Below are 72,089 nucleotides of genomic sequence, written 5' to 3'. Positions count from 1 at the left end.
AATTGCTCTACACACACCCTTTTCATCGAATATCCTTGTTAATTTTTTATATATCTATAACAAAAAACTGCATGTAAATTCTTATTTAAATGATCTTTTACTTCAGTACATGCTTCTAAACATATTTTATCCCAAAATCCAATTTTTAATGCATTTTGGTACTTTTCTAAAGTTTAAAACTGCATTGAAACTTGGTGAAGGGCAATATCCAAAGGATAATTATGGGTCAAGTCATTTTTTAAATGGGGGAGAAATATGATTATGATTGCATTTCAGTGAGAAATCACAAAATTCACATTTTCTCAACCAAAATGGCTTCCCTTGCCATTTATGCCTCTCCAAATTTTGTGATGTAGTTCTCTAAGTAGGAAATGCATGGAAATGCATATACTAAGATATTAGTAAAAGTAAAAAAAAGCATTATATTAACAAAGTTGCTTTGCCAAATCGTCTATATTAGGCAAAATGAATTTAAAAAACCCATGTATATCAGGAGAAATTCAGAGTAATATGCTGATGAAGTCTCATGAGAAGTTTCTTTTTTAAAAATGTGAATTGTCATGAAGATAAGGAGAACTTGAATTGAAGATGGGGGAAACGAGACACTGGGAGAAACCAAAATTGACAGATTCATCCATCCCTAGGTCAGTTTACATTGAAATTCACGGAAATGAAATTACTCAATCATCATATTTTCACCCTGCTAGTCCCATCTATCTTCCATCATCTTCCTTCTCTCTTTTCTCTACAGTCATTCTGTGCTCTTGACAACGCTCCCTGCCACTTACCCAACACCCCCAAGGGACCTCTTTCCCATTCCCTTCCGAATGAAAATCCTGAACGTGGTTCATTGCAAAGGGATTATTACTGATTCTACCCTCCAATAAAATTCCCATGGTAAGTACCCTGGTCTCCTTAGAGGAAGGCTATTAGTGATATTGAATTTGTGAACAACTTCTATATATGCTCAAGTTGTTTCTGTGTACAGTGGAACCTCGGGTGACGTACTGTCCTCCTTACAAATGCTTCAGGTTACAAGCTCCGCTAACCCGGAAGTAGATGCTCCTCATTGCGAACTTTGCCCCGGGATGCGAGCGGAAGTTGTGCGCCGGTGGTGCGGTAACAGCAGGAGACCCCATTAGCGAAAGCGTGCCTCATGTTAAGAATGGTTTCGGCTTAAGAACAGACCTCCGGAATGAATTAAGTTCGTAACTGGAGGTACCACTGTATCAGGAATGATCCTGATTTCCTGCTACCTGGGAATCTTCAGTCTTTACACCGCCACATTTGTCGTGTTTCAGCCTCATGCTCAGGGTCTCCACAAGCTTACAGTGTGACCCTGTACATCTGTATTCAAAGATAAGCCTTATTGATTCCAATGGGATTTCGTCCTAGGTAAGCAAATATGGGATTGCAGCCTTAAAGGCTTCATTATGTCAGGATTTACGATGTCTCTCCCACACAAGACACGGCAACCTGGCAGGTTAATTACTCTTAGATTTATTTAGTAATTACACAGTAGCTACAGTCCAAGCTCCCCTGGCTCCAGGGCCGGCCCTACAGCCAGGCTGGGTGGCGCAGGGTACCGGGCCGCCAGGGGGGCACTGCACAGCTGCACCCGCCCGCTGTGCAGCTCCGCCCACCCGCCGCGCTGGGAAATGGGGCGGGGCCGCCAGAGGGATCCGTCACACCAGGGCGCCAGATATACTTAAGACAGCCCTGCCTGGCTCTCAGTCTTCACTGGATGACCCAGTTGGCCCCACTGGATGACTTGTCTGCGCCAGCAGGATATCCTCCACCTTTTGCCCCAGTACCTGGCTCTTCCTTCTGCTCTGAGGAGATTCAGGTGCAGCCAGCTCCTCCTCCTCCTCTTGAGCTGAGTCTAACAGAGGCTGTTCCCCTGCAGCCAGCTCTGTGCTGCTTTGAGAATTGGCAGCCTGCATTCCAGAGCGAGAGGGGCTTACATCACTCTCAATGTGGGAAGGAACCAAGTCTCTACTCCCCCCAGTCTGCTCTCCTTCCTCTTCGGATTCCTTGCTGTCACTCTCTGAGAGGAACGTCCCTGACATCTTATTTAATTTCTTCCCACTGGGGGCTCCTCAAAAGTCCAGTCCTCCATGTTAATGCAACACAATCAAAAGTCGCTTCAAATAGAAGGGCATTGCCCTTTATTTGCAGCCCTGGCAATTAGAATCGCTCCCACCAGTGAATCAACTTTAGCTGTAGTTGATTAATTTACCGATCAAAGCGTTCACCACAATGAATGTCGCATGTTTATATTCGAATCTCAGAGAGAGAGAGAGAGAGAGAGAGAGAGAGAGAGAGAGAGAGAGAGAGAGAGAGAGAGAGAATTATTTTGGCTGTGGTGCCTTTGGAGGTAAAAATGTGTGCGAGTGAATATTAAGACACCACGCTGTGCACAGCCGGCTGCTGCTGACCTATGTGTTGCCCTGTTGATAACATATCTGTGGGACCATTATGTTTTCCTAGAACATCTCTAACCAAAGGAACGGTCACCCTTATTTGGTTTTTAATGAGCGAGAAACAGGCTGTCGCAAAGCAAATGAATGCAAAGTACAGCCAGGCAAGGCCTGGCCTTCAATGGTGTGTAATGGTGGAGAGAGGGAGGGGCTTGCAAAGTGAGGGTGGCTGTGCTATGAGCACAGCCAGATTAAGACCTCTAAAGGACGTAAAGATTATGGGTCCTATGCTTAGCAGAGAAACCAGGAATGAGCTGACTTCAGGCTTGCCCAACGATGCTTTGTTTTTAACTCCAACTCCCCAACTCAACCAGAGCCAGCCACAGGGCCGGATTAAGGTTTGATGAGGCCCTAAACTACTGAAGGTAATGGGGCCCTTTATATGTCCAGCTGTCCTTTGTCAACAACAAATTGTCACTGTTTTTTATGTTGATTATATGTTATATGGTAATTTATGGACCTAATAGGTATCTAAAGCCATTTGAACTTAACAAAATATGTATTTTATCAAAGTAATTGTTGAAAAGTCCATGCAGAAGGTAGGCACCCTATGTATAGAAATGAGCAAACCAGTAATATTTTAGGGAGCAGGTTAGCAGGCAGGGCCCATTACTTACATCATAGGAGCCTACACAACACAAAACACTGTTGCTGCATGTAGGTTTTATTTTGTTTTTTATCTTATATTTTCAAAATGTACATCCAGGTTTTTTTCCTTTAAGTTTTTTTGGGGGCCCCAAGAGCTTATACGCAAATCTGGTACTGGCCAGGCACCAATTTTAGAATTCAAAAAAGATGCACACAACAGCCTGCCCACGTCAGGTCTCTACTTCCAATATGCAGACAGAGGCAATTTCATTGCTGAACTTTGACTGTTTGTAGCCACAACATTTCATTAGTTGCTATTTAAGTTTCTATACTGGCAATATTAAAGCCGGGGCGGGGGAGCTGGAGAGGAAAATCCATGGCAACAAACAGTGGAAGAACAACAGTAAAATTGCTTTGGGGGGAAATAGCCAATGCATCCTAAATTATTATTTTATTTATTTGTGAAAATAAAAAACTGTTTTATTTCTTTCTTACATTTATACTTATTTATTACATTGATATAGGGACGCGGGTGGCGCTGTGGTCTAAACCACAGAGCCTAGGACTTGCCAATTAGAAAGTCGGTGGTTCGAATCCCCGCAGTGGGGTGAGCTCTCGTTGCTCGGACCCTGCTCCTGCCCACCTAGCAGTTTGAAAGCACGTCCAAGTGCAAGTAGATAAATAGGTACCACTCCAGTGGGAAGGTAAACGGTGTTTCCATGTGCTGCTCTGGTTCGCCAAAAGCAGCTTAGTCATGCTGGCCACATGACCTGGAAGCTGTACGCCGGCTCCCTCGGCCAATAACACGAGATGAGAGCCGCAACCCCAGAGTTGTCCACAACTGGACCTAACGGTCAGGGGTCCCTTTACCTTTATTACATTGATACCTTTCCGTTCCTTCGAGGTGTTCAAGGCAGCATCAAGGTGCTCAAGGCGACCCATTGAAATTAATGGGCATGACTAACAGCTTTCTTGATTCCAATGAGTTTTCTCTAATGAAACTTAGGTGGTGAGAACCCTGTACTTTCTCATTGGGGTGTGGGGTAAACTAAGCAGAGAGGCAGTGCGAGAGGAGAGCTTTAGCTTATACCATCTCTTTGCCCAGCATAATGCCCTCCACCTTCTCTCTGAACAACATCAACAAAGCCCTAATCATTGTAGCATTCCCTCATAGAAAAACTACCTCAGCCTTCTGGTTGCCCTTTTCTTCACCGCTTGCAGCTCCGCAGTTCTCCCCCGAGAGTCATATCCTCTAAGAGTTCATAGATTAAAATAGAGATTTCTCTCATCATGGGGGGTGGGGAGCGCTCTGCCTCAGCAACTGCCCTCTCTTCCACTGCCATGAACTGATCATCCCTGTCTCCACTACACAATAATATCCCTTCCTCAAGAACAGCAGAAAAGTCCTGCTGGATCAAGGCAAAAAGCCATCTAGTCCAGAAAACTGTTTTTCACAGTGGCCACCAAAATGCCTGTAGGAAACCCGCAAGCAGAGCCTTAGCACGAAGGCCCTCTCCAAACCTGCCCGTCCCCAACAACTGGTATTCAGAAGCATGAACTATTGTGGCTAGGAAGCATTGATAGTCGTGGGCCTTTATGAATTTGTCCCAATCTCTTTTAAAGCCACCCAGGTTGGTGGCCGTCACTGTCTCCTGGGGGGGGGCAAGTTCCATAGTTTTAACTGTGCACTGGATGATGGGATTTGTAGTCCAAATGCAGCTGGAGGACCACAGGTCCCCCAATCTCTGGTCTACAAGATCACCAGCCAGGGAAGATCAGCCTGGCCTGGTTTTAAAAATGCCCTCCACATTTTTATCGCCTTGAAGCCCCTCATCTTCCTTTCCCCTCAACTCCGCTTTTCCCTTGTGTGCCTCATCTGTTTAGTTTGCAAGCCTGACGCCAGGACATCTCTCTTGTTTCTGGGAGACAATAAGCAGGATTTACAAAAAAAAGACATTAAAGAAAGGAAGAAATGCAAAGAACAGTGCCCCTTAATGCAATTCTGTGATGGATGCCAAGGGTGTATAAATTAACTTGAGATACAATAAACATTTATCAGCCAATTAGCTCTTCGGCAATTACTCTGACACCAATCCACACTTCCTACCAAACTGTGGAACCTGCTGTGTTTAAAAAGACAACAACCACCAACTTGGGGGAGGGGGGTGAGGAAAGAAGGCTGTGGATCAGTAAAGCAAGCAACTCTCCAACCTTGTCTGAGTGCCTCTTGTTACAGGTGATGTCATTCGTAACCTAGGCTATAATCTACAAAATGCAAAAGGTATGTTGTTGTTTCCATAGCACAGCTCTTTGCTTTTCACTTTCTCAAGCGGAATGAAATTCTGGGTGCAGCTCAGAGAATACAGGGGATTTACAGAGCCAGTGTAAGGCTTATTTTCAGATGCACAGATTGCGTAGGTAGGTAGCAAGCATGATGATGATGATGATGATGATGGTGATGATGATGACTTATTATAACCACTTGTCTTGGAAGGTTCAGGAAACATGAAAGGAAGTACTTGTTTACACAGTGGCTAGTTAAACTATGGAACTTGCTCCCACAGGAGGCAGGGATGGCCACCAACTTAGATTACTTTAAAAGAGGATTAGAGAAATTCAAGGAAGAGGAGGACATTGATGGATACTAGCCGTGATAGCTATGTTCTGCCTCCACATTTGGAGGCAGCAGTGCTTCTGAATACCAATTGGTGGGAACCGCAGGAGGGGAGAGTGCTCTTGTGTTTGAATCCTGCTTGTTAGTTTCCTACAGGCATTTGGTTGTTCACTGTGAGAACAGGATACTGGACTAGATCCATCAGGCCCTTTCGATGTTCTTAAGCAGGCATCCCCAAACTGCGGCCCTCCAGATGTTTTGGCCCACAACTCCCATGATCCCTAGCTAACAGGACCAGTGGTCGGGGAAGATAGGATTTGTAATCCAAAACATCTGGAGGGCCGAAGTTTGGGGATGCCTGTTCTTAAGCCATATCAGTCCATCAACTCCACAGATTCATAGTCTTCTCTCCTAAGCCCCCCTTTTAATACAGTGGTACCTTGGTAGTCGAATGCCTTAGTTGTTGAACAAATCGGCTCCCCAATGTCGCCAACCTGTTTGCGGATGTTTATTGGAAGCCGAACGTCCGATGCGGCTTCCGCTTGGCTGCAGGAAGCTCCTGCAGCCAATTGGAAGCCGCGCCTTGGCGTGGACCATTTTGGGAGTCAAATGGACTCACAGAATGCATTAAATTCGAGGACCGAGGTACGGCTGTATTGCACTCTGCAGCTTGGAAGGTGGTGTGATTTGATGTCAAAGTAGTTGCTGAAAAGATAACAGCGGTTTGTGTTGTTTTGGTCAAACATGGAAATGTGACAGGCAGTGGGGACTGGTCCATTGGTAGGGTTGCCAGACTTAATAGAGGACAGGACTTCTGTGCCTTTAATGGCCCTGCTCTCTTTTGAGTCTAGAAACCTTAAAGAGAAACCAGCAGACCCTTTGCTTGGAAATTAAACAAAGGGTCTGCTGGTTTCTCTTTAAGGTTTCCAGACTCAAAAGAGAGCAGGGCAATTAAAGGCACAGAAGTCCTGTCCTCTATTGAGTCTGGCAACCCTATATATTGGGGTGAATGGGACATTGCCCCATCAACTTCAGTCTGCCCTAAGCCAGTCCTCAGCTGCCTGCCTCCTTATTTACAAGCCAGCCAGGGAATAGTTCTACCTGTCATTTGTTCTATTGCTCTACCTACTGCTGGTATCTCCAGGCATTACTGGCGAGAGGGCTGTTTGCCGTGGAAAAGCAATGGGTGAGAAGGGATGCTTAATCCTTCCCCTTCCACCGCTTCCCCCTGCAGCCCTTCCCACCAGTTGCATTTACCCTCAGTTGGAGTTCCAGACACACCTTCTGCCATGTTGCAGGGAAAGGGCAAAGGAGGTGTCAGGGAGGGAAGCAGAGTCAGCAGGGAGGGCTGAGCACCCTCTCCCCTGCATTCTCTGCTCCACGTTGCCCTTCACATCCCCTCTTTGCAGCTTTTTCTGGCAGGAACCCAGGCGGCCTGATTTTTTGCTCCATGTTATTCCGCCCGTCGCCAAATGTGACTTGCTCCCAAGTAAGTAAGTAAGTAAGTAAGCAAGTAAGTGCGAGCAGGATTTCAGCTTCAGTGCTGGTGTTTAATGCTCTGTAAGATCTGCCCTCGGAGGGATTCTCGCAAATTGTTGCAAAAATTCACTGAACATGACATCTGATGCCTGTTGAGAGTGCTGGAAAGCAGCCTCCCTCGGCTGGCTGGCTCAGGAACCGATGCATGCAGAAACAGCTGACTGGAGAGCTGATGGGGAGATGGAGAGACAGCCGGGATACAATATCATGAGGTGGTTGTGCCTCTGCCTTCCCAAGCAACACAAAAATCAACCTGCAGTGGGGGCATTAAGCCTAGTTCATGGAACAGGTGGAGAGGTCAAGGCTGTAGCTCAGTGGTAGAGTGTCTCCTTTGCATACACAAGGTCGCAGGTTCGATCCTGGCATCTCCAGCTAGGACTGGGAGCATCCCCTGCCCCAAACCACAGAGAGCTTCTGCCAGTCACTGTAGGCAATGCTGAGCTAGGTGGGCCAATGGTCTGTCTCCATAGCTTCCTATGTTGGTGTGTTCCCTGACTGAATATGTGGAATTATTGCATATGAAAAGCACCATGGTGGATACTACAAAAGGGATCTGGAGGTCCTGGGTGACTGATCTGCCATGAGTCCTTCTCACATGCAAATTCCCATGCAGGGTTTTGCCAGTCAGTGTAGGCAATGCTGAGCTAGATGGGCCAATGATTTGGCTCTGTATTACCGGCATAGGCAAACTCGGCCCTCCAGATGTTATGGGACTACAACTCCCATCATCCCTAGCTAACAGGACCAGTGGTCAGGGATGACAAATTAAAGTACTGCTTCACACAGTCCATAGTTACGCTTTGAAACTCCCTTCCACAGGAGGCAGTGAAAGCTGCCAACTTGGATGGCTTCAAGATCATAGAATCATAGAATCATAGAGTTGGAAGAGACCACAAGGGCCATCCAGTCCAACCCCCTGCCAAGCAGGAAACACCATCAAAGCATTCTTGACATATGGCTGTCAAGCCTCTGCTTAAAGACCTCCAAAGAAGGAGACTCCACCACATTCCTTGGTAGCAAATTCCACTGTCTAACAGCTCTTACTGTCAGGAAGTTCTTCCTAGATAAATTCATGGAGGATAAGGCTAGGCTTTGCTTCCACCATGGGGCCAGCCATGCTGCTCAATGCCATAGGAATCCATAGGAGGGGGAGGGTCCTGTTCTGCTCGGGTCCTGCTGGTGGGTTTCTCACAGCCACTGTGAGAACAGGATGCTAGGCAAGATGGGCCACTGGCCTGATCCAGCCTATTATTATGTTTTTATGTTCTCATCTGCCTCTGTTGGGCAAAGGTTTGAGTAGACACGGTTAAGAATGCACTGTGAGTAGCGATAGTTGAGTCTTGTCATTTTCGGTTCCTCATTTTTTTCTGATGTTCTCCGCATTAGTTTGCAGATATTCATTCATGCTTTGAAAAGCCCCCATGAATAGTGCATGATAGACATTTTTTATGAACGAATGAATATTTGAAGCGAGCCCTTTATCTGAAGGCCTGCCTGATCTGAAAACCACAGGAAAGGAGTGTGCGGTTGCATGTGGGCCCTGCTTTCAGGTTACCCACAGGCATTGAGATGGCCACTGTGAGAACAAGATGCTGGAATAGATGAGCTATTGGCCTGATCCTGCCAGGCTCTTCCGATGTCCTTAGAATCTGAGAGAGCCTGCTTTGAATCCCCACTCAGCCATGAAGCTCGCTGGGTGTCCATGGGACAGTCATTGTCTCTCAGTCTCACCTACCTCACATATAGTAATAATAAGAAGGATTAATAATATACCGTACTTTATTTTTAATATTGGCAGCACAAAAGCTGTGAACCGCCCTGTTGCCCACCCCCTGCAAAACACATTTCCTTCAGGTTTGTATTGTATTATTGTCTGCAGAAGTGTAGCCGTGCACCTCCGGCAGGGCCGACCCTACAGCCAGGCTGGGTGGCGCAGGACGCCAGGACGCCTGCCCGCCCGCCTGCTATGCTGTGCGCTGTGCCCGCCCACGCAGCTCCGCCCGCTGCGCTGGGAATCAGGGCAGGGTGGGGGCGCCGGAGGGATCCGTCGCACCACAGCGCCAGGGCGCCAAATATACTTAAGACGGCCCTGACCTCCGGCATGGCCGGTGTTAGTCCTGCTCAGAGTAGACCCATTTTAATTAGTTGGATATTGCCTATTGAAGTTTTGGTGCCAAGGAGGGGAACGAGACAGTTGGTGGGATGCTTTAGGGGCCAAAATAACATGGCTGGCCTTGGGTACCCAATGCACCTAGACTAAGATAGCAGTAACATTTGCTGCCCTACCTTAGCAAAACAAGTTGGGCTATACCCAGCAGTGGCTGGCATCTGCCCATTGGAACTGGTTGGACAAAAGGCAGGGAGGCCAACAGTAGGTGGCGCCAGCTGATTCTGGTTTTGTCCCCATCCTCCTTCCTGCTGAGTTCTATACGCTCTCCTCACTTGTTGTTCCCAGCAACTGGTGCTCAGAGTCATACTGCCTCCAACAGTGAAGGGAGCCTACAGCCATCATGACTAGAGGCCACCCACATGCTTATGGGGATCCTGCAAGCTTTGGGGGTGCAGGAGATGCAACCAAAGGTCTTGGCCAGCAGAGGCTGATCGGGGACAACTTGCCCAAGAGTCTACCAATGCTCCAAGGGTCTACCAATGCTGGAGCTAAATTGCTTTCTCCTGCACCTTCTTCCAACTCTCCATTCCTCTTTCCGAATCTGCTTGTTTCTTATTATCTAAATCCCTTCCCCTGACAGCATTGCCCCCCTTGCAGACATGGTGGAGTTCCCCATTTTATTCTGCACTGATGTTTTTAAGTGTTGAGATCTCTGAGGGATAAATACACCATGTGAGCTTCTCCAGGACTTTGATCCAGTTTCTGGCAGTTACTCCTAGTGTGGCGGCAACAGCGGAGGGGAAGAGAGGGGGAGGGGGGAATCGAGTCAACTCATCAACAACAAATCTAATTAACCCTCAGCATAATCTCTAATTTGTGGAAAGTCACTGCAGCCACTCAGCTAGAACCAGCCTGTCCACAACACTCGCTGGTGAGCAAATGGCAGCGGCGCAGCCACTGTGAACACTCTGCCCATGCTCAAGTGCCTTCTGTTTGCCCTCAAGTGCTCCCAATTTTGTACAGCTTGTTCCAGTGGCTGCCTCCATCTGGCATCTCTGTGGGAGATGTAGCATCAAGCACCGGCCTTTCCCATGTGGTAATCCCTTCTGATTGTATGGCTGTGTGGGTGTTTTGGCTCAGTCTTGCATCTTTCAGCTTCCAATTTTTATGATCTAGCAATGCTCTGGTTTTTTTAGCTAGCTGTTCCCTACCCTTGTACCCTTCTTCGGGTATCTTTCACCTTCCTAGCATGACCCCAGCCAGTCAGGAATCACAATGCTACATACTAGCCAATTCGATTCAGCTATGTGCTGATGCGACTGCAGTAGAATCATAGAATTGTAGACTTGGAAGGGACCCCAAGAGTTATCTAGTCCAACCCCCTGCAATGCAGGAATCTCAGCTAAAGTATCCTTCACCAATGGGCCATCCAACCTGTGTTTAAAAACCTCCAACAAAGGAGAGTCCAACACCTTCTGAGGAAGTCCATTCCACTGTCAAACAGCTCTTATCAACCAAATACACAGTTGGCTCCTTGTTAGGGCAAAATTCCACTCCTCCTCCTGACTTTTGCTTAATACGGTATTTAGAGATAGGGTAGGGTTGGAGTCACAGAGCACATGCATGTTGCATTGGGGATGAAGTCAGTGGCTTGGCACCACTTCCTCCCAGGTACTTACAGCTCAACATTGGTTTTCCAAAATAGATGGCAATTTTGGCATATGTACTGGTATTTATTAGAGGTGGATGAATCTGTCAGTTCCAGTTTATCTGTTTCTCATTGATTTTCCCATCTTAAATTCAGTTGTCCACATTTCCACAGCGATTTGCAATTGTTTTTGAATCCTTGTGAAAACCCACAAGTATATATATCAGTGCAATTTCCCCCGGAGGTGCACATTTTAAAAACACAACTTGGACTGATGTGCACATTTGCGCAAGCAATATTCCCAACGTAATGCGTCTTGGTAGGCTCTTTTCACTAGTGCATGCATTGTTAATGCATGCATTGGTTGGAGAACGGCATTACAACATTCAGAGGAGAGCAAATTCTGAAGGACAATTGTGTTTGTGTATTAGTTCAGAAAGTGCAAATCGAGTAGTTTATAATTAAAATGCAGACAAAATAAATTTTCTCCCCCATCCTCCTTTGCTGCTTTGGACTATTTTATTTATTTATTTTTGCAAAGAAAGAAATTTCTTTCCCCATGAGCCCATTCTTTCTACTGGCTCAACCCCCGTACAGTACTGGACCACAACTCCCAACAATCTCTTGCAGTCATCTGACAGCACCTTTTCACTTGCTAGGTAAACTCCTTCTACGGCTAACCAGGGTCTCTTGCTAATTTGTATTTCTGCGCATGTCATTGACTTGATGTGTAATTAGAACTCCTGAAGCCTGTCTCATGCTTTAATTGCCCTGACAGGGGCCACAGCATATCCGCTTGTTAATTAGTAAACCACAGTCTCCCAGGGGCTCATTGAGAGCTGCCTTAATTGTATTTCAGCTGGAAAGGAGGGATAATTACCCTTCCCTACCTCTGCTGCTTTTCAATCCCTTTTAAGAGAGAGAGAGAGAGAGAGAGAGAGAGAGAGAGAGAGAGAGAGAGAGAGAGAGAGAGAGAGAGAGAGAGAGAGAGAGAGAGGTGCCTTCTGGTTTTTTTTTAAAAACAAACACACACAAAGATTTTTATTTGATTTACTTTCCTTTTTCTTTTTCTGCTTCTCGGGTCTCCTCCTATATTCTTTCTTTAACCAACAGTACCACAAGCTGAGGTTTTTCTCTCTTCCTCTGTTTGCTCCTTGAAGTTTTCTTCCCCCTTCTCCTTGTTTAAGTCGCAGAAAACAGAAGTCAGGGGGAGGAGTGTTGGGGAAATAACATACGGATGCTTGAAAGCACATCTGAAGTAGATGCTGTCAGGAAGAAACCTTGTATTTATAGGCATGCCCATCTTCATCCATTTAGGCTGAAACCTAGGCCCATTTGCCTGGCAGGAAACCTCACAGGACCTGCTCTCAAATAGGATCTTACTAGTAGAATCTGAGTTGCCTAGAGTACACATACCCCCCAAAAGAGGGGGGACCGGACCGCTGATGATTTGCATAAAATTTGCCTCTGTCCATTTTATATATATAAATGCTGATTTAGTAATAATGGCTTGTATCCAATGTCATACGCTCCAACATTTCTCCAATGAAAATAGGGATGTCCTATTTAATAATAATAATAATAATAATGTAATAATTACAGTGGAACCTCGGTTAACCGAGGCGCAATGGGCAGTCAGCAATTTCAATGGAGAAAATGGAGAAATGCGCCTCGGAAGCCGTTTGACTTCCGAGGCTTGTTCGAAAATGGAAGCAATTACTTCCAGGTTTTCGGCATCTGAGAACCAAAACATTCGGCTTCCGAGACGCTAAAAAACCGAGGTTCCCCTGTATACCCCTCCCAGCTGACTGTTGCCCTGGCCACTCTAGGCGGTTTCCAACATCTATAAAAACATAACAAAACATTAAACATTTTAAAAAACTTCCCTATACAGGGCTGCCTTCAGATGTCTTCTAAAGGTTATATAGTTACTTATCTCCTTAGTTCAGGAGTCACATAACTCCATACCCTCCCATATTTCTCCAATGAAAATAGGGAAATCCCAAGGATTTGATCCAGGATCAAATCAGAAACGGGGACAGCTTCTGAAAATCCAGGCCTGTCCCTGGAAAATTGGGATACTTGGAGGGTCTGTAATGTAGTGCTAAACTGAAGTCACTTAGCAGTATATTTGTTTCCGCGGCAAAATCTTCTTCACTAGGGCAACATCATTGTGCAAGAGGATACAGAACCCGGTGGATGGTGGCTTTGTTTTGAAATGTGGCTGCCAAATTCACATAACACCAGTATGTTTCTGGGCACAATTCAAAGTGTTGGTGCTGACCTTTAAAGCCCTAAACGGCCTTCGCCCAGTATACCTGAAGGAGCGTTTCCACCCCCATTGTTCAGCCTGGACACTGAGGTCCAGCTCCGAGGGCCTTCTGGCGGTTCCCTCACTGTGAGAAGTGAAGTTACAGGGAACCAGGCAGAGGGCCTTCTCGGTAGTGGCACCCGCCCTGTGGAACACCCTCCCATTAGATGTTAAAGAAATAAACAACTATCTGACTTCCAGAAGACATCTGAAGGCAGGCCTGTTTAGAGACGCTTTTAATATCTGATGAATTATTGTATTTTAATATTTTGCTGGAAGCTGCCCAGAGTGACTGGGGAAACCCAGCCAGATTGGCGGGGTATAAATAAATTATTATTATTATTGTTATTATTATTATTATTATTATTGGATTCTGTAACAAGTTTCCGCTACCCCAACGGTTGCTTTGCAGCGTTAAAATTATCACCCAGTTACAGGTAGCACAAGAGCCCTTATGCAAGCAGACATACTGTCTAACCCCACTTACAATTTCAACAAAAATACAGTACATTGCACTACTGGAGGGGAAGCATAGCTGCCAAGTACCCTGTTTTCCCCGGGAAACCCCTGTATTTTCTTACCGTTTCCTGCAGGTGTCCCGAATGGCAAAATACCCCGTATTCCCCTGGATTACGGAGCTCTTGCCGGTGGCCATGTTCTTCTGGTGCCGCGCCGGCACCGGAAGTCGCTTCTACGCACTTCCGGACATGCATAAAAGCGACTTCTGGCGCTGCAGACATTTTGGAAATGGGTGGAGCTGCGCCAGAAGTCTCTTCTATGCACTTCCGGACATGCGTAGAAGCGGCTTCCGTTGTGCCCATTTTGAAAATGTCCGCAGTGCCAGAAGTCGCTTCTACGAATGTCCGGAAGTGCATAGAAGCGACTTCTGGTGCCACGGCGCTGCTGATCCCGGATTTTTCAATCCGGAACTTGGCACCTATGAGGGGAGGGGAGGAGATCTCTCCCTCCTGCCCCATGGCAAAGCTGGATGATGTAATAGGGTTGCCGTCCCTTGGTTAGGGGTGTTGCTTGAGGCGACCAGTCCATCCTACCTCATGGGCTTCAGTCTATGACTGTTTCACTTCCCCCAAAAGATCCAAATGCTGAATCCCTTTTCTGACTCTGACACCAGGTGCTCTACCGGCCTTGCAGCTGCTCCTCTGCCAGCTCCTTGCAAATTACATTCACTGGAGCTCAGCTGGAGCTGACATTGTAAAATAGTTCAATTAGATGAAAATATTTCCTTGGCTATTTAGCTAAAGGCTCGGCAGAGCAGGAACAGCAGAAAAAATTGCTTCTGTCTTTGTACTGTCCTTTGGGGAGGTTATTATTATTGCTGTTATTATTGTAGGACATCCTGGGGTCAGCTCTGAATGCAGCTGGTAAAAGTCCAGGATCCTAGGCCTACTGCTTACCATGTTTTGGTTGGTTTGGTCTTTGGAACTGCCAATATTCAGTAGACGCAACTACATTCCAAAGTATAAATCCCATTTTAACCAGTTGAGCTGGTAACGCTGTTCCACAAAGTACCTGGGATTTGTAGTTTGGTGAGAGAATCACCTGGACTGATTCAGATAGCACTTTATTCCCTTTCCCCAATGTTTCATTGCCTGATTAGTTTCTATGTTTTATGTGATCTTTCGCGCGGGATTAAAAAAAAAAACACTTCTGGGAATCTAGCAGAAGTTTAAAGCTCATCTCCATGCTGATTGTTTTGGGTACGAGGGGAACTCTGTTTGAAACCCCATAAATCTGGAAAATTGTGGAAGCTTTGTGCAGTCATTTCCCCTCTATTTTCAGGGGCGCGTGACAAACTTTCAAATGGTATTCTGGCTTACAGTTCTTGCCTGCCATCTTCATGGGGGAACATAAACGGTGGCGACCATTTCAATGACGTCCACTATTGTGTCACACCACGGATGTGAATGACATTTAGGGGGACGTGGCAGTATATGCAGTGCTATTTTTCTAGAAAAAGAGGTGCTGGAACCAGTGGCGGAGCTTCATGCTCCGGCACCGGGGAGGGGGGCGCGGAGAGCAGGCAGGCGGGGCTGGCATGCGTCCTGGGGTGGGGGGGTGATGCCTGTGGGGGCGGGGTGCCCAGCGCAGGTGGGGGGCAGCCGCGATGGCACCCTGCTGGGATCGCGCTGCCAGGGACAGTGCGCTTCCCCCACACTCTTCTTTCTCCGCCAGTGGCCAGAACTTTCTATGAACACCACCCTTGTTCTCTCAGAATGGCAATGGTGCCCACCTGAGAGGTGCCGAACTGAATTCCTATGAGTTCCCCCTGATAAAAAGCTCTGGGTATATTGATCAAAAGGCCTCAGGTCCATAACCCAACAGTGTAGAGGAAATGATCGAAATCAAGGCAGAACTGCTACCACTCCAACCAGGAAAACGAATCCTAGAATCAGGCATGTTTATGTTCCAGAGTTTGCCTCCATTCCTTTGTGATTCCAATACCACTTGCAAACCTATTTTGCATTAAGTGGAACATTAAAATAAATAAAAAAGAAGAGGTCACAGCATCCAGCTTTCTTCATTTGCTTGAGCCCGTGACGGAATTTAGAGGTTGCCCAACAGTGGAATCTACTGCGCTAGCCGATCCTTGTTGCACAGGAGCTGTGCAATCTTTTGCACAACAATCGTTGAAATGTACTTGTGTTTTCTCTTGCACAGTGCCACCAGTGCAACAAGCATACTGTTAATTAAGTGACTTTAGCTGGGTGCCATATTGGTACTACTGTACAAGCCCTTGGTTTTGGCATTCAGCATATACCTAGCAGTTCCATCTCTACAGGGTGAGTTACACCACTGTTTTCACTATTCCACAAGTCCCGGAAACTCACAGGTCCTAGTTGGGCGATTTGGGGTGTGTGCATACCCACCAACATTTCTCCAGTGAAAATAGGGGTGTCCTATTCCATAATCATCATCATTATCATAATTTTATTATTTATACCCTGCCCATCTGACTGGATTGCCCAAACCACTCTGGGCAGCTTCCAACAAATATAAAAATACAATAGAACATTAAACATTAAAAAAGCTCCCCTCTACAGGGCTGCCTTCAGATGTCTTTCAAAAAGTTGTATAGTTACGTATCTCCTTGGCTTGGGGTTATCTCATAACTTCATACCCTCCAACATTTCTCTAATGAAAATAGGGACGTCCAGGACATTCCAGGATCAAATAAAAAACTGGTACGGCTTCTGTAAATTCAGGACTGTCCCTGCAAAATAGGGACACTTGGTGGGTCTCTCTCTGTGTGTGAATCTAATTTTCAATCTTCCATACTTCTGTATATGCAAGGAGTCCCCCAATTATGTAGAAACCACTCCCTTACTTTTGCATGAGCTGCCACCCCCCCCCACTTTTTTCCTAATTTAAAGGGACTTGAATACCACTGGAATTTGCTACTGGAAAAAACGTGACAAAGTTGGCAAAAATCAGGTGTGGGGATAGACAGTGTGGGAGAGCTGTTGCCTTCACGCCATTGTTGTTGCATTAATACATTTATTCATCACTTACTGCATAAAATTCCTCAAAGGGACTTACAATAATAAAAGCATACATAACACAAAAATGTGAAACATATCAGTTGTGGGCTTCCCAGATTTATCTGACTGGCCACTGCTGGAGACAGGATACAGGGCAAGACCAACCTTTCGTCTGATCTAGAAAGGCCGTTCATAGCATCTTAAGATGCCTCCACAACATGCTCCCCCTCCCTCCCCATATCTGGCGCCTCAAATGAAGATTGCCCTCATCTTTGTGCTGCCAGGAAGGATCAGGTCCCATTTCCGCAGCTCTCGCCTCTCTCTCTCTCTCTCTCTCTCTCTCTCTCTCTCTCTCTCTCTCTCTCTCTCTCTCTCTCTTTCTCTCTCTCTCTCTCTGGGCCTTCGGTGGTTTGGTCCATCTGGAGGTGACAGGGAAATGAGAGACGTGAGATACAGTTAAATGTCATCTTTGATGGCTGTCATAGAGCATGTACCTCGAGCCCAGTACAGCACTCCGCATCAAGCAAGAGACAGAGACCCCCTACTGCTGTCAGAACATAGTAATTTTATTTCTGCCGCTGACCCCCCCCCCCCGCCCGCAACTTCCGTGGCGCATTTTTCTAATGGATATATGCAGGTGAATAACAGCTTTCACCGCTGGGCTGTTAAAATCGAGAGCAAAAATGGATTGGCCCCATAAAGACATTTCAGAATCTTCCACTGCGGATATTGATGTTGTGCATCTGGCAAATATTCAGTACCCGATCACTATTTGACAAATTCATGTCTTTCTGTATGTATGCGCTGCTTCCTGCGATAGAGGTATTAGGGCCACAGATGTGGCAGAATTGGGGTGCATATTATTAATTATAACATCAGCACACCAGTCCTCCAGGGAGCTAATATCCACAGTTTCCTCCTTACTTCCGCTACCCCCTGCCCCCCCACTCTCTCTCTCTCTGTCTGTCTCCTTCTCTCTTTTTATAGGACCCCCTTCAAACATCCTTTTTAAAAATCTGCATTAAAGGTGATTTGGGCTGTGATAATGTTGTGGCAGTTATCTGCGATTCCACTTTCAATACTGTTTGGACCTGCTGAAGTTGCAGGGCGGACATGCTGTTTTGTTTCCAGCTGAGTGTATAACTTTCTTCTGAAATCCGTCAACTTTCCATAACACACACAAAAAAAGTTCTAGGTGGTGCTATCTTTAAAACAAAATAACCCTGCCCTTGGTTGTGCTATAGTGCAAGACTGCCCCACCAGACGGCAATAATGCAGTAACATTGGAGAAGCATTGCAGAGCAACGATGGTAATAAAAGCAGAATGATGTGTGGGCGGATCAGTATTAATTCACCACTAATGTTCCATTTTATGACATTGATGCCATATTGCAGAATATACCTGCAAAAACACACACAACAAAACCACCTCACCAGCCTGGGTGGGTCCATACTGCCAGCATTCTACAGAGGAAAAGAGTGCCTACCTTATTTTCATGCCAGGGATAATTTGGTGAGCTCCGTTGGTAGAGCATGAGACTCTTTAATCTCAAGGTCATGGGTTTGAGCCCCACATTAGGCCAAAGATTCCTGCATCGAAGGGGTTTGGGCTAGAATGATCCAATTCCGTGGTTCTATGGCATTGTTGAAAGTTCTTCACTGCCGGCTGGTGCGCCACATCCATTTTGTGTCCTCCACAGATTGAAAAAGGTTGATAGGTCTTTTCCTTAAGGATATAGTAGGACAGGGGCCCAGGTGGCACTGTGGGGGACCCAAGTGGCGCTGTGGTTAAACCACTGAGCCTAGGGCTTGCTGATCAGAAGGTTGGTGGTTCGAATCCCTGTGACGGGGTGAGCTCCCGTTGCTCGGTCCCAGCTCCTGCCAACCTAGCAGTTCGAAAGCACGTCAAAATGCAAGTAGATGAATAGGAACCGCTCCAGCGGGAAGGTAAACGGCGTTTCCATGTGCTGCTCTGGTTTGCCAGAAGCGGCTTTGTCATGCTGGCCACATGACCTGGAAGCTATACGCCAGCTCCCTCGGCCAATAATGCGAGATGAGCGTGCAACCCCAGAGTCGGTCACGACTGGACCTAATGGTCAGGGGTCCCTTTACCTTTACCTTTATAGTAGGACAGGAGTCCTCTGGGGGTACGTATGGAAATTTAAGGAACTGCCATGGGCATCTCAAAATACAGCACCAATTTCACAGGGGGGAAACTGATGATTCTCAGAACTGCCCTAAAACAGGCAAAGCACTTCCGCACACTCCAAAACGAAACAAAAAAAGCGGGCAATCAAGAAAAAGGCCCAAAACACCCAAATCAAAAAGTTTTTTTTAATGAGGACAGAGAACTTTGGAGGGTGCAAGGGGGGGGGGTGTATACAGACAAAACATTGGGGGCCCCAGTACTAAGAAAACAAAATGGTTATCAACTATACCCAAATATGCCTGCACTGTGCCTTACTATCCAGGCTTAGGTGGGCATAAAAACTTGGAAAACGTCAAAGCGTTAAATGAAAAGAGACAAAGCCCCCCTCCCCCCCAACCCTACTTTTGGATTTTTCTGCTGGGGGTTTGAACTACGGTACAAGCTGGATTGAAATCCACCCACCCACCCAATATTTGTAGATTATGCATCCTCGAGCTAAAATGGAGTGCTGTTGTTTTTCTCTTAGGCTTTCAGGTATGTAGGATTAAATATCTAATATGGAGGGCGTGATTTAGACTTAGCTTTCTTTTTAAGGTGAGATGGCTAAAAGAAACATTTCTGTGGTCTGCTGGAGAGATTTTGATTTTGATCAGGACCGCAATACATGGGGTGGGGGCTAATTTTTTTCTTTCCCAGCAATGATTCTGATCCAAATGGTGTGGGGAAGGGGCATGCAGCAATTACATTTAGGGGGATGTTTCCATGGAGACCAATCAGAGTCTCTTCCCCCCCCCTTCCCAATATATATATATATAGAGAGGGGGGTGCTATTGCAATTGTGCCAGATCTGAGACTGGAAGAGGAACTGAGGCAGCTGGAGTAGAAAGGCTGATTGGGAAGGGCAGCCGCCAACACTTAAAAAATAAAAAAGAATCCATTGTCTGCCACATCCTAAAAAGTAAGTTAAGTCTAACCAGCCCCCAACCTGCAAAGTTCTTAGGAATTTTTCTCATCCCTTCCCAACTTTCAAGGTGGTTTCTTAAACCTCTCTCGCCAGCTGTGAATGGTCAAAAAGGGCTAGGCTGAAAATAATTGGCTCAGATCTATTTTGAACTAAAACAGAGAAAGAGCCCCCAAACCTTTGGGAGATCTGATCACGCGCCAAAACAGAACACAGAAGTGCATATTTGTTTAAACAGATGTTTTGTCTTGATGTGCTATTTTTCTGGGCTTTTTGTGCAGCAAAATTCTTGGACGGTCCAGAAAAATGCATAATTATATCAAGTTATTGGGGAGTGGGGTTCACCCAAATATATGCACATGCATATGTGCAAAGGTGCAAATCTACATCAGACATGCAACTTGAAATTCTCTTCCCTCCAAAAATTCTGGGTCATGTACGTTTGTTGAGGGTTGTAACTTGGGGGGCGGGGTGTAAACTACAGTACCCAGAATTCTTTGAGGGGGAAAATGTGCTTTGAATGTGCTTTAAAAGTATTTTGCATACAGAGCCTGTGTGGGTGCAAGGGAAGATCATGCTGTCTACTGCAGAGGGCTGGACAATCATTTTGGGCAGACACAAATACATATTTTATAGACATATGTATTTAACTTCCCCATCAATATAAGTGAGCATCATTTCTGATTTGTGGAGTGCACCATCTCTCCCTCCCCTGCAAAAAAAAGAGAGAGAAGACATCCTTTGCTGAACAGTCTTTATTATTATTATTATTATTATTACAGGTGAAACTCAGAAAATTAGAATATAGTCAAAAAGTGCATTTATTTCAGTAATGCAACTTTTTATTTTTTATTTTTCTTTTAATTTTTACAAATGCCTTCTTTTAGAAATTCTACAGTAATAAAACAAATAGTTGCAATAATACAAAAATAAACTTCGTTATTACATTTCATTAATTACATTCCATTTATAATTGACCCGCCTAACGACAAATAAATACAATTACAACAAATAAAGGCTTGACATATCTTGCTTTACATGTCATGCATCTATCTCATATATTGGTTTCACCTTTTAAGTTGCATTACTGAAATAAATGCACTTTTCAACGATATTCTAATTTTCCGAGTTTCACCTGTTTTTATTTTTTTTATTTTTTTTGGGGGGGGGGGGAACCTGAGCGTGTAAGGAGAATTACTTGCTCATAGGAGCTCATCCTCCCCAACAACCCATGTACTAGGACTGAGTGTTTTTATGCAACTGGCTTTTCTGGGCATGCCTTCTGACAGGAAGGAAGTGATCCCAGAGACACTTGATTCATGCAGAGATGGAACAGTTGTTCTTATTAAAAGAGGATTAGACGAATTCATGGAGGATAAAGCTATTGATGGCTGCTGCCCACAATGGCTATGTTTTACCTCTGCTGCCAGCGACAGTGTATCTCTGAATGCCAGCTCCTGGGAATCACAAGTGGGGAGAATGCTCTCGCGCTCAAGTCCTGCTTGGGGGCATCTGGTTGGCCACTGTGAGAACAGGATGCTAGACTAGATGGGTCCGTTTCCCTGATCCAGGCTCCTCTTAATGTTCTTAACGGGTCCTCCTTTAGGGTGGTTGAACCCAGTGGCGTGTGCTTTTGAATCCACCCTTTCCACTTGTTCCAGAGACTGCGCCAAATTGCCTGTCCGTGATGGAGGCTGATTGGAAATGGTCTCGCCTGTGTGGCACCTTTTTGAGGCTTGAATTATTGTGCTTATTTTCTCAGTAATGCAAGCGCACAGCTTGGGGTTTGGTGTGTAGCAGGCAGATAGCCCAGTTCTCTTGCAACGAACATCCATTCGCCCCATCTGCTGCAAAGCGTCCCAAATGGAGAGAGAGAGAGAGAGAGAGAGAGAGAGAGAGAGAGAGAGAGAGAGAGAGAGAGATCACCCCCCCCCAATTTAGGGATATCAGGGTAAATCTCATTAACAAATGCAATTAACAGGAGGGTGGCCTTCCTTTTCTTCCTTTTCCCACCCTAGACAGAGACGTACGTTGTTAAGGGGGAAAAATATACAACTATTTATTGAACAGCGGGCGCACCCCGGCTTATCACGGCAGACAGGAAATTACAGCTCGGAGCTGTACGTTCCGCTTATAATAACTTTGGCAATAAAAGGGTCTCGTCGAACGTGGCCAAGCCGGAGCGATAATGAAGCCTGAAAGGCCCATAATTGCAATTCATTCTTCCAAGGTTAAGCCAGTTAAAGGTGTGAGTGGAGCCTTGTGGGAATCGGTCTTTCAGTCTTAGAGGCAATGGGGCTCCTTTAGGCTGGATCCTTCTGTCTTCAAAGCTTCTGCTTGCTCATGGGGGAGGGGAGGCCGGGGGGGGGGGGGGAAATGGCCCAGGAAAGCAAATGGGTCACTGCCCCACCATGCTCAGTCTGCCTTCAGCCAGCTCCCACCTGCCTGCCTTCTTACTCAAAACCAATCTAGAGGATGGCCCTGCCTGTCAAATTCATCCCCTCCTTTGGTCTCAGGCCACAGCTGCACCAGACATTTAAAGCACCAGCACTTCAAACAGTTATTGCTTCCCCCAAAGACTTCTGGGAGCTGTAGTTTGCTAAGGGTGGTGAGAGTTGTTAAGAAGCCCCTATTTCCCCCCTGATGGAGCTACAAGTCTAGGAGTGGTTTAATAACCCATCTCTTCATAGGGAGTTCTGGCCTCTTAACAACTCTCCGCTCCCTTAACAGACTACAGCTCCCAGAATTCTTTGGGGGAAGCCATGACTGTTTAAAGTGGTTTCATAAGGTGCTTTAAATGTATGGTGCCATACCGCTCAACCAACCTTTTGGTCTGGCGCACTGCCACAAACCAGCTGACTTGTGCAAGAGCCCCAGACCATTAGGCATTTATCAGCGGTGGCGCCTTCCCTGTGGAACGCCCTCCCATCAGATGTCAAGGAGATGAAAAACTACACAACTTTTAGAAAACATCTGAAGGTAGCCCTGTATTGGGAAGTTTTTAATGTCTGCCATTTTATTATGTTTTTATATGTGCAGGAAGCACATATGGTCTGAAGCTCAACATCAAAAAAACCAAGATCATGGCCACTGGTCCCATCACCTCCTGGCAAATAGAAGGGGAAGAAATGGAGGCAGTGAGAGATTTTACTTTCTTGGGTTCCATGATCACTGCAGATGGTGACAGCAGTCACGAAATTAAAAGACGCCTGCTTCTTGGGAGAAAAGCAATGACAAACCTAGACAACATCTTAAAAAGCAGAGACATCACCTTGCCTACAAAGGTCCGTATAGTTAAAGCTATGGTTTTCCCAGTAGTGATGTATGGAAGTGAGAGCTGGACCATAAAGAAGGCTGATTGCCGAAGAATTGATGCTTTTGAATTATGGTGCTGGAGGAGACTCTTGAGAGTCCCATGGACTGCAAGAAGATCAAACCTATCCATTCTGAAGGAAATCAGCCCTGAGTGCTCACTGGAAGGACAGATCGTGAAGCTGAGGCTCCAATACTTTGGCCACCTCATGAGAAGAGAAGACTCCCTGGAAAAGACCCTGATGTTGGGAAAGATTGAGGGCACTAGGAGGATGAGATGGTTAGACAGTGTTCTCAAAGCTACGAATATGAGTCTGACCAAACTACGGGAGGCAGTGCAAGACAGGAGTGCCTGGCGTGCTCTGGTCCATGGGGTCACGAAGGGTCGGACACGACTAAGCGACTAAACAACAACAATATGTGCTGGAAGCTGCCCAGATGGGTGGGGTAACAACAACAACAACAATTATTATTATTAAGGATTTTATTTCTTTGAAGGTTAGGCAAAATTTCCCCTATTCACCTGCGACAGGGTGATCACCAGATTACCGTTGTCTTGATATTGTTATCCTGCAGACAGTTGCTAAACACCAGAGAAATTTTTCTGTCACTGACAAAGACCACAGAAGCGGGAGAGGGATAAATATCTAATGCACTGCGATGCACCAGCTCCGCTGGGCTCTGCAAACTTAACAATCCCGGCTTCCTGCTAATCGCTTCTCAAGGAGACAAAACGAGACATGTCTAGGCTGGGGCTGAGAAATGAGGCATTTTGGAGTCACATCAGGAACGTGCTGGTATCATTGGAGGCCTCTGCTCACCGCATGGCTTCCCGGGCAAAGAGAAGGCATTGTTATTCAGCATTAGGGCTCCCTGGGACTTTACCTGGAATTACTGATCCACATTCATAAACATGATTGTGTTAATTGTCTGCCAGAACGGTAGCTCTCATCTTCCATTGCCCTCCCTCGCAGCGCTGGGCCATCCGCCACATTCATGTCCCTTTGCACTCCAAATGTTGAGATGTCTTTATTCCACATCTGGCTTTGATTAGAAGAGAAGGCTGGGAATGGTGTGAGAGGGAGGGAGGGAGGGAGGGAGGGAGGGAGAGACAGGCAGGCAGGTGAATGTTGTGGAAGGAGCAAAAATTAAGGAAAGACAATGAAAGGAACAAAGCCAGCAGAACAGAAGGGTCCTTGATCAGTTGCAACACCCTCCCTTTCTCTTGACAGCCTCATGGAGGAGTTCTAAACGCCCATTTTTGGTAGCCTTTCCCAACATTTTTTGTCCCTCCTGAAGCCATCAAATGTAGGAGAATAAATGGATTATGATCATTGCATTGGTCCTCTTCACCAGCTCCCTAGGATTCAGGATTCAGGACCAAGTTGCTTGTGGTCCACCCTAGAGGCTTTACACCAGGCATCCCCAAACTGTGGCCCTCCAGATGTTTTGGCTTACAACTCCCATGGTCCCTAGCTAATAGGACCAGTGGTCAGGGATGATGGGAACTGTAGTCCAAAACATCTGGAGGTCTGAAGTTTGGGGATGCCTGCTTTACACCCATCTGCCTACGATAATCCTTCGTTGACTGTAGTTGCTGGGGGGAGTGAAAGGCTCGTGGGCTCTTGTTGATGAAGTCAACAAGGAGATGGACAGGAGAAGATGGAGCAAATGGAACCTGGGATATAGAAAAGGGGGATCAAAGAGATGAGATAGATAAAAATCTGTTGAGTGATGGGCGGTGTGAGAAAGGGAGGGTGTGGTGCCAACAGATGAGAAAGCCCTATGAGAGCAGGGAGAAGAATGGGGACTAGTACTGGTTGCAGTGTAGGAATGAGGGAGAAATTTGATCCAGTTTGCATTCAAAAGCAACCACACCTAATTTGCACTTTCTGAAACAGTACGCGACCAGGAACTCATCCATCCTTCGAAATTTCCATCTCTCCAAATTTTGCAGCACAGTTCTGCAGCCATTTAATGCATACAGAAATGCACACACTAGCATAAAGCATGCATATAAAGGTGTACATTGGTGAAAATAACTTACAAAAAGGCCTTATACCAGGGAACATTGATTTGCCGAAATGTGTTTACTAGGCAAAATTGCATATGAAATTAGGAGTAATTTGCACAAACATGCTGCCAGATTTCGATGAGGACTTTAATAGTAATTATAATTCACAAAGCGATGCAAAAATTTGGGGAGCTGAGTCTTAGATTGGGGAAATGAGAAACTGAGGGCAACCGAAATCGATCTAGTTGCCCACCCCTCTTGCACAGAGACCAGAAGAGTAGGGAAAGAAAGAAGGCAAAGATGAGGGTACAGAGAGAACATGGGGGGCTCAAGATTGCTGTCTGAACTGGTGCACCTTCCTCTGTCCTTGGTGCTTTGAACACTGCAATACCAGTGTTCCAGGCACCCTGGGAAATATAGATTTCCCAGAGCACCTGAGTACAGACACGAGGTGCCACACTCCTCTAGCCAAACTCTTCAAAAATCTCACTGTCCCCAAACTTTTGCATTCACACCCACCTGTTCTCAACTTGCCTAAGTCAGACCTCCGGGGAAACAGGTGGTTGATGGAAGTCACGATACGAGCCGAGCTGCAGGATCAGGACCACAAATTGATTTCGCGTCCATGACCACTTTTTGCATAATTCACGCCCACGTTTTTGATGCAGACAGATGGCCAGGCAGCTGTATTTCCACTTTGAGGTGGAATGGAGAGTGGGGAGGGAAACACCCCGGAGTCCTTACGGGGATGTAAAGCTGGACAAATTTATCAAGAGATAGCCTGCTGCTGGAAAAGAACTCAGAGCAATTCTTAATAAGAAATTACTATCAAGAATCCGGAACAAAAGCGAAGGCTAGCAACAACAAAAAATAAATGAACTAAACTAAAGCGGGGAATGGAATCTTTTGCATTAAAACGTTCCAATTTAAAGCAAATTTGAGGCAATTTATACTTTTCCTTTCCTGTCTAGAAGTCGGTTGGACAGCAAGTCAGCAGAGGGGTGGGGCAGGGGGAGGAATCAACTCCTCTAGTGTTTCCTTGCATTTGAAACAGCAGCTCTGGAAAACGAACCACGTTTTTTCCACGGTCTGGACGACATCAAGTAGAGGAAGTGGGTTCGAAACCTGACCCCCGGGAAAGTGGTTGATTAATGATGTCATGCTATACTTTATAGAGAAGTAAGTCCCAATGAGTTCAGTGAGGCTTACTCCCAAGGAAGTATTTTTTCCCCAACCTGGCGTCCTCCAAATGTTTTGGACGATGAATCCTATCACCCCTGACCATCTGCCATGCTGGTGGAAATTACCCCAAAATATTTGGAGTGCTGGAGGCTCAGCATCCCTGGCCTAGGGTATTATCACTGCCATCAGCCCCAGCCACCATGTTCCGGGTTGATGGAAATTATTATCCAAAACATCTGGCGGGCACCAGGTTGGTGAAGGCGGGTGTTTATGGCTGAAATCTTTTTCTGTTCTACATTTCTGATGCATGATGGGAAAATCCCAAAGCAGTTAACAAGAGTGAATTAGGGGGGCGGGGAATCACCCACAAATAATTAACAATTTAAAAATATTTTAAAAATAAAGCTACAATTGAAAGGCAAATCACAGCAGGGAGAAGCAGCAGCAGACGCAGGGTTTTGGATTCCATTTCTGTAAATTGCCATGGAGATATGAAGACATGAGAGTACTAAGTGTATCTTGATAATTTCCTAATGTACTATCTATCTATCTATCTATCTATCTATCTATCTATCTATCATCTATCTGGTTTTTTGTGATGGTACTGAGCAGTATGGAATACTGGCTCTTTTTGCTCCCCCTAGCAGCCATTACGTGCTGGCATCTACAAGATGTGAGTAACAACACCTAATTCCACCCCCAAGGCGTTATTATATATCTGTATTTGTATTATAACCAACACTCTCTTTGTGTAAGGGCAGAAGAAGTTCCCAAACTGTGGTCTACAGACCACCAATGGTCCATGAGCTTCAGCCAGGTGGTCTAGGCATGTCTGTGGATTTGTGGCCTGAAGATGGCACATGAAATAGTCCTATTGATTTTCCATTCATTGTTATTTCAGTGGTTTCTTTTATTCCTTATATATTTCACTTTATTGTACTAAAGTTTTAATTTTATGGAATATGGTTAGGTAACGTGTGTATGCCTATGGAGGCACTGTAGCAGAAATTATAATCCTGGGGGCCCCAGCTTGGTGTCGGCTCTTACCGGTAATTTTTTAAAAAAATAAATTTCAACAGTTTACAAACTTAATAAAAAATACATACTTTCCCATTAATATTCAACTACCATTTGACTTTCCATCTACCACAGTTTCCCCATAGTTTCTAATATTGTTGCATATTTTAATTATTCTATGCCCTATCCTTTACACTTATTCCCAAATGCATATTTACTGCTGTTTTTCATTCAGATCCTACTTGTGCTTTAACATGTTTACAACAAATATTCTGCAAATAATAAATATTAAATAAATATTCTGCAGATAATAAATAAATATTCTGCAAAAGGTTTCCAGTCCTTAAAATCTGCCTCTTCTTGATCCCTAACGTTCACAGCATGTTCGTGGCTTTTGGACACAACAGCTTCATCTGACATCCTGCCTTGGTCTCTGCCAAAGCCCCATAATTTTTTGATTCACCCAGTAAGCTCCAAGATTGTTAAGGATTTGAACCCAGCTGTCTCCCTAGCCTGACACTCTGCCCAGCCTTTGCCATCTTTTCTCTCTCCAGATGTTTTGGACCGCAGCTCTCATGCCAGCTGGGTCTGATAGTAGTTGTAGGCCCAAACATCTGGAGAGCTCTAGGTTGGTCAAAGATGCTCTAGCCACTAGTCAACACTGCTACTCTTTCTTGCAGTGCACTGCAGAATGACAGCACGCCACAACGGATGCAATAATTCTGTCTGTTTTTGGTTGTGGTTTTTTCCAAAAGGTTTGCTTGACACAGTCGACAGCTCCTGCTTTTCTGAAGACAGATCGCTTGAAGGAGAAGCTCGTCTCCCTTGCCTCAGGAATTCTCTCAGGTACATTAGCTGTACTTTTCAGGTCACTGAAGGGGGATATGGCAATATGATGAAAAGGTCAGCAAATGCTACCAACCTGATCTCTCCACGTGAACTGGAACTCGAAGTAACATCAGTGGGCAGGAACGAGGGGAGGGAGGAAGAGTGAGGGAGACGGGCCAGCTCTCAAATTCTTTCCACTCCATAAACTGCTCTTCTGTGCAAGGAAAATCTCCCCCATGCATGCACAAAAATGCAGTGAAACCTCACTCTGTTCTGGGTTTTCTCAAAGTCACCCAATGTCCCCATGATAATAGGCTGTCCACATGGCTAGGCTTCAAGATTGCATCCGAAGCTACGATGTCCCTGTGTTTGAGTCAACTCAATTTTATTTCACTTGGGCTTGTACATAACAGATTTCTGGTAGACTGATGCCCATCCCACACCCTGATTTATACAGTTGTACCTCGGGTTACGAACGCTGTGGGTTGCGCGTTTTCGGGTTGCGGACCACGCCGAACCTGGAAGTACCGGAACGGGTTACTTCCGGGTTTCTGCACCTACGCATGTGCAAAAACGCAAAATGACGTCACGCGCATGCGCAGAATCACATCACACCGCTTCAAGCTGCGAGCACTGCAGGTTGCGAACGTGTCTCCCGCACAGATCACATTAGCAACCTGAGGCATGACTGCAATTAACTTGGGAGTGCCCTGCCTAAAGAGGTCTTTCTTTCCCCTTCCTTCATTATCTTTTGCCACTATGATGAACCATGGTTTGCTTAACCAAACCATGGCTTAGCACAAACATTCTGGCTTCTGGAGCAAAGATTGTCCTCTTGCTGCTGTGCTACCCAGGTCTAAGCCATGGTTTGGCTTACTGTTTCATCCAAACCAGGACTTGTCCTTCGTCTCCTTTCCAAACCACCAGCTATTACCCAGATCTGTTCTTGGTTCACCACTCATTTTTGTTTTGGGGAGACAAGCCACCAGCTTGCGTTTTGATGAAACGCTACATGGCTTAACTCCATAGAGCACAGCAGCAGGAGGAGGACCTGAGCTCAAATTCCCAGAGTTCCCTGGGAAGAGGGATTGATTGATTGATAAACCACTCTGGGAACTGTAGGTCCGTGAAGGGGAACAACTCTCAGCACCCTTAACAAAGGACAGTTCCCAGGATTCTTTGGGGAAACCTATGAATGGGGCATTGATCTCTGCCAGGCTTCCCAATGCGATTCTTCTAATCACATTGAGAGGACTTGGAAACAAACGTTATTTGTGATAAAATGATTTTTATGACTACTCAGTGCAGCCATTTTAAAAGATAGATTAGATCAGGGGTAGGCAAACTAAGGCCCGGGATTAAGCCACTCCGGAAACTGTAGCTCAGAGAGGGGCTCCTAGTACCTCTCAGCACTCTTAACAAACTACAGCTCCCAGGATTCTTTGGAGAGGAGCCATGGAAGTTTAAAGTAGTGTCATAGTGCTTTAAATGTATAGTAGGACGCGGGTGGCGCTGTGGTCTAAACCACTGAGCCTCTTGGGCTTGCCAGACGGTCAGTGGTTCAAATCCTCACGATGGGGTGAGTTCCCATTGTTCTGTCCCAGCTGCTTCTGCCAATCTAGCAGGGAGGTAAACAGTGTTTCTGTGCGCTCTGGTTTCCATCACAGTGCCCTGTTGCGCCAGAAGCGGATTAGTCATGCTGGCCACATGACCCGGAAAGCTATCTGTGGACAAACGCCAACTCCCTCAGCCTGAAAGTGAGATGAGCGCTGCAACCCCATAGCCGCCTTTGACTGAACTTGACTGTCCAGGGGTCCTTTTTTAAAAAAAACCTTTATATGTATGGTGTAGATGCAGTCTATGGCATGTCCAAAGCCACTTGGTTGGATGGAGTAAATGTAAAGTGGCACATTCGGGATTGGGTGCCGTCAAGGACTTAAGCAGTGGCCCAAGATTGGCTTCCTAGGGTCACCTGATCTCTGTGACCCAGAAGGATTCTGGGTTGTGGTGTTAGTGTGCTGGCTCAAGCTGCTTCCAGTAGGTTTGGTGGCTCAGGAAGCAGAGAACTCCTGCTCTCGGCCCGTGAACCCAATTTGTCTGCATTGACAATCTTCTGCAATTCTGTTGACACTGATCATGCTTCCATTTTGGGGGTCTCTACATTCATTTCATTTTCCGTGGACAGTGTCTTGTTTCACAGCCAGAAAACTCCTTCCAAACAACAATTTGGCAGAACCACCCAGGACTTAAGATCCCCCAACAAACGGAACAGGGATAATTACCTCCCTGTGGTTTTGCCATGCATAATAAACAAGATTAGAGCTTTCCTATAGAAAAGAATGACCTTCAGTGGCCTCCTAGGAAGCTATTGTGAAACGTTTTTAAAAGACTCATTAATGGAAGATTAATTAGCTTAGAGCTAGGGCTGCAAGGGAAGGAAAGTGCTTAGATTTTTTTGAGGTGGTGGCTGTCAGGGAAGCCATGAAATTGGGGGTGGGGTGGGGTGAAATTATGGTTTGAAGACAATTGCTCCCTTCAAGAGAATAAACCCACCCTTAGGTGGCTAAAATGGGCAAGTCGCAAAGTTTCCAAACTATTGGACCACAGTCAAATTTCAAAAAGGTGGGAACTATTGGTGATTGAAATGGTGGAAGAGTGGGAGAAAATGCATTAAATGTTGACAGTTGTATCCGATTCACGGCCAAGTTTGAGCCACTTAGCTTGTGGCACTGGCAGAACTTTCTTGCGCAAGGCAAAAGGCAAGTACATTGCAGAAGATAGTTGTGCAACAGATTGCAGATCGTGGATCAGCTGTTGCGAAAGGGAAAATAGAAGTACATTACCAAAGATTGTTGTGCAACAGATTGTACAACAAAAATCAGCTGTTGTGCAACAAGCTTCTGCTAGCATAACTGTTAGATTGGATCACTTTGTTGCACAACCTTCAAACTCTGCGGGGGCTCTTGCACTAGTAGATGGAGAACAGTGGATACAGCCCCGAGGCCTATAAGAGATCGGCAGAAAAATCCAGATTTGAGGTAAAGGTACCCCTGACCATTAGGTCCAGTCGCGGACGACTCTGGGGTTGCGGCGCTCATCTCGCTCTATAGGCCGAGGGAGCCAACGTTTGTCCGCAGACAGCTTCCGGGTCATGTGGCCAGCATGACTAAGCCGCTTCTGGCGAACCAGAGCAGCGCACGGAACTGCCATTTACCTTCCCGCCGGAGTGATACCTATTTATCTACTTGCACTTGATGTGCTTTCGAACTGCTAGGTGGGCAGGAGCTGGGACCGAGCAAAGGGAGCTCACCTCATCGCGGGGACTCAAACGGCCAACCTTCTGATCAGCAAGCCCTAGGCTCTGTGGTTTAGACCACAGTGCCACCTGCGTCCCTTTGAGAGTTTATTGCAAATCCAGATTTGAGAGTTTATTGGAAATCTTTGGACATCAGGAGTGAAAATCTGATGGGAAATGAGCTGATTGGCATTTCTGCACCAACATGTTGATTGGAATGCAATTCTCTTGGATATTGCCGTTCTCCAAATTTTGCGATGCGATTCTCAACTCCCAAAAGGTACAAAAATGCATTAAAATGTGCATTTTCAGATATATTTAGAAGTATGGACATTCAATTAAGATTTCAACGTGCATTTTTTTGGGGGGGGGGTGATTAATGCAGAAACATAGGATATTGACATGGAGTAGAAATGAGATTGTTTCCCCTCCTCCAACCAAGATACAGACTGGCCATGTTATATTGGCACACAAAGCACATAGAAAATCCCACAAGTACCATCCTGGCAGTAAAAATACAGTATTTTTTTATTTAAAAAAATAGCAATATGCTGCTTTTCATGACGCTCAAAATCAGCCACCTGAGGCAGCTGCCTCACTATTCCTAATGGTAGAGCCAGCCTGATGCTGGAAAAGGAGGGCGGGTTATGGGCCATTCTACCACTGTAGCACAATAAATTAAAAGGTAAAGGAGCCCTGAACGGTTAAATCAATGGTGACTATGTGGTGTGATGCTCATCTCACTTCAGGCCGAGGGAGCTGGCGTTTGTCCACAGATAGCTTTCTGGGTCCTGTGGCCAGCATGACTAAACCGCTTCTGGCACAATGGAACACAGTGATGGAAGGCAGAGCGCACGGAAATTCAGTTTACCTCCCCACTGCAGCGGTACCTATTTATCTACTTGCACTAGTGTGCTTTCAAACTGCTAGCTTTGAAGAAGCTGGGACAGAGCAACGGGAGCTCACCCTGTTGCGGGGATTCAAACTGCCGACCTTCCGACCGGCAAGCCCAAGAGACTCAGTGGTTTAGACCACAGCACCACCCGCTCCCTTTACCCCTTACACTAGGTTACCTTGAGCCAGCCACTATCATCCTCTGCACAAGGTTGTTGAGACAATGAAACAAAAAGGAAAGGTAGGCTAAATGTGAAATAAATATGCATACAATTGGACACATGTAGCTTCCATAATATAGGTAATTAGGAGACCCCACTTTCTGCCATGTTCCTGGTTGTGTGGAGATAGCTTCCATGTGTGCAGTTGGCACACTCTGAGACCAGGCATCCCCAAACTTCGGCCCTCCAGATGTTTTGGACTACAATTCCCATCATCCCTGACCACTGGTCCTGTTAGCTAGGGATCATGGGAGTTGTGGGCCAAAACATATGGAGGGCCACAGTTTGAGGATGCCTGCTCTGAGACTCTATTCATGCCTTTTTGCTAGATGCACACAGAATTAAGCATCAACAATGACCCTTTAGTTACGCATGGAATGATTTCTGCTGTTGCCCTTCCAACAAGATGTACTGCATTTCTGCTTTAAGCTAAAGTTATTTTTCAAAATGTCCATCCATCCATCCATCATGTTAGACAAATTTTATGCAAATCTGTCTTTTCTGTTATTGATGATAATACATTTTCTCTTTTTTGGTGCTACATAAGTGACTCTTACTGGAGCCTGGAGTTCCTTGGTGTAAGAACCTTTTCTTCCCCCATCACACTCCTCAAGAGGAAAGGGGGGAAAGGAAGGACTGATGGTATTCCAGGTGGGTCTAATCCAACTTCAGTCTTCCTAAGTATGGTTGAGCTACTGACTGGGCATCTTTCATTTCTGTTGGGCATTGTTCTATCTACAAAGAAATGCTTATACCACCCTTCACCCAAAGGGTAGTTCACACCATAAAAAACCCAATGTAACATACATGTAACATAACCAAACATCCCTAAAATGCAAAAGCTAAGAAACAGTTATGTCAATACAATTCATAATGAGCAACAGCATCAAATTCATGTATTATTTCAGGCACTGATGTTGTAATCTGAAAGCTTTCTGGAGGGACGTGTGTCTTCATCTGTTTTCTTTAAAAAAAAATAAGATGGTGTGGCTAGAGTGTTCCATACCTGTGGTGCCACTACTGAAAAGGCCATGCCAGAAGCCCAGGCATTAGGTGCACATCATCCCGCACAGGGACCACCAGTTTGGCCTCGTCTCCTGACCTGAAGATCTGACACACTGAGGAATCAGCATTGTGGGGGATGAATCCCACATGGAACACACTTGCCCTGCTCCTTATGGAAGACTAGTGATTTTGTTGTTCTGTATCTCATGACAACAAGTCACAGTCTGCCTTACGAAGCCTGGCTTCTGCTTCGGTGATGTCACATAAACCCCTCGACTCTATCTATGGTACCATTAAGCTTTCCATCGTTGTCTTTGCGTAGTCTTCACGCGGGATGCATGAAGGATGCTGGATCACCTCCTGTTCCTCTTGTTTCTGATCACCTCCGTCGTTGCTTTTGTGAGCGCTTGAGAGGAAAGCAATGAGAGGGCAGGTCCGAAATGCATTTTGCCATCTGCCCAAAGGAGAAAAGGTTGGCAGCTCTCACCAAAAGTTTCTGCAGAACAGGACAACTCCATAATTCAGTGCCAGGTGAGTTAGCAGCTAAGCCAATAGCTGCAGGGATGGGGAACCCTTTTTCGAGGGCCACATTCCCATCTAGGCAATCTTCTGAAGGCCGTATGCCAGTGTTTGGCAGAGCCAGAAGGAAAAGGGGGCAAAGCGATCAATGTAATTTTGACTAGTATTTGTATCCACACACCCCTTTCTTCCCTTCCCTTCAGGCAAGATAGATGCATTAGAGTTCAAGGACACATTCAAGCCAGGCAGAAACAAACAGGGATGTTGTGCAGCAGGGAAGCGTGTGGCCTTCGGAGGTGACATCACAAAAAGGGGGTGTGCCCTGGAGAGAGTCCCAAGGACCAGGCAGAGGTCTGGAGGCCCACCGAGCTCCTGATCCTGAGCGTGTCCATCCTTGAATAGCGCACGCTGAAGTAGTAGGAACCAACTCACTAGCGAAAATAAGCACACAGTGGTGTGCTAGAACTTGGCACGCTTAGACAGCTGCCTGAGGCCAGACCCTGACAGGACCACCAGCGTTGATGCCTTTCTTAGGTCTCTCCCCCCCCCCACCAGCCAGTGTCAGAGCAGCACTAGGCAGCTGAGTCTAGCTGCCATTTTAATTTCCCACAATGCCCCTGATGCAGCATCACACTGGGGCTTTGTGGGAAATTAAAATGGCGGCCCTCACCCATCTGATTCTGCTAAGAGCATGGTTGCCTGCTGAGTACTGAGATCATCTTGAGGACCACTGCGTTACAGAGGCCCAAATGTATTCCACTAGAAGTCAGGCATTTAGGGACACCAGCCCCATGCTGTGAAAACACTCGTCCAGCAGAGTTGCAGCAGAGGCATCTTCACTTTTGACTTTCATACACCCTTTTATGTAGACACTGCATTGTGTAGCTGTGTTTTGAGCAGCCAGCAATTTAATGGTCTTGAACTATGTATATGAATATATCTAAAGAGCTTTAGGTTTTGTTTTGTTTTGTTTGCTGGTTTTAAAGCATGTGTTATATTTTGTTGTAAATCACTTTGAGCTATTCTTGTAAAAAAATTTTAACTAAGGTGTTTAATAAATTACATGCACATCCACACGCACAAATATAGATTCATCTACACAGCACAAGCAACCAAGGCCTTACTTTCAATTCTCAGAGAGAAAAATAAAAGAGTTATCACGCATCTCCCAGCCTCCTCTTTTTCCAGAAGCACAGCCACCTTCTCTGGTCTATCTGCGATCTCTTCCCCTCTCTCCTCCTCAACCCCACTTGTCTGAGCAGAGAGGAGAAACCAATCTGATACCGCTCCTCACCGTCTTTTGCAACTGCCCTGCCTCCTATCATCCCCACTGCCGAAGAAACCAGCAGGTGTCTGGTCGGTATTAGAAATCTTATTTGCACAAGAGGAAAAGTGCAAATTAACATCTCTCCTCTTCTCCACTGCTGGACTTCCAGGGGGTTGGGGGACAGAGGGAGGACACAGGTTGAGAATTTTGGCACAATGGAAAGCTTCCAAAATTAATGAGGAGTGACCAGGTGGGAGGGGAAGAGACAACAGGCAGCAGGAAAGAAGATGCTGTTGCAGCTAAGAGCCATTTCATGTGTGACCTTAGCTAGCTTTCTTAAATAATAATAGAACAAATGATGAAGGAGGCGATGATTTGCTATAAGGAAGGGCTATAGGAGAGTAAATTGCTTTGAATGCAGGTGGTGCCGTTCCATACCAATCATCTCCCAGTAGGAATGGGACAAACCTCTGCCTGGAGCCCTGGAAAGCCAATGCCAAAGGGTACAAGAGGGGGTGGAGTCATTCTGAAAAGAGGTGGAGCTGAGAAGAGAGGCGGAGCCTGAGAGGAGAGTCTGGTGGGCCAGCTTGAAAGTTTAGTGGACTGCACCCAGCTCACAAGCTGCCTGTGTAATAATAATAATAATAATAATAATAATAATAATAATAATAATAATATATATTATACCACGCCCATCTGGGCGGCTTCCAACAGAAAAATAAAATAAAATAATATTTTAAACATTAAAAGCCTCCCTATACAGGGCTGCCTTCAGATGTCTTCTAAAAATCTGGTAGCTGTTTTTCTCTTTGACATCTGATGGGAGGGCGTTCCACAGGGCGGGCGCCACCACCAAGAAGGCCCTCTGCCTGGTTCCCTGTAATTTCAAATCTCGCAGTGAGGGAACTGCCAGAAGGCCCTCGGCACTGGATCTCAGTGTCCGGGCAGAACGATGGGGGTGGAGACGCTCTTTCAGGTACACTGGACCGAGGCCGTTTAGGGCTTTAAAGGTCAGCACCAACACTTTGAACTGTGCTCAGAAACGTATAGGCTACATGTGGCTCCATCTGGCACGCAGGCCAACAGTTCCCTACCCTGGTGCAGGAAAGAATGAGCTACATAGACTAGTAGTCCTATGTCTTTAACAAGCTGTTGGTGATGCCGCCTGGTTGTTGCTCGCCTGTGACGGGGACTTTGTGGTGGCGGCTCCCCATTTGTGGAATGCTCCCCCGTGGTGAGGTGCATCCGTTTCCCTTAATACTAACATTCAGGAGAAAATTTAAAACATTCCTGCTCACCCCTGCTATTTGTTGGCAGAGATAGATTATCCCTGGCCAACTTTTTAGCTTTGAGAATATGTGACCTGTTTGAATTTTTCAAAATATTTAAAATGCATTCACTTGTGGTTTGGGGGAGGGGTTGGGTTTTTTGTTGTTGTTATTGTCCTGGGCTCTTTTCTGGGGAGAAGGATGGGGTGGAAATTTAAGGGAATAGAAAAACTTCTTTTTCTTCTTTGGCGATCATTTGTAGCCAAGTAAGATTGTCTTCCATAAACACGGTTTTAACAATGAGTCCGTAATAATAATTTATAATAATAATTTATTATTTATACCCCGCCCATCTGGCCGGGTTCCCCCAGCCACTCTGGGCGGCTTCCAAAAAAACAGAAATTCTAAAATACCGTAAGTGACTGTGTAGGCCAATTCTGGATCCACACATCCTTCCACAGTGGGGACATTGGTTTCCGGGCGGGAGTTGATCATGGTGTGGATTTGCCAAGCGTGCCTTCCTCTTAGCACGTTTCTCCCTTGCATCCTGAGTTTGAGTGTCTTCAAAGCCCATGACACCTTTGGTAAAGGCTGTTCTCCAACTGGAGCACTCCCAGGCAAGTGTTTCCCAATCATTGGTGTTTATACTACATTTTTTTAAAATTTGCCTTGAGACAGTCTTTACACCTCTTTTGTTGACCACCAGCATTACGCTTTTCATTTTAAAGTTTGGAATAGAGTAGTTGCTTTGGAAGGCGATAATCAGGCAGAAGCCTCCCTTTTCAGACAAGAAATCTGTATTCTGAAATAGCACCCCCACCCCTCCTTTTGTGAGAAAGAGATGAAACACAAAATAATAGATTTCCCTGAGCCTGAATCCATAGACCAGCAGCCCTTAGCTTGAGCGCCGGGTGCAGGAAGTGAGGGGGATTACAGACAGTGAGCTGTTGTCTAACTTGAAAGTTGGATTTTCTCAGCATTGAAACAGACATGTCCTGTGCAGGGCAAGATGGGGAACAGCAAGCCACCAGACTAATTTGGCGGGGTTCTTCCCTGTGAAGAGCTGGCGGAAGCCATCCGTCAGACTATCCTGCCTCTGTCCCCCGCTTGCCAAGCCACGGGGCAGGGGCGTTGGCTTCAATGCAAAGCCTGTGCATGTGGTCTGGAGTATCCAGAACTGCCCTCTGCTGGGGGACCGAGAAGGCAGGAAGAGACAGGAAAAGCTCACGCACCATCGCAACCAATTTCCATCCCTTCTGATGCAGACAGAGCTGCTAATGAAAAGCCCTTCCAGAGAAGGAGAGCATGCTGTGTGCTGAAACCATGTGCTCAGGAGTTTGAGCAAACACACAGATTCTGTTAAAGGGCCAAGAAGACACTGCCTTTGTTAGTTAAAGCCATTCTCTCTCCCCCCACCCCTTTCTTTTCTCTCCTAGTTAAGGTTGGGGAAAGAACGGCAGCTCACTGATATAGCATCACCACTTGCATGCAGAATGTCCTGGATTCAGTCCCGAGCACTTCCAGGTAGGGCTGGGAAAGAGCTTATGTTTTTACTGGCCCTGCTCTTATGTCTTCATTAGCAAACCCAATATGAGGAAATTAAGGAGGTGAAATTCTTCCCAACACTTGAGTTTCATGCCAGGAAAAACTTTCCCTCTTTAATTCCTTGCACATCAGGCTGCTCTTAAGAACAGCATGAGAGTTTTTCTAGAAAAACAAGTTGTTGACTGTAGTTGTGGGAAATGCAGTGGCCCCCCAAACTCGTGTAATCTGCGTTGACACAATAATAATGCATTAACGGTGGACTTATACTGGAGCTTCTGCTTATAGTAGTGTGACACTGAGTAATGCAACTAGTTAAGGTCACAGCCACACCATATAAAGCATAGGTCCAAAGAATCCTGGGAAGGGTAGTTTATCCCTCGCAGAGTTATTATTCATAGCACCTGTAACAGGCGGTTGGAGGATGGATGGCGGCTAACAGATTGAGGTTGAATGCTGACAAGACAGAAGTACTGTTTGTGGGGCAAAGGAGGCGGGCAGGTGTGGAGGACTCCCTGTTCCTGAATGGGGTAACTGTGCCCCTGAAAGACCAGGTGCACAGCCTGGGAGTCATTTTGGACTCACAGCTGTCCATGGAGGCGCAGGTCAATTCTGTGTCCAGGGCAGCTGTCTATCAGCTTCATCTGGTACACAGACTGAGACCCTACCTGCCTGCAGACTGTCTCACCAGAGTGGTGCATGCTCTAGTTATCTCCCGCTTGGGCTACTGCAATGCGCTCTACGTGGGGCTACCTTTGAAGGTGACCTGGAAACTACAACTAATCCAGAATGTGGCAGCTAGACTGGTGACTGGGAGCGGCCGCCGAGACCACATAACACCGGTCTTGAAAGATCTACATTGGCTCCCAATTCGTTTCCAATCACAATTCAAAGTGTTGGTGCTGACCTTTAAAGCCCTAAATGGCATCGGTCCAGTATACCTGAAGGAGCGTCTCCACCCCCATCGTTCTGCCCGGACACTGAGGTCCAGCACTGAGGGCCTTCTAGCAGATCCCTCACTGTGAGTAGCCAAGTTGCAGGGAACCAGGCAGAGGGCCTTCTCGGTAGTGGCGCCCGCCCAGTGGAACGCCCTCCCATCAGATGTCAAAGAGGAAAACAGCTACCAGATTTTTAGAAGACATCTGAAGGCAGCCCTGTTTTGGGAGGCTTTTAATGTTTAATCAATTATTTTTATTTTATTTTTCTGTTGGAAGCCGCCCAGCGTGGCTGGGGAAACCCAGCCAGATGGGCGGGGTATAAATAATAAATTTTATTATTATTATTATTAATAATAATAATAATATTATTATAACAAATTCTGGTTCTGCAGATTCTTTGGGGGACACCAAGGTGTGGATGCGAGCATCTTGAGGCAAGTCGTTGAAACAAGGTTAAGTTCCTTCATTTCTATGCATAAGGCTTCTGTTAAGACACGGGAGCAGGACTGGCAAAAGCGTTGGCAACCTTATTTGATATCTGGTATTTGGTATCTGACGAAGTGTGCATGCACACGAAAGCTCATACCAAAATAAAAACTTAGTTGGTCTTTAAGGTGCTACTGAAGGAATTTTTTTTATTTTGTTTCGACTCAGACCAACACGGCTACCTACCTGTAACTTTATTTGAGTGAGCACACACTCTGGGAAGCCTTTAACCATCGAAGTTTCCCCGTACACCCATATGCCGTGAAACATACACGTGTGCAGTTGTCACGTGGGACAATCTATACTTGGGTGGTTCTGCACGCCTAGTTCCTACCGTAAGCAGAAAGTGCCACTAGCGTAAGGAGTTTGTTATATCGAAAAGAAGCCCCGCGTTCCCTAAAAACTTTGCACCCAGATGGAAATATGGAACGTCTGAATCCAACCGACGGGGGGAAGTTTATCCTAAGCCGGTTCTTAGGAAAGAGAGTAATGCCGGGAGAAAGTTGCAAGGAGAATAACTCCCCATTGCACTTAGTGGGGTTTACTTCCAAGTAAACCAGGGCAAGCTCGGGATGCACGGCTAGGATCCCATGAACAATTAACAGCGAGATCTTCTCCACCTTTGCTCAGAGAAGTCCTATGGGTCCTACTCCCAGGACTGCAACCGTAAACTCCCAATAGACTAAGAGATGCTTCCGACAAAAAAAGAAAGAAAGATTACAATCAGACTGCCCTGTATACAATTACGCGGGAGTTAAGATCCAGCCTTTTAACCTGGACGCAAGCACGGTCCGACTTAAAAGACTTCTTTGCTCGCGGACAGCGAGGCGCCAGCAAGCAGCGACCCCAAGCCACGCCCCTTTATACAGATATCCTCTCAACCGTCTTGGCTAAGGCAGCCAATCAGAGGTAGGGGGCGTGTTCCGAAGCGCAGGACTTGCCCGGGCATGTGAGAGTCGTCAGATGGGCCTTTGCTTCCGGGAGTGACACGTGGGGAGCTGGCTTGCTTAGGTAAGGGGGAAATGGGCAAAAGGGTGGGGCGGATCTCACCCTTAAAAGTTGGGGGTCGAGGAAGTTACTGAAGGCAAGAGAAAAGTGGGACTTTAGGAGGCCTTGGGAAGTTCCTAGTCCCCGTGAGGGGGGTTTTATAGAAGATGGTCCGCATACCTATTTTGGGTTCTCCCTTATCTATTTTTAGAAGGGGGTACAATTTGAGTGAAACTGGGTTGAATCGGGGTGGGACTTGTAGATTTCATAAGCTGCTCTTTAGCTGAGTGGTGGTCTGATAAAACTTTTTTTCCCGGGCCTTGATAACAGGGAGTATAGCTGGGTTTGTTGCTCTTTTAAGTTTTCAAAATGTTACATTTATTCTTTCTCCCCTTGGGCTGATTTTAATTGTGAGTTGCCTTGGACGGGCATTTGCCCATAAAACCAGCCTAAAATGATTAAAAGTAAATAAATAAAACTTCTCCCACCCCATCTCACCCCACCATATGGGAAGGAAGGAAGTTGGGGGGGGGGGGAGCAGCAGGCTGGGGGGGGGCATCTATTCCCTTATCCTGTCCTTATTTGTTTGTTTATTCTATTTGTATACAATCCATTCACACGAAGATCACAGGGCTGCTCACAAGGTAAAAATACAAAACGAGACCACAAAATTCAAAATAAAACAAAACAATAACACCCCCCTCCTCACAGTAGCCAACCAGATACTGATAAGAGGAAGCTGCCTTACTGATAATAGGAAGCTGGTTCATCTAGTATTGCCTGCACTGACTGGCAGCAGGAATTCAGCATCACATAATCAAGCTTACAGGTCCATTGATGCAAAAATCTGCTCCTGGTTCCCCTGCCCCCTAGCATTCTTTTTTTGAGCAATTTTAAAGGGGTGGGCAGAAATGCTTCCTGATATACTTCAGATTACTTAGGGATATACTGTAGCAGTATATTCCCATCTACCTGTTTCTCACCCCAGCCTAGGGAGGTAACATTGTCAATTATATTCCAAAAGCAGGGCCCCTTTTGTGGTGGCCTCAGAGTTATGTAATGCTCTTCTATGGATAGTTCTTTGGCCTCTCTTTGGAGGCACGCGAAGATTGCACACACCTACCCTCCTGAGGCACTGGAAGTTAGGTTCTGTTTGTTAATATTTGTTACTTATATGTAGCTTTAATTTATGTTTTATAATGTTTATAAATGGGTTTATTTTACATTAGCGAGTTTGTTTTTTTGCAACCCACATTATGAACACATTGTTGCTGAAAGGTGGACCAGATACCTTTCACGGGATCATAGGACCAGAAGTATTTTTAAATAAATATAACAATACAATAAAGTTTACTTACTGTTAACATTTATCAGGGTTGGCGCCGTTTTAAGCTAAAGACCCAACACCAATCTTTATTTAAATCATTTTCTTTTTCCTCTCTTTTTTGGGCCTTTTATTGGCTTTGCTTTTTAAGATTATAAACCTGAGAGCACAGCTTCCACCACCCAGCAATTGTAGGCACTTTGTAAGCAATCAATCAATCAATCAATAGAAGAATTATATTTTTAAAAAAATCTCAAATGACATTTGGGGTATGGGACAACTGAGACGGGGAAAATAAACTGACCTTTCAGAATGGATAAAGGTAAATGGATAAAGGTCGTGACCGACTCTGGGGTTCCAGCGCTCATCTCGCGTTATTGGCCGAAGGAGCCGGCGTACAGCTTCCAGGTCATGTGGCCAGCATGACTAAGCCGCTTCTGGCGAACCAGAGCAGCACACGGAAACGCTGTTTACCTTCCCGCTATAGCGGTACCTATTTATCTACTTGCACTTTGACGTGCTTTCGAACTGCTTGGTTGGCAGGAGCTGGGACCGAGCAACGGGAGCTCACCCCGTTGCGGGGATTCGAACCGCCGACCTTCTGATCGGCAAGCCCTAGGCTCAGTGGTTTAACCCACACAACGCCACCCACGTCCCTTTCAGAATGGATAGGGGTCAATATATTTCTGAATGATTGAAATGAGCTGGCAAGACCACTACCACCCCTTGCAGGAATTGCCAGAGGTTGTTGCCATGATCAAGACCGTACTAGAACCCTGTGGTCCTTCTGGCTGTTGTAGTGGTACAACTCCCAGCATCCCCAACCATTGGCTAGATGATTGGGGCTGATGGAGAGCCACAGGTGCACCCTCCCTCACCTAGGACAATCTTATCAGCCTTGGTCATGTCCAGGGAGTGATGGGACTTGTCTGGGCACGAGTCCCTGGGTGAAGGCATAATTCCAAATGTCTTTTGCTGAACAACCTGAAAACTTTCCCTCAGGATGAGAAATCAGTAAGACATGATTTAAATCACTAGTCAGTAAGACTTGATTTATTTTATTTTTTTATTTACAGAAAGACTCATTCTTGCTGGTAATATTCTTAACATTTACAACCAGATGAAGGTTTCATTTTTGGAACAATAAATTTTCAGAGTAGTTTTTACACATATATCAAAAATTACTGATTTGGTTATACTATTAGAAATACATTGTCAGATAATTACGAAACGATCGTGAGGTTTAATAAGTTGACTGCTAATATTTGAACAACTTTTCTGCTGTACTTTATTGGAAGGAGAAAAATAATAATTTCCTTAATAACAATTTAAATTTAGTTGTTGTTGTTGTTGTTTAGTCGTGTCTGACTCTTTGTGACCCCATGGACCATAGCACGCCAGGCACTCCTGTATTCCACTTAAATTTAGTTAAATTTATTTAACTAAAACAATAACATTATAGCATATGTATCCATGTTTGTTAACGGATGTGGTTAAATGATTTTTTATAAAAAAACCCACAGACTGAGTTTTAGCACACATGAAAAACTTAAAACAAATCCTTATTTCGTGATGAATAGCCTTTGGACCAGGGGTAGGCAACCAAAGGCCCGGGGGCCAGATGCGGCCCAATCGCCTTCTAATCCAGCCCGCGGACAGTCCAGGAATCAGCGTGTTTTTACATGAGTAGAATGTGCCCTTTTATTTAAAATGCATCTCTGAGTTATTTGTGGGGCATAGGAATTCGTTCACCCCCCCCCCCAAAAAAAATGTAGTCTGGCCCACCGCATGGTCTGAGGGACGGTGGACTGGCCCACGGCTGAGAAAGATTGCTGACCCCTGCTTTGGACCATAATGTAGCTTAAATAGAAAACTATCTTTAGAAAGATTTTTCCTCCAAAAGCACTTTATTTTAAAATTCAAATTTAAATTAAAAAAAAACAAATCATTGATTTTTATTCACCCTGCTTCCCCTGTTCCTGAGTGGAGAGGCGGGATATTGCCACCCCACAAGGAGATAGTGCCTTATTTGCTCTCCCCACCATGCCCCTCTCCCTGCCTTCTCGTGTTTGGATCAGCCTTTCCGCCTGCCCACCAGTTCCCTAAGAGTCCCTCATCTTCTTTCGTCAGGATGCCGTCTACCACCAAATGCTCGCCGGGTGGGATAAGTCCAGCGCAAGTGGGTAACTTGGGGATGGATGATGAGCAGGACCTCCGGTGCCTCTGCACCGAGTGGGGTCCGGGCCACGACAAAGCTTCCCGGGATGCCGAAACCTCCGGCCAGAAGAAAAAGAAGAGCCGCCGATACCAGCGGTTTATGGCGCGGAGGGCAGTGGAGCAGAGAGGGCTGCAGGGAAAGACCCTGCCGACGACATCAGGCAGCTCAGAAGTGGGTGGTGCACTGAGCTCCTTGTGCTGTGAAGTCAGCCCTTGTGGCCAGTTGTTCGAGAAGGATGGAGCAGGGGCTCCTAGGGAACCTTGTCGGCTCTGTCCGGTTGCGCCAGGTGCTTCCCAAAGTCTCAAGAATCAAATAGCCTCCCCTGGCGGAAAGGGCACCGGTTCCTCATTCTGTCCGACGCCCAGGAAATGTGTGGCGCTTGACTGCGAAATGGTGGGCACGGGCCCCGCTGGGAGGACGAGTGAGTTGGCGCGGTGCACAGTCGTGAACTACGACGGGGACGTCATCTACGACAAATACGTCCGGCCGGAGCTCCCGATTGTCGATTACAGGACTCGGTGGAGCGGGGTCACCCGGCGACACATGGAAAAGGCCACTCCCTTTAAGGTTGCACAGAGTGAGGTAAGCAAAGGAGGGGAGGAAGAGGGGTGGAGGATTGTTTTCTGTACAGCTGGAGAATTAGATGCTTGCTTGCTGCAGAACCAGTGTGGTTTAGTTGAGAGAGGGTCGGACTAGGAGACGGGAGGGTCAAATCCATGAAATTCCATGAAGGATGCTGCTGCTTCTTTGACAAAAATTGCAAACTGATCTGGAAAATGCAGAGAACTGAACTTCAAAGATTTGAAAAATGAGAAACTGAGAGCTAGTGTGGTATAGTGGTTAGAGTGTTGGACTAAGACCTAGGAAGCCAGGGGTCAAATCATTGCTTGGCTGTGAAGTTCACTGGGTGATCTTGGGCCAGCCACTGCCCTTCAGCCTAATTTACCTAGCAGGGTTATTCTAGGGATTAAATGAGATGATTAGCTATTTATACCCCGCCCATCTGGCGGGGTTTCCCCAGACTCTGGGCGGCCCCGAACAGAATAATAATAATAATAATAGCAATCAAACATTAAAAACTTAAACAGGGCTGCCTTCAGATGTCTTCTAAGGGTTGTATAGTTGTTTATTTCCTTCACATATGGTGGGAGATCATTCCACAGGGCAGGTGCCACGACTAAGAAGGTCCTGTACATGTTACCACAGGCCCTCTGCCTGGTTCCCTGTAGCTTCACTTCTCATAGGGAGGGAACCCCCAGAAGGTCCTCAGAGCTGGACCTCAGTGTCTGGGCTGAACGATGGGGGTGGAGATGCTCCTTCGGGTTTATTGGGCCGAGGAGGGAACCATGTATGCCAGCTTGAGGTTGGAGGAAACGAGGGGATATAAATGCAACAAAATAAATAAGCTTATCACTACTAATATACACCTGTATTCCTTAGATACTGCACCGTACATTTAAGAAGAACGATCCTTTCCGCCAGCTTGCGGTAGCGTGGAAGGATTCGGAAAAGCACAAGCGGCTTTTAGAACATAGGAAGCTGCTGAAAAATGAGTCGGACTGTCAGTCCATCTAGCTTAGTATTGTCTGCACTGGTTGGCAGGGGCTGCCCAGGGGTTCAGGCAAGGGGCATTTCCAGCCCTACCTGGAGTTCGAGGGACCTTCTGTGTGCACCCTTAAACTGTAGTTCCCGGACTCTTTAAACATTGGTATGATACTGCTTTCAATGTATCGTGCAGGTGGGGCCCATCTCCCACTTCATCCCTTATTCCCAACATGCACACACCTGCACCTGACGTTCAAGAGACCCTCCAAATTGACATGGGGTGTTTGGGCCGGGACTCCAGTGTGTGATCTGCAATAATCTTGTGGGCTCTTGCCCAATCACACCTTTTGCAACTACTTCAAACTTTCGGGTTTCCCGCAACACTGACACCTGGATTTTTTTGTCGGTCACCCTAATTTGGCTCCACTTCTCTTGGCACTCAGCACCTGAGTTTGCTATTAAAGAGAGTGATACATTTTAATCTCCCTGCTTTATTGCGTCCTTCAAAATTACAATCGAGAAAATTTAAAAGCTCGTAATGTTCCCTGCACCCTTGTCGCTCGTTCTTTGAAGGCTAACGGTGCCCAGGTTAATTAGTACATCATTACCGGTTCATTTCAAGCCTCTGAATACAAGCCTTTTAATGTTGCATTTGATTGGCTTACCCCATTTCACGGGGGTCTGTTCCAGGTGAATAATTGCTGGCTACCTGTCTGTCGCAAAATGCTCTGTTCTCTTGTCTCCATTCGTGGGTTTGTATTTGCGGGCTGAACTTATCCACTTCCGTTCTGTTGATGTTTTAACACACACACACACACACACACACACACACACACACACACACACCGTGGTGTGCTATGGCTGGGCATTCTGCTATCAGGAGATCAGGGTTTGCTTTTCTTATAGTTGTGTCCCGTTGATATAACCCAACAGCATTGGTAATGGGTTGTGGTGTACCTTGTGCTTTGTACAGTGGTACCTCTGGTTAAGAACTTAATTCGTTCCGGAGGTCCGTTCTTAACCTGAAACTGTTCTTAACCTGAAGCATTACTTTAGCTAATGGGGCCTCCTGCCGCCGCGCCGCTGGAGCACAATTTCTGTTCTCATCCTGAAGCAAAGTTCTTAACCCGAGGTACTATTTCTGGGTTAGTGGAGTTTGTAACCTGAAGCGTGTGTAACCCGAGGTACCACTGTAATTTGCACAGATTTTGAGTCCAAAGCGTTTTGCACTTTTTGTACAGAGCCATCAGGAAGACAGTCATACCTTGGAAGTCTTAACAGCTCAGTTCTCGAACATTTTGGCTCCTGAACGTCGCAAACCCAGAAGTGAGTGTTCTGGTTTGTGAGCTATTTTTGGAAGCCGAACGTCCAGTGGGGCTTTGGTTTTCGAACGTTTTGGAAGTCTAATAGACTTCCAGAATGGATTTCGTTTGACTTCTAAGGTACGACAGTATTATTATTATCATCCTTTATTTATTAATTGCCTTCTAAAACAACGTTTCAATGTGCTTTACACATAAGATAAATAAAAACAGAAAAATGAAAAGCCCTTTGGAAAGTTTGGTTCCTTTCGGAAAGTGCAGATAAGGGGTGCCTTTTAGTATCTCAACAGGAATGCTATTCCACAGAACAGGAACCTTCCTCTTGTCTATAGCTGTACAGATTTTCATATTATTGTTATTTTTACATTTATAGCCCACCTTTCCTCCAAGGAGCTTAAGGCAGTGTACATAGTGTCATAATTCCTCCTCATAATTCCCATGAGCCCCACAACATAGTTCTCCCTGTCATTTCATCCTCACAGCAACCCTGTGAGGCAGGTTAGGTTGAGAGGGGGTGACTGACCTAAGGTCACACACTCTGACCATCATGGCTGAGTGGGGATTTGAACCCTGGTCTCCCAGGTCCTAGTCCATCACTCTGACCATTACACCATACTGGATCTCTTTATTTTTTCTGTCAATTTGTATTGCCATAATCTCACGGGTAGTGGGTATCCAGACCCCTATAGGAAATGGGCCAGGATGAAGAATTTAACAGCTCTCTTCTTCACAGGAGAAAAATCAATAGATAGGTTTGTTGTACTTTTGATACAAACTTCTTTTTATTTATTCTTCTTTTCACATGGAAATCTTCAAATCGGATCTCTTCTCCTAGACCTAGTCCCAGGCTACAGAATCCCATTCAGCCTCTGTGCCAGACCCACTAACTGCTGTAGCTCACAAATCCCCAGGATTCCAAGCAACTATCCCCTCAAATCCAGTCACGATACATAACATGGTTCAAAACAGTTTTACATATTTTTCTGACCCACCTATGTTCATTCCTTTAAAAACGCAGGGCACGGCCTATCCTCGCCATCTTCCTAAGGCCCTCTGTTTGTGACGGCGGGTGGCTAAACGGCCTTTTAATTCTTGCAGATCCTACAGATCGTGAGGGATAAGATAGTGGTGGGGCATGCCATCCACAACGACTTCCGAGCCTTGAAATATTTTCACCCTTATGCCTGGACACGGGACACAAGTCGGAGCCCCCTGCTGAGGAAGAAGATGGGGCTCCCTATGAAAGCCAGCGTCTCTCTCAAGAGCCTGGCTAGTGAGCTGCTACACAAGAATATTCAGGTAATTTAAGGAGATGCCGTCCTCCCTCAGATCCAGATCCAAGTACTCTTGGAGGAAACTTGTATTTTCGAGATGCATTTCAGTCGGGCTTTAGGTCCGGTTTTGGCACAGAAACTGCTTTGGTGGCCCTGTATGATGACTCCTGTCAGGAGAGAGACAGGGAAAACATGTCTCTGTTAATTCTCTTTAACCTCTCGGCAGCATTCCGTGCCGTCAGCCATGGTTTCCTCCTGGAGCGGCTGTCTGAATTGGGGTGGGCAGCAGTGTTTTGCAGTGGCTCCGGTCCAACCTGGATGGTCATCTCCAGGGGGGTCATGCTTGAGGAGTGCTCTTTGGTCCTGTGGAGCCTGCCTTCGATGTGGGGTTCCTTGGGGTTCAATCTTATCCCCTATTCTCCAACTGTGGAATGCTCTTCCCAGAGAGGTTCACCTGGACCCTTCATTACATATCTTTTAAGTGCCAGACAAATTCCGCTTCTCCCAGGCCTTTGGATAATCAAACAATCCATGGCTTTTTAGACTCCGGGGGGTGGGGTGGTGGTATTGTTTTGTTTGTCACTATGTTATGTATTTTGATATTTACACAGTAAACCAAGCATCCCCAAACTTCGGCCCTCCAGATGTTTTGGACTACAATTCCCATCTTCCCCAACCACTGGTCCTGTTAGCTAGGGATCATGGGAGTTGTAGGCCAAAACATCTGGAGGGCCGCAGTTTGGGGATGCCTGCAGTAAACCTCCGTGTTGGTCCTCTGATGAAGGGCGGAAAAGAACTAAATAAATAACTTGTTAGGCAACCCGGATAGGATTCAGAGATAGAGTTGTGCTGCCATTGAGCCTAAAGGTTCATTTCAGCTATCATGGGTTATCTTCCTATATACATAAAAATGCAAGGCTGTCATCACGCAGCCCCCCATTGGAAGGATTTGTAGTGCTGCATCGCAGTCCTGGATTTGCATGAAGACAGGGCAAAGGAGGCGAGCAAAGGAGAAGTCGAGTTTTGAGTGTTTGAACAACATCATAGGTTTAAGTAAAGCAGGGGTGGAGGAACGCAGGGGCTGTGAGGATGTGGTGGAGGGGTTGAAGGAGCTGAAGGAGCTGGGAGGATATGGGGGATGTTGGATGAAGTGGTAAATGGAGGCGTTGAGGTTGGCGGGGTCAGCAACATGAGCAGGGATGAGAGCCCCTACTAGTAGAATTCAGTGCTATTGGACTGGCTATGATGTACTTCTTAAATGGGAAAACTTAGGATTGTTCATTGCAAAGATATACTTTATAAAATGTTGGTAGAAGTAGTTGGCTTTGGTCAATGCTACTAGATGGCACATCTTGAGGACTAGAACCTTACACACAGTTTGGGTTTTTTCCTCCCCTTTCCTATCTGTTAGGTTAGCCGAAATGGACATTCATCAGTTGAAGATGCTCAGACGTCTATGGAGCTTTACAGATTGGTGGAGGTACAATGGGAAAAGACGCTGGCCAGTAGCTTCCTGCCAAGCCTTCCAAACAGCCCTCCAGATAGCAGCTCGGAGAGTGTTTGCTACATGGATGACCAGTATTGGCCCAAGGACTTCGACGCAGGCTGTACATGAAGGTGCAAACTCTAGAACAGCTTTCCCCAACCTGGTGCCTCCAGTTGATCTTTTTTAACTCTAGCACAGCTAGTGGTCAGGGACAATGGGAGTTGTGGTTCAAAACATCTGAAAGGCACCAGGGGCAGGGATGCTGCTCTAGAATGTGCACTCGGGACTGTCACTGAGGAGTGGGGAGGCCATGATTCTGAACCTAATGTAGCAACTTTATTTATTGCCAAATTGGACAACCTAAGAATACACGATTCTACTGGTGATGAGAGGACTTCTGTGTTCTTCATTTGATCGAGAGGGGCTGCTTTAGGATTCTTCTTCTGAAGGAAGAAAAGAGGAAATCTTCCAAAAAGATAAGCTGCCTATACTGGCCCTTTAGTTTGTTTTGACCATAGAGAAGAGGTTGACCCAAGATGATGATGGTGATAATTCATTATTTATACCCCACCTATCTGGCTGGGTTTCCCCAGCCACTCTGGGTGGCTTCCAACCGGAATATTAAAAACACGATAAAACATCAAACATAAAAAAACTTCCCCAAACAGGGCTGCCTTCAGATGTCTTCTAAAAGCCAGATAGTTGTTTATTTCCTTGACATCTGATGGGAGAGTGTTCCACAGGGCACGTGCCACTACCAAGAAGGCCCTCTGCCTGGTTCCCTGTAACCTCACTTCTTGCAGTGAGAGAACCACCAAAAGGCCCTCGGAGCTGGACCTCTGTCCGGGCTGAACGATGGGGGTGGAGACACTCCTTCAGGTATACTGGGCTGAGGCCAACACTTTGAATTGTGCTTGGAAATGTACTGGGAGCCAATGTCGGTCTTTCAGGACCGGTGTTATATGGTCTCCCGGACACCAGTCTAGCTGCCACATTCTGGATTAGCTGCAGTTTCCGGGTCACCTTGAAAGGTAGCCCCACATAGAGCGCGTTGCAGTAGTCCAAGCGGGAGATAACCAGAGCATGCACCACTGGCAAGACAGTCCATGGGCAGGTAGGGTCCCAGATGGAGCTGGTAGACAGCTGCCCTGGACACAGAATTGACCTGCGCTTCTACGGGCAGCTTTGAGTCCAAAATGACTCCCAGGCTGTGCACCTGGGAGAAGAGAGAAGAGGTCAGCAACATACGGTCCTGTAGGTTATATCCACCCGCCAAGGCCTTTTCTTTCTGAAAAGCTTACCCCATTGACCCTTTTCTTTCAGAAAACCTACAGGTAAGTTGCATGACAAGGTGGGATTGAACAGTGGGATTTGGTGTTCCGAGGCCCATAGGTTGCTGATCTCTGCCTTAGAGACCTAAAGACAGATTTCCTATCTAATTACAAGGGTGAGTTAGAACTAAGCTGTGATTTATTATTGCAGGAGGGTTTGGACACTTGATTAGTGTGTGAAGCCACAGCTGCTTCCTGTACCATTTTTCCTCTACATGCAATCCAGAATCTCATCGGCAGTGTTCTTGCACGGGGAGATGTACCATGAACCGATAGCTCAGAGGTGCATCTAGAAGCGATTTCCGTGACATTAATAGCTGAGGAAATTGCTGGTGTGGCCAGCCATATCTGTGACTGACTGATTTGCACACCTTTAATTTTCCTTGAATGTGCATGGACAAAGAGTGTTCTGAGCTACTTGTGCAATTTGCAACAGGCATTTTTGTGGGTTTCCCCTTTTGCACAAGCAGTAGCTGAGGTCGTAGAACTGTCCGAGATTGCATTCTGCCTGAAAAGACAGGGTTGCAGAGCTGGATGGCCTTTGCGCATAACAAACACACAGACACAATATGCACATTGCAAATATGGTATCGGAGAAGGGCTGTAGTTTTACCTTCTCCTTAATATGGGTTTCTTTAATAAAAAAAGTGTGTAAGGAACATGCAACTCCCCTGTTAGTGGTATGAAATGGCACAGTCTAGGACTCATGTTCCGTTGCCTCATCTGATGTGGGTGAGAACTGAGACCGGACTTAGCTTTCCCACTGTTCCATATTGTTACCAAGCTGCTCTTGTGAACATGGACCTGGAACCAATAGCCAGTTTCCCATGCTGATTACTTAAGTGCCCGTGGCCTTCCAGATATTAGACTCCAGCTGCCATCATCCCTGACCATTGGTCATGCTGGCTGGGGCTGATGGGAGTTGGAGTCCCTGCAATATCTGGAGGACCAGAGTTTTACACATCCCTGACTTTAGAGCAGGCATCCCCAAACTTTGGCCCTCCAGATGTTTTGGACTACAATTCTCATCATCCCTGACCACTGGTCCTCTTAGCTAGGGATCATGGGAGTTGTAGGGCCGCAGTTTGGGGATGCCTGCTTTAGAGCTAGGCCCCAAAGCAATCCCCCTTCCTGCAAAGACCTTACGCCCTAGTCCTTTCCAGCTCTTTCACAGCATCATGGTTCGTTCCTGCCAATAAGGACTGGAGCATTTTAAGGCTCTTTCCAGCATTTCCCCTTTGCTAGGGCTCTCTTATAGTAGAATATTTTTTCAGCAGCGGCTGGAGGGCTTTGCTTTCTGCAGATCCTGGCTCAGGTACAGCACCATATGTTAAGAGCAAGGTCTCCTTTGTTCCTTGAGCTTCTGGGACATCAAGATAGCGGAAGCTCTTGCCGTATCCCATGCAGGACCTGTCTGCCATACATCACAGCGGTCTGCAGCTCTCAAGCAAACTAATAGCTGCGCCTTCTGCACTGGATTGCAGGTAGCGCCTTGCTTTTGATGCGGTTTCCAGCTGGCTGGACTTGACAGGCAGCACAGTTGGCACAGAAAACACACTGGGCTTGCCATCAGACAGGAGCTTGCTGGCTCTTTCCTGGCACAGGGCACAAGCCCTTTGAGATTCCTTTGTGTTCTTAGTGATGCTGGACATCTAAGGCCTTGCGAAGACTACCCCCCCCCCCTTCCCCAGCCTTCTGTGACTGGGCTGCAGCTGATAGATGAGCAAGTACAGTGGTGCCTCGCTTAACGAATGCCCTGCTTAACGAAATTTCCACTTAATGAAAGGTTTTTTCTAGTGGAGGTTGCCTCGCTAGACGATTTCGTTTTACGAAAAATTTGTCTAGCGAATCGCGGTTTCCCATAGGAATGCATTGAAATTCAATTAATGCGTTCCTATGGGCAAAAAAAATTTCAAAAAAATTCAATGCATTCCTATGGGATTCGCTAGACAAATTTTTCGTTATAAGAAAAGACCCGTGGAACGAATTAAATTCGTGTAGCGAGGCACACTGTACTATGCTTCCCTTTGTAGTGAGGAGGGTCTCATCCACAGTATTATTTTGAGCCCAAACTTGTTTTTCTGCTGCTTCTCCATGGCCTCCTGAGGTCTAGCACCTTGCAGAGGGGTTGGCTTCAGAATAATTGCTTTTGGGGACCATATTGAGCTCGCTGGAGGAAAGGTGGGATGCAAACGGAAGCAATAATAATAATAATGAAAAATTACTCTGGGAAATTATACACATTTTACAACCATTCTTGCAAAAGCCCAGATGGGTGTCACCCCCCCCCCAAAAAAATTGGTTCTTCCTAATAGTAATTATCATAGTAAGCTTAAAGAAGGGAAGTGCCACAGATAGACCTTCCTGGCTGAAATGACACCCTCCCTGCTTCATCAGATTTGTAGTTTTCTACAAGGGACTCCCTTTTCAGACACCACATCCCAATCAGTGTCGCTTTCCAGTGCTGAGGGAAGAGAATTCCTTAGTAGATTCATTGGATGCTTGTTCTCTGAGTGACTGTCATTTAAAAACATACAGCGGTACCTCGGGTTACAGACGCTTCAGGTTACAGACTCCACTAACCCAGAAATAGTATCTTGGGTTAAGAACTTTGCTTCAGGATGAGAACAGAAATTACGTGGCAACGGTGCGGTGGCAGCAGGAGGCCCCATTAGCTGAAGTGGTACCTCAGGTTAAGAACAGTTTCAGGTTAAGAATGGACCTCCAGAACGAATTACAGTGGTGCCTCGCTTAACGAATGCCCTGCTTAACAAAAGTTCCGCTTAACGAAAGGTTTTTTCTAGTGGAGGTTGCCTCGCTAGACTAATTCGTTTTACGAAATATTCGTCTAGCGAATCGCGGTTTCCCATAGGAATGCATTGAAATTCAATTAATGCGTTCCTATGGGATTCGCTAGACAAATTTTTCGTTATAAGAAAAGACCCGTGGAACGAATTAAATTCGTCTAGCGAGGCACCACTGTAAGGTCTTAACCCAAGGTACCACTGTACATTTGTGCCATTAAAAACCAGTAGGAAACTTTAGTATTGTCCGACAGGCACATACAATTCACATTCACACACTCCTTCGTTAGCACGCTAACAGCAGAACAAAATGGCTCGCTCCACCCAAAGCCAGGGGATGAAAGATAAGTCTTACCTGGTGCCCAAAAGATGACAGTGAAGGCGCCAGGCAGACCTCCCTGGGGAGAGAACTCTACAGATGGGGAGCCACAACTGAAGAGGCCCTTTCCATTGCCACCAGCCACCAAGTCTCCTTTGGAGGGGAGGCCTATAGATGGGCTTCAAAAGAACATCTGAGGGTCCAGGTAGGTTCATACCAGGAGAGGAGTTCCTTTACTGACACTGATGGGGAGCCACAACTGTCTAAACCACTGAGCCTCTTTGTGTTTAGTCGTGTCCGACTCTTCGTGACCCTATGGACCAGAGCACGCCAGGCACTCTGTCTTCCACTGCCTCCCGCAGTTTGGTCAGACTCTGAGCTTCTTAGGCTTGCCAATTGAAAGGTCAGTGGTTCGAATCCCCATGGTGGAGTGAGCTCCCATTGCTCTGCCCCAGTTTCTGCCAGCCTAGCAGTTTGAAGCACGCTGGTGCAAGTAGATAAATAGGTACCACTGTGACAGGAAGGTAAATGGCGTTTCCGTGCGCTCTGGCTTCTGTCACAGTGTCCTGTTGCTCCAGAAGCGGTTTAGTCATGCTGGCCACAGGACAGACAAAGCTGTCTGGACAATCACCGGCTCCCTCGGCTTGAAAATGAGATGACTACCGCAACCCCATAGTCACCTTTGAGTGGACTTAACTGTCCAGGGGTCCTTTACCTTTTACCTTTTTAATTTTTCACCATAAGCTTCAAAGGTAAAACAGGGCAGACCCACAGGATACATGCAAAGCACCTCATGGGAACTGTAGTTTCCCCATCCACAGCTACAAATCACAGTCTTCTTAACTAACTACAGTTTCCAGGATTCTTGGAGGTGCAAATGTCTGTGTGTACTATTTCATGTCAAATTTTCCCACCGCATCTAAGGAAGGGGTAGCTAACTGGCCCTCCAGATGTTGCTGGACTGAAGCTCCCAAAATGCCTCTGCTTTGCATGCAGAAGGTCCCAGGTTCAATCCCCGGCATCTCCTGGTTGGATCAGGAAAGAAATCTTTCTGAAATCCCGGAGAGCCTCTGTCCGTCAGGGTAGACAATACTGAGCTAGATCGACCTCTGGTCTGACTAATTATAAGGCCGCTTCCTATGTTCCTTCACCATTTGTCAAGATTCCTCCACCCTCCTCCTTGCGCTTCACTCCATGGTGCTTTCCACAGTGGGTTGGGGGGGGGGGAACGGTGTGGTTGCCCCAGCTGCCCGATTCTCAGCCTTGCTGCTTCTGAAAATATCTTTACAGACAGCAGGGAGGCTTGCTTGCTTGCTTGCTCCCTCCCTCGAAGCTACATCCCTCCCCACCCGCCCCGCGAATAATCATCTGGCGCAGTTGTGGAAATGATGGTAGCCTTCCTTGAAGCGAAACATCGGGGAAGGACATGCAGAGATGACGTTTCAAAATGCCAGCGAAATGTATTATCATTTCTAAAGATGTGACTCACTTAATGATTAGCTTTCCAGTGGGGGAAGAAAAGGAAAAGCAAGCCTCCCGTGGGCTGCAAAAGCATCAGATGTTTTTCCTTCTGCAAACAGAGTAGTTAAATTGCGAGTCCCTCTTGGGGAAGGGAGAGAGAGGTCTCTAACCGGCTGGATTCCGAAAGCCTCGGAGGTCTGTGGAGGACTGGGCCTTCCTAAGCCCCTGAGTTCCTTGGCCCCTCAATGAGCTCATTTCATTCATTTATTTACGCAACAAAATATCCATACCGCTTGATTGTAAGAATACCTTCTAAGCCAGGCATGTCAAACCTGCGGCCCTCCAGATGTTTTGGCCTACAACTCCCATGATCCCTAGCTAGCAGGACCAGTGGTTGGGGAAGATGGGAATTGTAGTCCAAAACATCTGGAGGGCCGCAGGTTTGACATGCCTGTAATCTAAGCAGTTTACAAGAAATTATAAAAGTCTATGCGAAAACAACTGTAAATGAAATAATGCCAAGACATAACAATATATAATCACCAGTACTAGGAATCATAAGATGTGAAAAAGCAGGGAACCCATTTTATTGTGGAATCATCCTTTGGAATGCAGATGTTCTTCATTGGCAAGGGAGGTGTGCTCATGGTACATGCACTTTATTCTCCGAGGCTCACAGCTTCGTGGCTCATTGTTTCACGCCATGCCTTCAGAACTTCTCTACTACCCCTAGGCCCAATGCTTTCCCTACAACTTTCCTTTCTCTCTTTCATCAGTGACTCCAAGGAGGAACTCCTTCCATCGTCTCCTTACATAAGACCAGGCATCCCCAAACTTCGGCCCTCCAGATGTTTTGGACTACAGTTCCCATCATCCCTGACTACTGGTCCTGTTAGCTAGGGTTCATGGGAGTTGCAGGCCAAAACATCTGGAGGGCCTCAGTTTGGGGATGCCTGCATAAGACTGTTCAGGAACGAGCTCAAATGGTTTGTTTATTGCATTTGTCCCATATTTTCCCCCAAGGAGTTGTCATACATAGTTCTCCCCACTACTCATTTAATCCTCACAACGACCCCATGAGATAGGATGCTCTGAAAGCAGGGCTGGATTTAGGTTTGATGAGGCCCTAAGCCATGGGTAGGCAAACTAAGGCCCCGGGGGCCGGATGTGGCCCAATCGCCTTCTGAATCCGGCCCACGGATGGTCCAGGAATTAGTGTGTTTTTACATGAGTAGAATGTGCCCTTTTATTTAAAACTAGTATCATGAAGCCCGTTAAAATAACGGGTGGTGACGGGGCGCGCCAATCCCGGTTCCGCCTGAGGAGGCTGGAGGGATGGCAAGTGGGGTCGAGCGGGGACACACTGGCTGAGGCGGCGGCGGGCTGAGGAGGGTGGCCCGGGCCGAGGCAGTGGGTGTCGAGCTGAGGGGGCCACCGGGGAGGTCAGTGGCGAGGAGCGGGGCGTTGCCATAGCCTCCACCGCGTGAGGGCGAGGTGCGCCCGTGAGGAGCCACAAGGGGTGGCCAGAGCTTCCGGGAGGTGGGAGGAGGGGGTCCCGCCATTGTCCCGCCCAGAGGGGTCCTGCTGCTGCTGCTGGAGGAGGAGGAGGAGGAGGAAGGAGCCCGGAGCTCGAGGCGGCTGCTCCGGCTGTGAGGGGATTGAAGGGGAGCGGCTGGTCGGGGGGGAGGTCCTCGTGCCCGCCTCGCCGCCTCAGCCTGGCTCGTCTCCCTGCCGGGCCGAGCAGGCACCAAGCTCCCCTCTCCGAAGTGTCTCTGCGCTCCAAGTCCCAATGGCTGTCCGTGGGGCACATGCGCAGTAGCGCAATCTCACGGACACAGGGTCTGGACGCAGAGACACTTGGACTTTATTATATAGGATGCACCTCTGGGTTATTTGTGGGGCATAGGAATTCGTTCATATTTCCCCCCCAAAAATATATATATAGTCCCACCCCCCACAAGGCCTGAGGGAGAGTGGACCGGCCCCCTGCTGAAAAAGTTTGCTGACCCTGCCCTAAGCTACTGAAGGTAATGGGGCCCTTTATATGTCCAGCTGTTCTTTGTCAACAACAAATGGTCGCTGTTTTTGTGTTGAATATATGCTATTTGGTAATTTTTGGACCTAATAGGTCCATACACAACACAAAACACTGTTGCTGTATGTAGGTTTTATTTTATTTGTTTTGTATCTTATATTTTGGAAATGTGCATCCAGGTTTTTTTCTTTTAATATTTTTTTTTGGGGGGGCGGCTTCCAAGAGAGTGGGGCCCTAAGCTATAGCTTGTTTAGCTTATATGTAAATCTGGCACTGAGAGGCAGTGGCTGGCCCAAGGTCACCCAGTGAGCTTCGTGGTCAAATGGGGATTTGAACCCTGATCTCTCAAGTCCTGGTCCTGCCTTTCTCAACCTTGGATCCCTAGATGTTGGACCACCACTTCCATCATGGCCAGTGGGAGGATTATGGGAGTTGTAGTTCAAAAACATCTAGAAGCACAAGGTAGAGAAAGGCTGCTGTAACCACTGTGCTACACTGGCTCTCACACTGTCTCCCCCTCTGCTCTTTTGGCTACCCTGAATCCAAAGAACTATTATTATTATTTGCTGCTGCTGTCAAGAATACTGAGCTATATGAAGCCTGGAGTGGGTCTGGGTGTTAACATGAAGGTTGGTGGTTCGAGCCCACCCAAGGATGGCTGTGGGCAGGATTCCTGCATTGCAGGGGGTTGGACTAGATGACCCTCAATGTACCTTCCAGCTCTACAATTCTGTGATTATAGGTGGAGCAATGGTCTGGCTTAAAACAAGGCAGCTTCCTAGAGATCACTCATTCATTAACCTCTTGCAATTTTCGAACAGCTCATATTTTTGTACAGAGAGTTGAAGCAAGTTAATTTTGTGTGTGTGTGTGTGTGTGTGTGTGTGTGTGTGTGTGTGTGTGTGTGTTTTACAATTGAGCTGAGCAGATGGGGAAACTGCTGGTTCTTTACAATTATTTCCAACAAGTTTGCAAACTCAAGTTTTCAGAAGCATGTTTCCGTCTCGCTCGACATTCTCTACCAGCAGCACGCTCGTCAATACAGAGCTGGATTTCTGAAAGGGCGTTTGAAACGAGGACGCTCTCAATCGATGGCTGCTAATCAGAAGTGTCTATGGAGTTTGGACCCCAAAGCGCCAGGGAGCCCCCACTGGCACAATACAAAGGTGAGCCATTATCACCCCCAGAGCTGGTAGAGATGTCACCTCGCCAGCATCACTTGTGACCCATTTTCCAGCAAAACCAGTTTTTTCCCCTGTACGCTGTAAAGCCAAGGGGTGTCCTTTCAGAGCCACAGTATCCTCAGACCCAGCCCAAGATATTTTGCCAGCCTGGGGCAAAGGATGAGATAGAAGCTGTTGCTGTAAACCCCACTAGTGGAGAGTGCTGTTATGCTCAGGCCCTGCTTGCTAGCTATCCACTTTGAGAACAGGATGCTGAGCTAGATAGGCCATTGGCCTGATCCAGTTAATATGTTCATGACCTCTCTGCCCTCCTTTCCATGCACAGAAGGCCGAAGGATTGGCAGCTGAATCCTCCAATGCGACCACCTAGCTTGAGAGTCACTCTAAGGACAGGAAGAAGGGAACACAGAGCTCTGTCCTTTACCGCTGGAAATTAGGAAGCTGCCTTAGCGTTAGGAGGCTCTCAGAACATCAGCCCACCTTAGATCAGTATCATCTGCACAGACTGGCAGCCACTTTGTTGCAAATATTAATATAGCGCAGATTGAAGCAACTGGAAATGTAAGAACTGACTCCTTTTGGAAGAAATCATTGTCCAAGCCCTTACAAATATTACAGCCGTGCCTTGGAAGTCGAACAGAGGCAGACTGAGTTAGGTAGGTTTGTGCCCCATTCGGCCTCATAGATCAGCCTCCAGTTGGTGATGGTGAGTCTTTTGCTGATGGGTTTCCCAGTGCCAATCACCAAAGCCAGACCCAGCAGTATTCACCATCATCCAGTGAAGTTCCGCATGATTATTTCAACCAGTCCCAATGCTAAAGGCACAGGATCAGTCCTGGTCTGTTGGCAACCTTAGCAACTGTTGTACCCAAAGTTAGTCCTACTCAGAGTAGACCCTCTGAATTTAATGGGTGTGACTTATTAGCTCTATGAATTTCATTGCACCTCCTCTGAGTTAAAACCTAGTTGGACACAACTCAGAATATATAGTGGAATAAATGATGGGGGTGATAATGCTAGCCTGCTTTACAGGGCTGTTGTTAGGACTGTACCAAGCTAATCCATATGTAGTGTTCTGTGCATCTGGAAGCAGCAACAAAAGAGGCATCATGGAAATACGGTTTAATTTGTACAGAAGTGTCCAAGTCACAGATCGGAGTTTTTGTTAGCATGCAATTTAGGCTGCCCTGAGAGAGAACAGATTTTTTTTAAAGTGCAAAGTAGATAACACCCTCGTTTTTCTTCCAAATTATTTTTTATTATTTCCCCAGAGTATTATGAATCAAACCAAATTAAATTAATTTAATACAATTTCTTAAAATCAGGTTTCCCCTCTCCTGTTTCGAACAAATGTGAAGGAGCGCGAGGGAGCAGGTGCTTTTCCGACTCATTTTCCTCAGACCTGCCCAGTAAAATAGCATGGTAATTTCCTCTTTGTAGCGAGGGCACCCTGAACTTCAACTTGGAAAGGTTTCGACTGCCATCGGGTTTAATGCATGCAGCTTTTGTGCTCAAGGCCTTTGACGGTCTGCTCTCTATTGCAGGCGACTGAGCCCTTCTGCTAATTCAAGCCTTGAGATGCATACAGTATTTCTGAGCGGAACGCGCTGGTAAATGCTTTGTGAGCGCTGGGTTGTGCTTAGCAAGATGGGCAGGCTGCGATGGGTGACTATTAGTCCCCTATGAACTGATCTACGCCTCCTGGAAAGTATGGGGAAGTCTGAGGCTAGAACAATGATTATGAGCAATTGCTCATAATTCATATAATTGGGTGCTGTGTCGTATCACGATGAACGGTGCCATCAAGCACACCTTCATTAAGAACATGAGAAGAGCCAGTGTCCCATCAAATCCTGCATCCTATAATGTTATAGACTTCTATCACATCAGCCCTTACTTTCCTCTGAATAAAAAGGTCTCAAATGGTGCAGCCTTTCCTCACTGGGGAGTCCAAGGGTGGCACATCCCACCATTGGCATGCGGTGAAATTTTTTGTAGGGGAACATTTAGGTCCAGAGGTGCCAGATTTCAAGGGCTTTGGGCAGGAGGAGCCAGACTTTAATACTTTAATACTCTAATTTACTGGGAACATATAGGGGACTAGCTTAGTCTACTGACTGCATGCCGCTGCATCCCATTTTGCTGCTTGAGGAGAAAAGGCATGTGCTTCCCTGCCCTGCCGCCATCTCTGTGCCACCCTGTCTCTGCCTCCACTGCCGGTGGAAAAGTGGTGTTTGTATTGGCTCTGATTTCTGGCGAGATCTCGGTTGCGGAGCGGGCAGGATGCTTGTGGGAGCGCTGCCTGAGGCAGCTGCTTCACCCTGCCTCATAGGTGGGCCAGGTCTGGGGGAGGCAATCTATCCCCTTGGTCATTTTGATTTCCCCCACGGAATAGGGCCACCCCTAAATTAAAAGGGGAGTTAAAGAGGGAAATGCCAAGTTGCAGGGAACCAGGCAGAGGGCCTTCTCGGTGGTGGCGCCCGCCCTGTGGAACGCCCTCCCATCAGATGTCAAAGAGAAAAACAGCTACCAGACTTTTAGAAGACATCTGAAGGCAGCCCTGTTTAGGGAGGCTTTTAATGTTTAATAGATTATTTTATTTCATTTTTCTGTTGGAAGCCGCCCAGAGTGGCTGGGGAAACCCAGCCAGATGGGCGGGGTATAAATAATAAATTATTATTATTATTATTATTATTATTATTATTATTATTATTATTATTATTCAGGCTGGCATTTTGACGCCAGCCGCTTTGTGTGTGTACTGCAAGGGTTTCCAAGCACTTTCGATGGAGCACGCTGAAAAGCTCGCTGATCATACAAAGATCAGAAGTGCGTGTTGGGGACAGGGCTTGTGGGCTTACCCCTGCCCCTAATTTAAGCCTTTGTGTGTCCTAGTGAATGCCTGGGCAGGACATCTAAAACAAAAGCCTGCCAGAATCAAAAAGGGCTTTAGTAACTGGCGAGAAACAGGAAGTGACCAAGGCATTCCTTAATCTGAAGCCACTGAGAAGCCAGGGGAAGAGACGTAGCTCAGTGGTAGCTCATCTACCTTGCATGCAGAAGGTCCCAGGTTCAATCCCCGGCATCTCCAGATGAGGCTGGTTGAGAATCCTGTCTGAAGCCCTAGAGAGCCACTGCTAGTCAGTGTAGACAATATTAAGCTAGATGGACCAATGGTCTGAGTTGGTATAAGGTGGCTTCCTATGTTCCTAAGGCCCTGTGTCCTGCCCCTTTACAACATGCTTCCAGATGGGCTAGGAATGGCTCAGAGCTCCAGGCCAGAAAGGAGGAGGCAGGGACCAGGGCAGACATCAGCCGTTGCCCCTGTCAATGTGTTGGGCTGCTGGCAAGTCAGCGCCAAGGATGTCAGGGACACTGGCTCTCAGCAGAGAACTGCATTAACAAGCCGCAAGATTGCTTGTGTTTGACCACAATAAGCAGGGCACCTCTATTCCTAATTTATTGTTTCCTCTGCAGTATCAAGTGCATTGCTTGACCGGATGACTAAAATTGATTTGCATGAATATGCATTGATTTTAATGCAAATTTCGATGCTCTTTGGGTTTGCGCGCACAGGGCAGTTTCCTAGATATTTGTTAATAATGAAAGGGAACAAAGGTGGGCGAAAGGAGCTTTTATCATCCAGAAATATTGCCGCAGCTGCTGGGGCTGATAACTGGCGATGATGTCACGGAAGTGACATTTCTTTCCCCACCAATGAGGGAAGGCCGGCTGGCACACATTCATTTGCTTTCTGTCTAGCAACAACCTTCTTCGTGAGAAACAGGCAATGTTTCGAGTTGAGGCTTCAACCCAGCGTTTCACGATGAAAGAAAAGCTTGCAAAACAATAAAGCAATAACATTTGGATTTGCTTGTGGAAGATGATTCCTTGAACTTACATTCACCTCTGGCAGCTGTTGTGTTGCCACCACAATTTTCTGAGGAAGTCAAAAGAAAGGCGTAAGCAGCAGGAACATCGAGGCATCCTATTGTCTGTGACTTCTGTTTTGCCCAAGAAGAACAGCAGATCCTTATCCCATTCCTCCCCACAACCTCCATCGTTTGCCTGTGTAATCTTGCTTACCTTTCTAGCACCTCTTGCCTCTCCCAAGTGCTATTCCCAAAGGTGGTGTGCTGATAACAAACCTCATCACACCTAAAGGACAGAGAAACCTTGTGGTCCGACTTCACATCCTAGGTGATCCACCGCTACTTTAAATATACTGTTCCTGGATAATGACCTGGCCATACTTTTTCTCAGGGAAATGACCCACAAAGACTGGTTGATGCTTTCTCAATGGGAGCTAACAGTTTGAAACAGCTGGAGATCTCTTTTTGTGTGAGTGCAGGGGGTGTGTGTGAAAGAAGCTTCTCGGAAGGTAGCACATGCAGAGAAACACATAAAGAGGAGGGTGCAGGTAGAATTAGAGAGTTGAAAGGGACCTCAAAAGTAATCGAGCCCAGCCCCAAGTGCTACAGCTCTCGAGTCTGCTGTCTGAGGCCAGGGGCGGACTTTGGACATTCAAATTTCAGCAATGCCCTGCACGAGGCAAAAAATGTGCTCCCCCCGCCCCTCGCCTTCTTTTCTGCTCAATTCACTATGTCATCATTGCAACTCCCTGCAGCGCCCCCTAGGCTTGGTCAGTGATGGAGCTCCATGCTCCGGCACCGAGAGCAGGCGGAGGCGGGGCGGGCGCATGTCCTGGGGGCGTGGCGTTCCCCCTGCAGGGGTGTGGCACCCAACACGGGCAGGGAGGCAGACACGATATCGCACTGCCGGGGGGGGGGGGGAAGTGCACTCCTCTTCCTCCACTCAGCACTCAGCACAGCGGAACCGGTTGTGCCGCCCTAAATCTTCCTCTACTAAAGGAGCTTCCTTGCTCTGTTCAGCAGCAGGAATGCCCTTGCTGGCAGTTCCACCAAGGCTGACAAATAATAATAATAATAATAATAATAATAATAATAATAATAATAATAATAATAATAATTACAGTAGCAGGGTTCGGAGAAATCCCCTTACATGTTCAATGAATGCAATGCAAAAGCTAAAAGATAAAGGATTCCTGGATGGCGAAGTCCAGTCAAAGACAACTATGGGGTTGCGGCGCTCATCTCGCTTTCAGGCCAAGGGAGCCAGCGTTTGTCCACAGACAGCTTTCCAGATCATGTGGACAGCATGACTAAACCACTTCTGGTGCAACGGAACACCATGACAGAAACCAGAACGCACGGAAACTGTGTTTAGCTTCCCGCCACAACGGTACCTATTTATCTACTTGTGCTGGCATGCTTTTGAACTGCTAGGTTGGCAGGAGCTGGGACAGAGCAATGGGAGCTCACCCCATCACAGGGATTCAAACTGCCGACCTTCCAATCGGCAAGCCCAATCGGCTCAGTGGTCTAGACCACAGTGCCACCTGCGTCCCCTATTCAATGAAGGTATGAGAGTGTCATGGGGCTGTTGTGGGCTATGCCCACACTAGCTGCCAAAACACATGGGAGCAATATTTCCCTCCTTTGCTCACATTCAGAGTGTGTGGTACATTTGTACCAGCATGCATGCATTCAGCAAATCCTGAACTGTCTTTACCAATATGTCAGGATGCATATAAGGCTCCTTCTCACACATGTCCAAAGGAGAGGTATGGCATGGGGTGTGTGCACAGCAATGATGCTTGCCTCCTGGGGGCAACCCTGTCTTACCCCTCAACCAGTAGTGTCCGGTGGGCTGGCACCAATGGGATTGTCCCAGCTTCTCAACATGTGTGGAGCCAATCCAACATTTCAGCTGCCAAGTGCCCTGCTGAGCACCTGCCCCCTCCCCTGTCAGTAACTTTCAATGGTATTGTGAAGCTGGGAGAGCAATGAAGACCCCCCTCCCCCGCCACTACTGCCCTCAACAGGTGAGGTTAGGGGTGGAGAAGAAATTTGATGCATTATACATTTAAAGCAGAATCTATCACATTCTCGCTTTCCAAAACAATATGCAAAGTGAAACATAGCCGTCCTTCAAAATTTGCACTTATCCCAATTTTGCGGCACAGTTCTTCTCCAACCGATGTATATAAAAATGAAGCTGTTAGTGAAAATAGCAACCAAAATGTGTTGTGTTAGGGAAGAGTGCTTGCAAAACCATGTAGTCAAAACTGTGCATGAAAATGTGTTTATTAGGAGAAATTCTCACTAAAATGCTGATGAATTTTCATGAGCGTTATATATATATATATATATATATATATATATATATATATATATATATATATATATATAGTTGCAGAATGCGGAGAACTGAATATAAGACGGGAAACATGAGAATGTGATAACTGAAAGGTCCTTCCACCCTTACCTGAGGTTTGTTCTTATGAACACAGACTAACCCGTTAAATTACATCGGTTCCCAGAGGAATCGGCATGTTTGTCTACTACTGCAGCAAAAAAGAACAGTCTTGTAGCACCTTAAAAACCAACACATTTGTTGTGGTTTCAGCTTTGGTTGACCAGAATCCAGTGCATTCAGTGCATATTCCATAATCAATACAGTATGTTAGTCTTCCAGGTGCAGCTTTCAAGAGCAAGTGTGGTAGTTGGACTAGGACCTGGGGGAGCATGAGAACAGAAGACGAGCCCTCCTGGATCAAGCCAATGGCTTATCTCAGTCACCCCCAAACTTGGCCCTCCAGATGCTTTGGGATTACAACTCCCATGATCCCTAGCTAACAGGACAGTGGTCCAGCATGATGGGAATTGTAGTCCCAAGACACCTGGAGGGCCGAGTTTGGGGATGCCTGGCTTATCTAGTCCAGCCTGCCCACCTGCAATTCTCAGTGGAGGTAGAAAAATAGCCATCATGGCTACTAGCCATTGATAGCCTTGCCCTCCGTGAATCTGTCTCATCCTCTTTCAAAGCCATCCAAGTTAGTGGCCATCCCTGACTCCTGTGGGAGTGAGTTCCATAGTTTAACTACCAGTATGTGCTATGTGAATAAACACTTTATTTCATGTGCCCTGAATCTTCCAACATGGATATTCATGGAGCTCTAGAGTTGTGGTGGAGAATTTTTTTTCTGTATTCAATTTCTTGCCAGATGACCTATGACCTTATACTATCTCCTCAGCCTAACCTACTTCGCAGAGTTGTGAGGATAGAGGGGTGGGTGGGAAACCCACAAACGCTAACTTGGACCTGCTGGTGTAGCTCAGTTGGTAGAGCATGAGTCTCTTAATCCCAGGGTCGTGGGTTTGAGCCCCACATTGGGGGGGGATATTCTTCCATTGCAGGGGATTGGGCTACATGATGCTTGTGGTCCCCTCTCCAACTCTACAATTCTATAATAAATTATAATAACTTGAGCTCCTTGGAGGAAAGACTATAAACAGAATATAATAATATTCTGTTGGTGGCTTCCAACAAAATATTTAAATACAATAGTCCTTCAGATATTAGAAGCTTCCTTAAACAGGGCTGCCTTCAGATGTCTTCTAAAAGTCTGGTAGTTTTTTTTCCCCTTTGACATCTGGTGGGAGGGTGTTCCACAGGGCGGGTGCCGCTACCGAGAAGGCCCTCTGCCTTGTTCCCTGTAACTTTGCTTCTCACAGTGAGGGAACTGCCAGAAAGCCCTTGGCGCTGGACCTCAGTGTCCGGGCAGAATGATGCGGGTAGAGATGCTCCTTCAGGTATACTGGACCGAGGCCATTTAGGGCTTTAAAGGTCAGCACCAACACTTTAAATTGTGCTCGGAAACATACTGGGAGTCAATGTACAGTGGTACCTCGACTTACGAATTAAATCCATTCCGAACGGACCTTCATAACTCGAAACATTCGTAAGTCGAGTCATTCGTAAGTCGAGGTACCACTGTAGGTCTTTCAAGACAGGTGTTATGTGGTCTCAGCGGCTGCTCCCAGTCACCAGTCTAGCTGCCGCATTATGGATTAGTTGTAGTTTCCAGGTTACCTTCAAAGGTAGCCTCACGTAGAGTGCATTGCAGTAGTACAAGCAGGAGATAACCAGAGCATGCACCACTCTGGTGAGACGGTCTGCGGGCAGGTAGGGTCTCAGCCTGCATACCAGTTGGAGCTGGTAGACAGCTGCCCTGGACACAGAATTGACCTGCGCCTCCATGGACAGCTGCGAGTCCAGAATGACTCCCAGGCTGCGCACCTGGTCCTTCAGGGGCACAGTTACCCCTTTAAGGACCAGGGAGTCCTCCACACCTGCCCGCCTCCTGTCCCCCAAAACAGTTCTTCTGTCTTGTCAGGATTCAACCTCAATCTGTTAGCCATCATCCATCCTCCAACCACAAGACTCTGTGGGTTTGTTTTTTAATTGAATTGTGTCTATCATGCATAGCTGTGAATGATATGGGACCATAGAGAAGTCACTACACTATCTTTTGGGGTAACAAACCAAATCTGAAGTGGTTACACCAGTCTTGTTCTTCTGTCCTGGTGCTAGGAGATCCCTCCAGCATTCATAAGTCATTAACAAAATGCAGAAACTGAACATGAGGTCCAAACCGCCTTCTTCCTCAAAGCCGTTCTCATTCCTGATCTAGCCATTCATCCATGACTTCCCCTAAATAAAACGACGATTGTCTGGGCTCTCTGCTAATGTTTAAAGAAACATCCGCCCACATTTGGGAGTCAAGTCACTTCCCCAAATTCGAAACCATCGACTGCATCTACTTATTATATTTTGACCAGCCGTGGATGTGGGGCTGCAAACTGATGTCGCATTTGCAGAGTGATTTTATTTTTCACATTTTACCAGTTGAAGGTACTGGAGAATGGTATGGAATGTGAAGCAATTTCCTCTTCACCTAGACACTCGCACAAGCATGCATGCCCCTGGCTGCTTATAAACCACACGTCCTCCTGCCCAATGCATTTTTTTAAAAGGAAAAGGAAAAATTAGGGAGCTTTATTCACTGTCTTGGGCACCCAGAGAAAGTGTAATAGATGCTTTGCAAGAATCAAATGGATAAGGTGAGCAACCGCTTGTTGCTATGTGTGCATGGCAGTGAGTGGAGCCTCGCTGACTTCTGATTGGTTTAAAATGGATGCCGGTGAACCAATGGAAGGCACTGGTGTGTCCTAGTAACAACATTTCCCTAATGAACACCAAGACATTATGGCTCTGTCTGGGAAATCAAGGGAGGCAAGTTCCTCAGAGAGAAAGAACGGGATCTTGCATTGACAAAATCAAGTGTTTTAAGAAAGCAGGAGCACAAGGATAACATATGGAGTGAGACATTGTGCAAGTGCTTTTGTGAAAAAATATATAGCATCCTCCCCCCATGTCTGCTTTTCTTATTCTTTCACTACTTATGATTCAGAACTAGGTTTGCCAACATTTTTTTACCAGCAATGCTCCTGTTTTTACCAGCACTTGCTGTTGTCATTAGGCGAAGACGCTGTTTATTTCTGTGCTGTAAAAAAAAGGGCTGAACTGTAGATTTCTGTAGAGCCGGTTGTTGTTGAAGCCAGTCCAGTTTATAAATAAATAAATAAACGCCACTCACAATTTGATGGTTGTTAAACCACAGAGCCTAGGGCTTGACGATCAGAAGGCCGGCGGTTCGAATCCCCGCGACGGGGTGAGCTCCCATTGCTTGGTCCCAGCTCCTGCCAACCTAGCAGTTCAAAAGCACGTCAAAGTGCAAGTAGATAAATAGGTATCGCTCCAGCGGGAAGGTAAACGGCATTTCCGTGTGCTGCTTTGGTTCGCCAGAAGCGGCTTTGTCATGCTGGCCACATGACCCGGAAGCTGTACGCTGGCTCCCTTGGCCAGTAAAGCGAGATGAGCGTCGCAACCCGAGAGCATAGCTGTCAACCCTCCCGTTTTTCACGGGAAACCCCCTTATTTCAATCCATTTCCCACTGATATCCCGGATTGTTGATATCCCGTAAATTTCCCGGATTTCAAAGCACCTCCTCTCCCTCCTTGCTGGCCAGGGAGGCTCCACTCACCCCCCCCCCCGCAAGCGAGTGAGTGAGCGAGCAGCCAGCCGCCGCCTGGTAAAACGCCTCGCTTGGCGGCTGGCTGCTCGCTCACTTGCCAAGTGCTGCCGGAAATCTGGTGCCGCTCTGCCCATGTCTGGGCACCGGAAATTGCTTCTGCGCATGTCCAGACATGCACAGAACCGATTTCCGGTGCCCAGACATTTGGACACGGGCAGCCTGGCACTGGAAGTCACTTCTGCACATGTCTGGACATGTGCAGAACCAATTTCCGGTGCCGCGCCGCTGGGTGAGGCTGCTGATCCCTTATTTTCCAACCAGTAAGTTGACAGCTATGCCCCAGAGTTGGTCACGACTGGACCTAATGGTCAGGGGTCCCTTTACCTTTACCTTTACCTTTACTGTTTCCAGTGTGGTGTAGTGGTTAAGAGCGGTAGACTTGTAATCTGGGGAACCGGGTTCGCGTCTCCACTCCTCCACATGCAGCTGCTGGGTGACCTTGGGCTAGTCACACTTCTCTGAAGTCTCTCAGCCCCACCCACCTCACAGGGTGTCTGTTGTGGGGAGGGGAGGGGAAAGGAGATTGTTAGCCACTTTGAGACTCCTTCGGGTAGTGATAAAGCGGGATATCCAATCCAAACTCTTCTTCTCTTCTTTTAAAAAAAATGTCTCAGCATCTCAGAAGAATGGTTGCCACCTTTTCCCAGTCGCTGCTCCTGTGTCTTAAAAAAATAAATAAATCGGCATGATAACACCAACATGAAGCAGGTGAAGGGTTTTTTTTTTATCACCAATCTCTATGCAAGGCTTAAAGCTGACCCTTCAGGTAAAGTACTGAACAAAAAAAGAAAACACCTTTGTGTGAGAATATTTGCTGTGGTTACTTGGATACCTCAGACTTAACCAGAATAATGTCAGGAATCAACAATCTGCTTACGCTTTCTAAAGCAAAGGGAACTGTACCTTCTTCAATTTTTGATCAACCTAACAATACTGTAACCTTTATTCCAATCCAGGTCAGGGCATCTGTGTATCTATGGCTAACCCATTTTTGGCACAAAATGAAGTTTTTCCTTAACCTGCAATTGTTCCCGCTCATCCTCAACATGCCTCTTTCCATCTACCCTATTGATTCTTGTGGGGATTACACGAGGAAATGGCGCTGGCATGTGTGGGAATAACTGAGATCTGGTGCTGGCAAGCCACACCGATCTGCGAGAGTGTGGGCATTAGCACGGCAAGCCGGCTAATGTCAGAATGGGAAACACGTGAAGAAGGACAGGTCAGAGGCTCAGGTCAGCAGGGCAACAGGTCACAACAGAGCTAGAAGGATCTAGGAGGATCTGGACGGAACTGGATGAATCAGGACAAACCAGATGGGTCAAGCCAAGGAGGGCAACACAATGGGAACTAGGAGGGGGTGTTTACAGAGTGACATGTGCTTGGAGCATGGACAGAGGGCATGGCAAAACAATACGTGGGCTATGGAGGCTGTCTTAGGGAGTGACCAGATGTGACTTTACAGGAAACATCACCTTGTATGGGACTGCACTGCTGTTATTGGCTAGAAGTTACACTGTCATTGTAATGATTAACTGTCATCCTGAGCTTTCAATAAAAGGAAGCGCTCGAGCTCTGCTCTTGGTCGCCTTCCCATTGAGTTCAACCTGCCTTGAGTCGTGTCGTCTTTGCCATTACAACAGATTCTTGATCCTGCCAGCCACAAGGGCAGTTGTGGTCCCTTGATAAGTGTGTGAAAACTGTCTCCTTGAATAGTTTCTCCCCGGATTGTGATCCTGGTATACACTCACGCACAACGTCGATGGAAAGTCTCAGACCACTTGCACCTGCTTTTAAAAGAACACACGGCACAGTAATGCAGAATAAATCTGCAGTGAGCTTTTATTTGCAGAACGAAATCAGTTTCTTGAGAAGCACTTTTGGGGGATGACAAAAATATGCAATAGATCTTGACTGTGTGGACAACACAGAAACAAGTACTCAGTCACCGGTGGTACTTAACCCCAGTAAAATTAGCAAAAATGTATAGGACAAGTACCAGTATATGCTGGAAATGCAAAGAAAAAGAGGGTACCTTTTATCATATGTGGTGGAATTGTAATGTAATCAAAAATTATGGGAAATTATATATAATGAAATGGGAAAAAAATGTTTAAATTAACCTGTGCTTAAAAAAAACCCAGAAGTTTTTTTATTAGGAATTATAGGTACCGAGATCCCCAAAGATAAGAAGAAACTGTTCATGTATGCTACAACGGCCGCTCAGATGTTGCTAGACCAGAGATGGAAGGAAGAAGTATAGATAACTTAGGAAGATGAAAAATATATATGAAACAAGTACTCAGTCTCCATGGATTCTAGAATAAATCATGTGCTTGCAGCCTGTCTGTCTGTCTGTCTGTCTGTCTGTCTGTCTGTCTGTCTGTCTGTCTGTCTGTCTGTCCATCCATCCCATATTTTGTTGTTCCTCAGGATTATGCATGTACAAGACCAGATTAAGGGCGAGAAAGTGTTTAAGTGGCATGCATAAATAAATAAGAATAAAGCCATCAAACAAGAGATCCAAAATAAACCCATGTTTTCCACTGAAAGAGGAAATCTTCCAATATAAATCATTCACTGCCTGATTTTGTCAAACATCCCTCCTTCCTTTTCCTGGCTTTGCCTGTAGGCGGGGCATGGGATGAGGGCGAGCTCAGCAACATATGTGAGTAACAAAATTAATGAATATCAAAACAGACAAGGGCTGCTTCCAGCCTGTTGCTATTTTTCAGGTGGAATTCAGTTACAGCACATTCAGGTTGCAGAAATTAAAGTGGATTGGGAGCTCCTGGGCAGCAAAGCCACTGACTCATGATGCACCCGCACACCGTAAGAAACCAGACTTTTTGCAGTAAGGAAAGTGATGAGGATATACACGGTAAAGCATGGCAATAACAATTGCTCGATGCGACAGCAGATAAGCTCTCCGCAAACAAATAGAAATGAATGCTCAGCAAACCGTGGGTGTTATATCACCTCCCTGTACACAAATCAGGACGAATGCTCAGTAAACAGGCTGTCTGGCAGCTACCAAGGTATTCGATAATGAAAACAAACGGAGTAACGAAATATAGAGAGGGGGAGAT

General features: G+C 46.5%; 1 protein-coding gene across 2 annotated transcripts; it reads left to right on the top strand.

Annotated features, from left to right (window-relative positions):
• Positions 1-40,584: 40,584 nt before the first annotated feature.
• Positions 40,585-50,230, top strand: AEN (apoptosis enhancing nuclease). 2 transcript variants are annotated; one of them, XM_035132108.3, is made up of 4 exons: positions 40,585-40,699; positions 44,130-44,799; positions 48,183-48,383; positions 49,770-50,230. In XM_035132108.3, exons 2-4 carry the CDS (start codon positions 44,131-44,133, stop codon positions 49,971-49,973), a joined length of 1,074 nt encoding a protein of 357 aa, XP_034987999.2. In that variant the 5' UTR covers positions 40,585-40,699; position 44,130; the 3' UTR covers positions 49,974-50,230. The 2 variants fall into 2 exon arrangements, with proteins under 2 accessions (XP_034987999.2, XP_088513254.1); XM_088657128.1 differs by lacking the exon at positions 40,585-40,699 and having other exon boundaries at positions 43,968-44,799.
• The last annotated feature ends 21,859 nt before the right edge of the window (positions 50,231-72,089 follow it).

Source organism: Zootoca vivipara, chromosome 13, assembly GCF_965207765.1.
Source record: "Zootoca vivipara chromosome 13, rZooViv2.hap1.1, whole genome shotgun sequence".
NCBI classification, from domain to species: Eukaryota; Metazoa; Chordata; class Lepidosauria; order Squamata; family Lacertidae; genus Zootoca; species Zootoca vivipara.
This window is presented reverse-complemented; position numbering and strand designations above follow the sequence as displayed.

What these genes read in the sequence shown, in the direction of transcription:
- AEN (XM_035132108.3), top strand. Translation starts at nt 44,131, where the DNA reads ATGCCGTCTACCACCAAATGCTCGCCGGGTGGGATAAGTCCAGCGCAA. An exon ending in TTAAGGTTGCACAGAGTGAG is followed by an intron (nt 44,800 to 48,182) that starts GTAAGCAAAGGA and finishes TAATTCTTGCAG; the next exon opens with ATCCTACAGATCGTGAGGGA. An exon ending in TGCTACACAAGAATATTCAG is followed by an intron (nt 48,384 to 49,769) that starts GTAATTTAAGGA and finishes CCTATCTGTTAG; the next exon opens with GTTAGCCGAAATGGACATTC.